This window comes from Amborella trichopoda, chromosome 4, assembly GCF_054954075.1.
Source record: "Amborella trichopoda isolate Santa Cruz 75 chromosome 4, AtrichopodaSantaCruz75HAP2 v2.0, whole genome shotgun sequence".
Taxonomy (NCBI): Eukaryota; Viridiplantae; Streptophyta; class Magnoliopsida; order Amborellales; family Amborellaceae; genus Amborella; species Amborella trichopoda.
In genome coordinates this window covers 27,667,800-27,739,888 of record NC_142339.1, presented here as the reverse complement: position 1 = coordinate 27,739,888, position 72,089 = coordinate 27,667,800, and the positions used below count along the sequence as shown (strand labels likewise).

Here is a 72,089-nt window from a genome sequence, read left to right as displayed (position 1 = left end):
TTTTTATAAATCAAATTGAGATGAAATTGAGTGTATATACTTGACACTATTGCATACCATATAAAAATATAAAAAGAATACTTTCAAGAATTTAAAATAATCAACTTACCCCCATCATTTTTTAAGGCTATTTTGGTCATTTTAGATTTTGAAAAATATTTTTTTATAATTTTTCTTATACATCCTAGTTTTTAGTACACATACCCAAAATTTCATCACGATCTGATTTCTAAAAAAAAGATTACAATTCTGATAGTGATTTATTGAACATAGCTGCAACAAACATTATCAATGGCGGTTGCCATGGGTTTTTTTACCACAACGGACATAGTAAGTCAATTGTCCATTTCGGTCTTTTAATCTATGCCGTCCGAAAAAATCGGACGGCGTCGAGCTTATGGGCGAAAACACTGTTCATTTTCACCCATAGGCATTGCGTAATAGCTTCATATATATATATATGGAAGATACTACAAAACGCTTATAGGCAAAATTGAACAGTGATTTCGCCTACCCTCATCACCGTCCAAAGTTCATCGCACGATCACAATTATCTGGTAGTGTTTTATTTTTCATTTTTTTTCCTACAAATAAGAATGACCTGAAATTTGGAAAGTGTGTTCATCAAAAATAGACGAATCTACAAAAAATATCAAAAAAATATTTTACATAAAAAATATTGACCAAAATACCCCTGAAATTTGGTCAATTTGGTTTTACAAAATATTTTTTTAATGTTTTTATTAAGTGAGCCTCACTAAGATATACACATGTTCTAAATTTCAAATCATTCCGATTAGTAGAAAAAAAATGAAAAATGAAACACTACCGGATAATCATGACCGAGCGATGAGCTTTGGACGGTGATGAGAGTAAACGAAATCATTGTTCACTTTTGCTTATAGGCGTTGGGAAGACTTTTTCTAAATCAAGGGTGCAATTGGTATACGGATGCATACGTAGCTGTAGAGGTAAGGTGTGCCTTCAAATTCTATCATGGTATATAATTTTGATGTAAAATGTTCTTAGGATTATCTCAAAATCTATTTTTATATCTAATTATAAAATTTTAAATTTCAAAAATGGTTAAAATCAAGTAGAACTATAAACATATGAAAATCTTGAAATGGACGGTGTAGATAATATGTTGTAAAATGCACTATTTCTGAGACTTAAAATCTTTTTATTTTTCATGGTCATACATCTCGATGTCGAGATGATCAATCAAAGGGTTTCAACATTAAAACTACCTTTTCTGATGGATTTTTGAGGTGCATCTATAGTTCTACATTATAAGGCTGCATCTTTATATAAACTTTTTCCTATAATCAATCGTTGTATATTAATATAATGAAACAATCTTCAAAAACTATGTTAGGGCCATTTGTTTGACCCAAATTTTTAAATATACACTCTTTTCATTCTAATAAACAATCACAAAAAAGAAAAAATTTAAAACGCAACCCAAAAAGTAATTCTTTAGCCCAATTAACATAGGTAATCCATTTTGGTGAGATGCTTACATCTAGGGCTTAGAAGGATCTATCATTAGATTAACCATTTTTAAAATAAAAAAAAAATTGATTCTGAATTCATAAAGGCCTAGACCTTGAAATTCACCAAATTAACGGTTTATATTCATTTTTGGAGGGGACTCATTTTTTACCATATATAGGGTCCCAATTAAATTTTATTTTTTTGGGGGATTAATTATTGAAATGAAAAGAGTGTATACAAAATTTCGGATATATATATATATATGAGATTGTCTAAAAGGAGACCATTTAACTACAAGGAGATCACAACTATTCCCACTCATTAAATGTCAAATTGAGTGGCTTGGGGTGAGATACGAAGTCCGAAAATTTTTATAGAACTTTATATCTATTAAATTTAAAAGACAAGAATGCTTGTGACCTCCTTGTACAAAAATAAATGGTCTCATTGTAAACAATCCTACATATATATATATATATATATATATATGGTAAACCTTACAACAGCTGGCCAGCTATAATGAATAGTATATAGGTGGAATGGGAGTCGTTAGATCTTCATCATGTGGTTCAGAATGCATATCACTATTTTAATTTTAATTTTTTTATATAAATCTAATTAATATGAAATCCTGAGTGTATATACCTACCACTATTGCATACCATATAAAAATATAAAAAAATATTTTCAATAATTTAAAATGACAAAAATACCCCCATCATTTTTCAGGGGTATTTTGGTCATTTTATACTTTTGAAAATATTTTATATTTTTTTTTATTTGTGCGCCCTATTTTTTAGTACACATGTTTAAAATTTCATTATGATCCGATTTATAGAAAAATAATTAAAATTAAAACAGTGATATGCATTCTGAACCGCATGATGAAGATCTGAGGGCTCTCATTCCACCTATACTACTATTCATTAAAGCTAGCCAGCTATTGTTAGCTTTTTCCATATATATATATATATATAGAGAGAGAGAGAGAGAAAGAAAGAGAGAGCCATTGATCTCGTACCTGACCAAAACGCAAACACATTGCAAGACACCAGCAGTGCCTGTCCATCCTGAAGGCCCGCTGTCAGTGAGGGCATCTTGTATGAGGAGACCCACAGATGCTGCTAGAGACACAAAGGACACAACATATGCCAGGAAAAGCCACAGTTTCAATCTGCAATCCCATGTCAACAATGTTATTTGTAGTAGATCCAAGCTATTAATCGAAGAGCCCTCTCTAGAAACAATATATTCTAGTAATGCCATCATAATCATCCTAGGGAGTAGAGGAAAAACTTGCAATATATTTGGACGCTTAGAACATTCCTTTCAATATGGAGAATCACATCATCTATTTCGTCCAACACTCAAAAAGCAACAGCTGCTCATAATGCATGCAATCAATGACATGCTGCAAGAATTTGAAACATGATATGCATCTATATGCGAGGAAACTCCTTCATGCAAGAGACAAAATACAGAAAACACCTATATATGTACAACTGATTAAATTTCCATGATATCTGTATGCAAATATGCATGATAACTGCGTGTGTACAAGAAAATAAGCAAGATATTCCTAAGCATGTACAAAAGCTCAACAATTCCCTCAAATTCCTGCTGAACATTACAAATTTAGAATGGGGGGGGGGGGAGAGTTCAGAATTAACCAGTTATGCTTCAGAATGATAGGTTATGCTTCAGAATGATAGGTTGGTGAACAAAGCATCCCAACTATAACTTTGGAAACAAATACAAATAAACATCTCCACATGCATAAATTATGGTCGGACTGAGGGTATAGCCCTTGATAAAGGGCAGAATAGGATTCGTATAGCCAACCCCAAATAGTTGGGATAACGCTCGCATGAAGATGATGCATAGTAGTCCTGGATGACGAAAGTAAACAATAGCACTCAATAATTTCATAATTCATCCTGTCATGAAAAGCCACATTGCAGGTAATATGTATGCCTTTTCCCATTTGACACATTAAACAAAATAAGCCCAGAACATGACAACAGCGAACTAAAAGATAAATATTCCTGATTTTAATTGATAGCATGTATATGGATTTAGACGGTACATATTTCATGCTCTCATAAAACATCGGAGAGCTTCGGGGACATGAGCCAGCACTTGATGTCTCTTGTCCAAAGATCCAGCCTAGACAAAGTTGCTAGAAGCACCGAGTCTAGACATGCTAGCTATATGAGAATGAGACAGCCCATAGTACGGTCTCTACTGTAGGAGGAATTTACAACAATGATGGAATCACCTGCAGGAGAAAATGATAGAAACTTGGAAAACGATTTTAGTCTCCAGAGGGAAGAAAGATCATCATTCTTTGCTTTCTTCATCCACCAAACACTCAATTGACCTACCCCTTTGCTGCATGAAAGAGAAAGGCGAGCCAGAGCTGTGGGATTATGAAGTTGTTACCCCGTCTAATGGAGATCATCAATTTGACCCAACAAACCCCAAACTCAATCACACATGATCAAGGGGGAGGCAAACCCAAAATTTTCACAGTTTCTGAAATATAAGCAGAGGCCTCCTGGTGCGAATCGAGCAACCATTGCCTGGTTTGCATGCACGCAGCAAGGGTGAAGAAGGTTTCGAGGCTTCCAATGATCACAGGTCTGCCATAACAGGAGGCAAAGGAGTTTGTCTTCGGATCCCCTGCAATCAGGACTCCTCACTACGCTCAGTAGGACCACGCAGGCAGAGGTTATATGGAGCTTTGGCACTCTCTCTCTCTCTCTCTCTCTCTCTCTCTCTCTCTCTCTCTCTCTCTCTCTCTCTCTCTCTCTCTCTCTCGCTAAAATATTTGAGAGACTTACACTTTCTGGTGTCAAACAGAGAAGAGCTCTCAAATATTTTTTCTTATTCGTTAGACTTTTTGGTGTCAATAAGAGAAGAGCAGCCTCCATAAAGTGGCATTCTCTGAGGATGGAAGAACTTTATTGTGGAGATTGTGGTGACTAGAAGTTGTTTCAGAAAGTTTCGGAGTCTAAGGGTTAGCAAGTTTGGAGAGAGGAAGGGGGTTTCAGAAAGGCCACTTAGCAAGAGAAAGATGTCAAACATGGATAGTCAGTTTCTGTGATTGTAGAGAGAGTGGTGAACCAAATACTGTTGGATTTGATAGACAAAAGAGTTGAACCTGGCAATCAGGACTCCTCTACTACGAGCAATCGGGACCATGCGGCAGTAGACAACTAGAATTTGGCACAACATTTCTTGGGTTCAAACCCCAGCCTTGTGCTCTAAATACCAGATCTCAAAGTGCCGACACTTGCAAACACTTGATGAGGCAGAAAAAATGAGCCTCTGGGTTACGTAGGTGACGAAATCCCTCAGCGTAAAAACTGATGAGCAAGTCCCTAGTTAAGGAAGAACTTATTTTCAACCTCCAAGCTCCAGACATTCTAGTACTCACCTTCAAAGCCACTGTTCAGCCTCCCAAAAATGAGGCCTTTCACAATTACCAATCACAAACACATTTCTAGGAAGCCTCCCAATATTGTTACTCCACCTAAAGGTGATACCCATCACCATTAGCAATGGATAATGGTGATCCTCAAGGCCTCTTCCACAAGTTCAAACAGATCCTTATACCAGAACCCAAATACAGTTTGCCAGTCTCTTCCATCTTCTTTCTTTTTAATTTGTAAAGAGTTGGTAATTCTCGTCCAATTACCAATCTAGACCTTCGTTTCTTGAAATAGCTCTCTCATCACCATCTTCTTATAAAACTATGTTTCTATGAAGCGATCAACATGGCCATTTGCACATATCGCTGTTGACTAGAGTTATACTGAACGATCTGAACATTATTAACAATTGGGTATGTCATAGACAAGTTAGATGCATATCAGACGACTCACTCTATTTATGTTTAGTTGGTTATGGAATGACTCTCCAAGTGTCTCCAGTTCTTCACATTTACCTCATGATAGGAGCATGGCAAATAGATACTCCCACACCCAGTGATTCAAAAAGCGGACCGCCCAGCGCCTAGGCGGCCGCTTAGGCGGGGTCTAGAAGGCCTGGGCGCATCGCCCAGGCCTAGGCGGCCAATTTGGGCAGTCGATCCCTGGGCGGCCACCTAGGCGATACAAAACCCGCCTAGGTGGGCGCCCAGCCCTGAGCGGCCGCCCAGGGGCGGAAAAACCATTTGGTGAAAGCATTTTTCATCATTTTTTTTTGTTTTCAATGGCCAAAAATTAGGGTTTTAGGTTCATTTGAAACGTAAAACTTGTTGGAGCCAAATTTAAAGAGAGAAAGCCCCAAAAAAACTAGATTGTGGTGAATTTAGGATCGAAGGGTTACTCAAAGTTAACAAAAATTGATCAAAACATCACCCCGTTGGTATTATATTTACTTTTTGATGTTTTGCAAAGTTATTAGATTTAGAAGATTTTGAGTATTTAGAAGCATCTTTGAGGTAGAAGTTTGAAGATTGAGCAATCAAACTCAGAGTAAGTGATTTTTTTAATTGCTTTAGTAATTTGCATTATTTTTTAAATGTCTTCTTCGGGATCTAATAAGAGTGGTGATCCCGAAGGAATAAGAGGCTAATTCAGAAGAGACGGAGGAGGACAGGGACAACCAATATGTCGAGAAGAGTGACGACTCCGTCGACTCTGATGAATATGATGTCAATGCAGCTGACCCAAGATTTTCTGATGATGAATGAATGATGATTGATGAATGTTGATTGTTGAATAATTATTAAACTTTGAAGTTTGAACTTTGATTGAAGTACTGTGTATTGATTATTGAACTATTAAAGATTCTTTTGAGTCTTCAAGTATTAGTTTCATAATTCAGTTTTGTTTTCTTCCTCATGGTGGTGTACTGCAGTACTGGTGTGATACTATTTGATAACTTGGTTTGATAATTTGGTTGGTTGAAAAATTTTAAGTTTTAATTGGATATAGAGTATGAACCGACTTATGGATTATGGTTATGCTTATAGAGTGTGTGCTATATGCTAAATAATATGCAGTATAATTTGAATTATGTACTGCAATACATATAACTGATACTGACCTAACTGCAGAATGCCAGAATCCTTATTTGGATTCAACTGGGCCACCCAGGTTCTGGGTGCCCGCCTAGGCGCTGGGCAGCCTGGACCCCCCAGGCCACCTAGGACCCACATAGCGCTTTTTGAAACTATGCCCACACCCCTAACCACCGTGTTTTTGAAGTAACAAGTAAGAACAAAGTGGTTGCACCATGAAGCACCTTTATCTGTCACTCCACAGAATGGAGATGTGGGTGATAGAGGACTGAAGCAGCCCCAGCCCCACACAAACCAGATCCATTCTTGTCTTGAATATCGAAGGCCAAAGCTGCTAGTATGCCCTTAGCATATCCTTTTTAATAGAGTTGGGAGAGAGGGTCCCAACTCCACTCGTCCTTATGAGGTAAGAACTGGGGAAAGATGGCAACAAACCTATTGATGACTGTGACTCCAGAAAAACCTTTCCTTGTTTATCATCTCATATCCATAGATGGAATCCATAAGCTGACAACAGTCGCAGGCACCCTATAATACTCATTCCTTCTAAAAAAAACACGGCTAGGAAGTGCTTGAGCATTTGGACGACCCTACCACACTTGTTCTACCAAAGATAGTAAACTTAAAAAACCACTAGGCGAAATGATAGAACTTCAAAAGGGACCAAGGACATAAAGAGGAGGCCATGTACTCCTCCAATGTTATGTACACATAAACCCAGAGTTAACAAGATGATAAAAAAGAAAGATTCTGTGGCCTAAATAAGACACATGGTTACATACGCACAACAATATTAGAAACACACACATGCCAACATAAATATCTGCTAAGTTTATGTGTATGCCTGTGTGTTCATGCATTGGTGCAAGCACAAAATTTCTATCTATGTATCTTTCCTATATGTCTTCTTTCACATATGCATTCCCAATGACCAATTGTTGATTTAAAATGTAATAGGGGTTAAAGGACAAAGTTGACCTAGGCATATGATCACATCAAACTCGATGATTGATATTCGTAAGCCATTTGATCACTTCAATGGTTCTTGCGTGCAGCATAACATAATAACCAAGTCATTTATTAAAATAGAGAACCAGAACAAGACTTCTTCAAATAAAAATAGAGAACAACAGTTTTCTCATAAATTCATAACAGATTGAAGGTTATAGCCACAATAAACTTGTCAAGCTCTCTAAAACACAATTTCATTATGAGTTAGAAACACCACATTTGCCCCTAGTGTAAAGGTAAAAAAACTCATATAATTTTTGTAACCCAATGCAGTCATCTTGGTCTTAGGAAAATATTTTGAAAAGACAACATTTCAACTAGTAAACCCTTGCCATGGACAGAATCAAACAAAGCAGACATAGGTAACTCAATATCTCAAGAAAATATTGAAAAGACAACATTTCACCTAGTAAACCCTTGCCATGGTTATAATCAAGCAAAGCAGACATAGGTAACTCAATATAACACCAATCAAATGTTCCGTGCAAAAGAAAAAGCAGCGATTTGTTGTTTAGAATTATACATAGAAAGAAATACGAAATAATAGAATAAATAATCACATATAATTTCATCCAAGAAATTCTTGGAATGGGCCATGGAGATGCGATAGCATGGCTATTTCAGTCAAGCACTTCCCAAGAGTTCTTCTCCTTTTCTTTACGGTACTTCCAAAGAATTGCAAAGGGAGGGGTAACCAACTCCCACCATGTACCTTTTTTTATTTGGTTGGCAATCAAAGATAAAAGATTCTTACTATAGAACATCTTGAAAGGGCATGGCGGCAATCCGCCAATCCTGTTTCATCTGCTCTAGGAAGCACAGAAAACCATGAAGCAAGTTGGTTTGCACCACCTGTGTGAATGTAGCATAAGAAACTTTCTTAAGGAAACACTTCTTCAGCAATCTAGATTTTCTGGGTCACACCCAAGTTATCAAAGGGCCACGGTAGGAGATAAACCAACAAATGTTTATATCTATACCTTTTCTATTGTAATTATCTATATATCACCTTAGACCGAGGAAAAAAAATAGAGATTCCACTGTTGTGTGGGTCTTATGAGTCAATTAACTTTCTGGCTTCAAAACAGACTGTCTAATTCATGAATGGAAACTAGTAGTCAGGTGCACTACCTCCAACAATAAACTTGCGGCCAAAAGGGCTAGCTTCAGAGGTGCACAGGCCCATCTAGGATGGGAGTCCAAACTACAAACCATGAACAACATGGAAGCTCCCTCAAGACCTTCACAAAGTCAAAGGAACTGAGACTTCCCTGAGGCTAAAGCAACAATCTCACTGATAGGCCACAATGTAATCTACTGCTCTCATGAAGGATCACTTGGTTGTTGTCATTAAATAAACCCATAGAGACAGATCATCCCTAGGCAATAGCTAATATCATGATAAAGATGTTTAAGAGAGGCAACAGTTGTCCATTCCCTATTCCTATGTTCTCAAAGAAGCACAACATGAAGTGGATGACCGATAGGGGAGTCCTCCCAATAAGGGACTAATCCCCTACGAAAGATCTTTACTCTTATGTTCATATTTGTTATCCACTACTCATCCCTTATCATTTCATTACTTTTTCTCCTTTTCTTTACTATTTATTTAGGTTGTCCCTTGGGGATAAGTTCTAGGAAAACCATCACTGGCACTTTTTTGAGTAATATGCCTATAATGGGCAAAAGAATTGCCCATTGCTGGCAAGCTCATTTGATCTGTCCAAAAGGTATTTTTCCAACCCAATAAAGTCAACTAAATTTCATTTCAGTTATCCTGATAAAGTCAAGTCACAGCTGAAGACACACTTTATCTCATGAGGAACATATTCTTGACCAGTATTTAGATAGCACAAATAAGAACTTTGACAAAAGAAAACATACCCGTGATTCTCTTTATGTAAACTTTCATAATGATGATATCTAGAGAAAAAAAAGCATAACTAATCTAGCCACTATAACAGGACGATTACAAGGTGTCTAATTATCCCATTTCCTTAGTAGGCTTGGGTTGTGAGTTACATTCTTCCTGTAATTCTAGGTAATCTTTATAAATTTATGATGGCTTTTCCAAGAAACATCAGTAACAAGTAATGTGCAGCAATCACATTTATAGACTCCACAACCTTGATTCTTAAGGGAGAAAAAAAAAAGAAAAAGGTAACACTCCTCCAGCTTATCCATGCACCATAAAAAATTCCAAAGACATCATATATATAAATGTAATTTAGGTGAAATATGATAAAGTCATTGTTCAAAAAAGCAGACCGCCCAGCGCCTAGGCAGTCTAGAACGCCTGGGCGCATTGCCCAGGGCCTGCGCCTCACCCAGAGGCGAAAAAGCATCGTTTTTTTTTTTTTTTTTCATTTTTTTCAAGATATAAAAGTTTAAAAAGATGGATTTTAGGTTCATTTGAAACCTAAACCCCCAAGAAACCCTTTTAGAGAGAAAGAAACATCCAAAAAACTACATTTCATTGGATCGAATCATCGAAGTGTTTCTCAAAGTTTGGAGTTCGAACAACCAAAGCGAGTGCAACTTTTAGATTGCTTGTTTTATTTTGAGATGTCTTCTTCACGAGTTAGTCGGAGTGGAGATCCAGGTTGGAAATATGGATACAACCCGAATTCAAATGACAAAAATTGTGTTAGATGCTATTTTTATGAAAAAGATACAAAATGAGGCATAAACTAATTTAAGAAACATCTTGTCGGTATTAAGGAGGATGTTGCCCCTTGCAAAAATGTTTCTGAAGCTATTAGAGAGGAAATTAAGCAATTTGTAAGTTAAGTAAAACAAAAACAAGAACAAAATCATTGTCGTAGATCTATTTCTGCTACTCCTAGAAAAAGTGATCCAGATTGGAAGTAAGGGTACCCAAAATCGAACGATAAAAATTGTATAAGTTGAAAATTTTTGTGAAAAAGATACCAATGGGGTTATTAGCCAATTCAAAAAACACCTTGCTAGTGTTAGAGGTAATGTTGCTTCTTGTACAAGATTCCTGAAGCAGTTCGGGATGAGATTAAACATGTTCTAAATTTTGAAGAACCAGAAAAGGATGAAATAAACCTTGTTATATGGAAGTATCTTCTTCAGGTTCTAGACGGAATTGTGATCCGGGGTTGGAAGTATGGTTATAACCCGAATCCAAGTGATAAAAATTGTATTAAATATAATTATTGTGGAAAGGATACTAATGGGGGCATTTACCGATTTAAAAAACACCCTTCCGGTATTAAGGGGGATGTTGCCCCTTGTAAAAATGTTCATGAGGCTACCAAGGAGGAAATTATACAATATTTGAGTTCAAAGAAGCACAAAGAAAAGGGTACAGCAGCCAAGACTCTTAGGGCCTCATCTGCACAGACTAGTCAGAGGAAGGTAGAAGAAAAGGAGGAGGAAGAGGCAGATTCAGAAGAAACAGAGGAAGATGAGCGTTATATTGAAGAGGGAGATGACTCTGATGATGATGTCCTCGAATCCGATGCATATGATGAGGCTTGCCCTATTGATATTTCTTCTGATGAAGATGATGATGACGACGACTGAAGAGTCTTGCCTCTTGGTGCTGAGTGTTGAGTCTGTTGACTGTTGTGTTGAGTCATGAGTGTTGAATTTTGCTACACTGTATATTTTCTAAATTTCTGCTGTGTTAAGTGTTGACTTTTATATCCTACCTACACTTGCATGGTTTTACAGTTTACTGTTTTAACAATATGGATTATCAAAATTCAATTCTCAGCGTCTATCTTTTTTTTTTTAAACTTGGAATATGGTATTATATTGGTAATAATTTGGTATGGTTTTTACTTTTTTTCAAATTTCAACTGGCAGTCGCCCAGGTTCTAGGCGCCCGCCTAGGCGCTGGGCGGCCTGCACCTCCCAGGCCGCCTAAGACCCACCCTGCGCTTTTTGATACACTAGATAAAGTTGAGATTCGTAGAATTTTCTTTTATACACAAGGATCAGAATCTATACAAAACTCTATTCCAAGTTGTTACCCACCTAAAACCAAGACCCCGGTTTGGGTGCAGCACACTGAACGCCAGATCCCATCAGTCAAGCACGTGCAAGAATAGTACTAGTAACTGAAGAAGCTCCATTTGTACAAACATCAAATTCTACATCATGAAAACTAAAAAACCATTAATACTGCACATTGATCAACAGAAAAAGCACTCCAACCCTGTTTCTCATATCTCTAAGCCTCCCCATCTCTACCTATCCCCTTCTTTCTTAATTCTCCCTCCCCTCTTCCTCTCATCTATTCTAAAATTCTCACTCTCGTCTCCATCCTTTATTAGACAGTCACTGCACCCTCTTTACCTTTTGCCCCTATACCTATTTTCACCTCCCTCCCTTCCCTTTATTCCTCTCCTCTATCCCTGTCTCTCTTCTACCAACCCTTCTCTCCCCTTTTCCTCCTCTTTCTCTTCTCTCTTCTCCTCTGCCTCATCTTATTCTTGGTATACCTAGGTCTGGTGAGCTATTGTTTGCATCGATAGCAGAGTTTCTCTATTCTCGCATTCTCTCTAGTCTTTACCCCTCCTCTTCTCTCTTCTCCCCTCCCCTATCCTATTCTTGATTCACATTCAGACGACGACCTGCTGCTTCCGAGGATTGCTGATCTTGAAGACCTGTTGGACCTTTATGACAAGCTCCACGCTCTCAAGACACAAGCATCCCCACAGCTCACACAGCAGCATCCCCTCAGCTTGCCCAACAGCAGCCCCTCAGCACGCCCACCAACAGAATCATACTCCATCTCCTTCTTAATTACTCATTGCAAGGGGTATTTTTTACTGTTTCTTTTAGGTTTTCTTTTTTTACCACCTGTTTTGGGTCTTCTAGTTTTGCAAATTTCCCTATTTTTATCATATATACATAACATATTTCAAAAAATAAAGGCATTTCAACCCTCAAAAACGGTTGATTTCAACATTATATCCCAATCTCATCAATCTTGATAGAAAAACTATTTAATTGGAACTTATTTATTCAGAGAGAGACACGAAGGTATCAGAAGCTCACCTCCATTCTCCGCCATCGTAAGGGGAATAGTCAATATCATCTCTCCTCACGCTGTTGAACATGAGAGCTGCGAGGGATGCAAATATGCCTGTCCCAAGAGAAGTCCATTCAGATCAACACAGTTGTGATCCGAGGGGAAAACCTAATTAAGAGAAGAAATGAAGTTTAGAGAGATAGAGTTTATACCAGGGAGGTAGTGAACGAAGGAAACCTTGACCGAGCTGCAAACAACTGCATCGACCCAAAACCACCAACCAGCACCGAAGACGGCACCCGCTAGACCTGGCCCGAAGATGGCCCAAAGCTCACCAACATCCATAATACTTGATGATCTCCTCCCTCCCTCTCTCTCTTTAGAATCGATCTATAGCACAGAGCAGAGAGAAAAAGGGTCCCCGAAGCTTGTCAAGGCCCGTTTCAGTGCGTGCCGCAAACAGAAGGCTGTGTCCTGTGTTACCAAACAAATTACTCTTTTCTTCTCGGACCGCGCTTTCGAAAAAGGAAAACGGCGCTGGATATGCCCGAGGGTTTTCCGAGGGCACCTTCGCCACCTATCTTGATTGATTAAAATTTTAAAAAATAGAAGGAAAATGAATTAATTAATAGTAAATAATTTGTGGGTCCTAGTTGCGTGGGATTGTGTTTATGATTGAGGGAATGCACCTTCGCCACCTATCTTGATTGATTAAAATTTTAAAAAATAGAAGGAAAATGAATTAATTAATGGTAAATAATTTGTGTTTCCTAATTGCGTGGGATTGTGTTTATGATGGAGGGAATGCACCTTCGCCACCTATCTTGATTGATTAAAATTTTAAAAAATAGAAGGAAAATGAATTAATTAATGGTAAATAATTTGTGGGTCCTAGTTGCGTGGGATTGTGTTTATGATGGAGGGAATAAATAAATAAATTAGAAAACCTTCTCTTTCTTTTTTTTTTTTTTTGGAATGTTTATTTAAGGTTGCAACCTTGAACAATCCGCATGGGGCACTTCCAATTTTTATAATAACTTGTAATTTTGATGTAAAAAATTATTAGAATTATCTAAAAATCTTTTTTTATCTAATTATAGATCTATAAATAAATGAAAATTTTGAGGGAAAAAGTTTATATAGAGCCTAGGCTCTAAACAATCAAATTAGAGCCTACCTTAAAAATTTCACTATAAGAGGTTGTTTTGATGCCCAAATATCCTCAAATTGATCATGAGGATTTCAAGTTTTGGAAATTATGGGACTTATTTCCAGATAGAATAGACTCAAAATTATACAACTTTTATTTAGGAAGAAACACGAAACTATCGACCTAAATGGGTCGATTCACTTAATCCTCTGGGAGTGAACTTTCTGCCCTGTAGCATTAACCACAGCTGACCACCCTCTAGTTAAAAGGCCCTATGTCAACACGTCATCACGGTTCTTTATCTCAAAATTACTATGGGAATTCAAGTAGAAATGCTCCTCTTTAATGGTATGATTAAGTGGAGTGGCTGGGAATAGATGATGAAGAAAGAAAGGTGATGGAAGTTCTTTACCACTCGTGCGTTATAAGACTTGGCGATCAGAGCAGTCAAATAGTCAAGGGCAAGAGCATCTATATCTCTCGCAACTCAACTCGACTGTATAGAGTGGAGGTTAGAGTAGTAATATGAGAGTTAACACTCTTAAAGTGGCTCAAAATGACATTAAGTTAGTGACTCAAAATGAAGACACTAAGTCAGATGCTCGAGTGACAGAAGAAGCTACCAACACAAGGGGATGGACTTATGTGAGGGGTTGTGAAGATTAAAGTCATAGGTATATGCAACTAAGGATGGGCTTGGTTAGGAAAAAGACAAGAGAAGCGCGGCTTCGGTTTGAATGCAAGTAAGGGAGGTGGAAGGACAAGAGGGCGAAGGGGGAGGTCCACTCGCAAGCGTGGCCCCGTGTTTCAGGATGAATATGGGAGAGATTAATGTGAAAAGGGTGCATTGGGTCCACACACAGGTGCGGCATGAGGCTTTGAAACGAGAGGGGGCAACGAGGAGGGGAGAGATATGGGGGCAAAGAGTCGTGGCTGCTGTTTGGTGCAACCCTAAACGTAGAGCGAGATAAGGGAGAGTAGCTGACAAAGAAATAAGAAGAGAGAGACAAGGCCGCAGTCCGGTGTGGCCCTGGGGTACATGCAACCGGGGGAAAAGAAGAGAGGCTGAGAGAAGTACGAGCAGGCAAAGTCGGGGTATTGGTAGGTGCGACCCTAAGTGTATGTGCGCAACAAGGGGAAAGAGATATCAAGATGAGAGAGAATGAAGACTGAGCAAAGTCGAGGCCGCAGCTAGGTGCGGCCCTGGGCTTGGTTGCAGGAAACGGAAGTGTAGAGAGATAAAGAAAGAAGAAAGAGAAAAGGGGAGAGGAGAGAGAATGGGCTTGGGGTATGTCCCAGCCTAGGTGCACTCCCATAGGCCTTCTTGCATGCAAATTAGATAGAGAGGTTAGGTTCGGGTTAAGGTTAGGATGTGGTAATTGGACTAGGGATGTAGGCTAGGGCGCATGGTGTATGGTGTACTATAGGGTGTAATGTATGGTCTAGGATCTAGGGTGTAGTGTATAGTTTAGGTTCTAGGGTGTAGTGTATGGTTTAGTGACTATGGTGTAGGGGTGTTTTCTCGCTCTACCTAAAGTTTCTCTCTCCTCTCAACTTGATCAAGAACTTAGAAGAAAGGGAAAATAATAAGCTAAAACTCACTCTTCAATGCTCAAGCTTCATTCAAAATGATCAAGCCCCTTTACAAATGACTTGAGCTTACTTATATAGAGCAACCACAAAACAATGGTAGAATGCTCAAAACTAAGCCAAATTGTGGAAAATTACATATTAAATGAATTAAAATAAAATATCATTTTTGGGCCAAATGACCAAAATATCCCTTTGTTCTTTTGAGCGAATAACAAAATCATCACTCCATGAGGGGCCTCTTGCCATTGCTAGACTTCGGGTGCTTGTTCGGACTATTGCAACAGTAATTCAGGCGATCAATTGTCGTAGAATTGATATTTGATTTATCCGAACATTTGATGCCCTTTGATCTTCTTGAAATGGATTTTCATGAAGAACCAAAAATACGGCAAAGTCTATAAACTTCGACCACCAATTCGGTGCTATCCATAATATTTCGAGTCCTCATTTCGATCACAATTTGAAGAAGACAATATCTCGATCACTTTGCACTAAATTTAATCCAATTTGGTTTCTGTTTAGGCATATTCTAAATTTGGACAGTCGCTGAAAAATGGGATATCGGCTACCAAAACATCTTACATTTTTCAACCTCTAAATTCGTACTATACGGCATCCAATTGTCTACTAAAATTATCCCAAATTGTAGCCGTTCGCGATACGTTCGCGATACGTTCGCGATACGTTCGTGATACGTTCGCGATACGTTCGCGATACGTTCGCGATACGGTGGCAACAGACCTATATTTACGACGATCCGACACCGGGATCTCAAGTTATGACTACACAAAGTTTAGGATGTCTTCTTGTATAAAATCTAATTTAAGCTTTGAAGCTCAACTTCTCTCGAGAAATTCTCTCGTTCGGGCTACTTCATGACACGTGCCATATGTCAAAACAACCGGGTCATCGAGACCTAGCTTGTGTCCAAATTTGAGCTTGTTTCTATTCAAAATGAGCAAGTTACGATAATTTGAAAATCATTCTGAAGTGGGAAAACGCAGTTTTCATAAATGGAAACTGATTCACCGAGGCTGCATCGCAATAGTGTAAAACCACCATTTTAATGTAAGTTGGGTCCAGAATGGTCCTAGAAAGTTTGATTGAGCCCAAATTTGGTTCTTGGGGGTTTTTGATGTTTCAGATCTAATGGTAGTGGTTTGCTCGTATATTGAGACTCCAAAAATAGGGATGTAGTTATAAGATCCCTTTTCAGCACGATAAGAATTGGATTTGGAAACCGAGTTTCGTCTTCATCATATTGAAACTGATCGGAATATAACAAACTTTGAGAGCATCATTTGGGCATCCCAAACTACCCTTTTCATGACTTTTGAAGCCGTTTCATCACTCTTTTAGAGGTTTCCCAATTTTAGGCTTATTTTATAATATTCCCATGGTCTGGCGGATTCTTAAGTACCAATAGGACCAAGTTGTTATTGGGTCTCTTCTTATTCGTTCCAAGGATACAAATCGTAAAATGACACATGACAACTTGCCCTACCGAATGCTGATCTTTGAGAGAAGCGAGAAGTGTAGCATTCAGAATAAAAAAATTTCGTCGAAGCTCTTCTTTTGAATCCTTACTAAGACACATTAGTTGCCTCTCAACAATGTTTTTCTTCTCGATCACCAGCATCAACACGATCCTTGAGGAGGAGACCATGCTAAGCTTCTTCTCGGAGGTGCAACCAAAGTGGACTCTAGCGATTAGGGGCCTGGCTTAAGGGCTTCCTTCCCAATGCCACTAGAATCCATTTTTTGGGAGAGTGTTGACCGGTTTGTGGAAGGGCTTACCGTTTCGTCTCAACAACACCTCCTAATGGACCAGCTAATGGGTTTCCTTGGTGGGCTTTGCTCTCAATCTAGTTGGTAGGGAAGGGCTGGTCTGGATTTCACCTAGTACCTTCCAATCTTCTTGGCTTTGAGTGAATGCCTTGCTTAAGGGCTTTCTCCCACATCAACAGTTTCATTTGCAACAACTTAGGGCCTCTGGTGGACTTTATCCCAGTGTCGCGAGAACTTCGTCTTGGCTCGAATCTTGCTTAAGGGCTTTCTCCCACATCAACATCTTTATTAACAACGACTAAGGGCCCTTGGTGGACTTTATTTCAGTGTCGCGGGAACTTCGTCTTGGTTCTTAGTGAGTGCCTTGCTTAAGGACTTTCTCCCACATCAACAACTTTATTTGCAACAACTGAGGGCCCTTGGTGGGCTTTATGCCAATGTCGCGAGAGCTTCGTCTTGGTTCTGAGTGAGTGCCTTACTTAAGAGCTTTCTCAAACATCAATAACTTTATTTGCAACAACTGAGGACCCTTGGTGGGCTTTATCCTAGTGTCGCGGGAATTTCTCCCACATCAGCAGCTTTATTTGCAACAACTGAGGGCCCTTGGTGGACTTTATCTCAGTGTCATGGGAACTTCGTTTTGAGAAGGGTTGGTCTGATTTTCACTCAGTTCCTTCCAATTTTCTGCTATAATTGGTTAAGTCAACTTTAGTCAAAAGCTGTATCAACCTATTTATTGGTTCAAGTGCCCTTTCGGGTTTTCACCTGAACTGGATAGAAGTGGCGTCATAAAAATGGTTTTCACTAGCTTCTTCTTTTTATTAAGGCTCTTGTACCAGTGACTTCGAGGTCGCGTCCACCTTTAATTTTTGTTCTTACTCATGACGCCTTTTCGGGTTTTCATCATGCTCGGTATTCTCGTTTTCAAGACACTCTTACTCATGGCTTCATGGCCATGCCCACCTGTCATTTTTACTCACGCCGCGCTTGCAGGTTTTCACCATGCCCAATTCTTTTATTTTGGCAATTTTGCCCATAGCTTTGTGGCTGTGTCCACCGGAAGCTCTCATGACGATCATCATCGGATGTTCATCAAGATCGGCTTCTTTTCTTTTTAGAGAGATCTTTCTTCCTTGAAAATGTATATGATAGAGGGATCGTATTTGCATCAGGCTCACTGGGGTATCAAATACCATGGGTGAGGATTTTATTTTTAAAGTGAACCATCTTGGGGATTTTTGGGTCATTTCAAGGTAATGTATGGCTCATGTTTGCAGGGTATGGGGTTTTTAGATGGTCCAGTGGCTAGCTGATGCATAAAAACTCCACGGGGACGAAACTGTGTTTGAAAGGTAAGGAAGTGATGAACTCTCTAATGATAATGGTCTTATAGGCAATAATGAACCATTGGAATGCTGATCTGTTGACGATAGTGGTCCACTGGGAAATGTGTATCATCCACGGTGATGAACAGCTAGAAGTAGTGGTTCATTGGGGATATCGGTCTATTGGTATTGATAGACCGTTGGAATTGATAGCCAATCGAGAGTGGTGGCTCACCGGGGATGGTGGACTACCACGGGTTTTTGTGACTGCTTGAGTCATGGCATTACTCATGGGATCTCCATGGGAATAATAGTGATTAGCAATGAAGCCCAAGTGATCAAAGGTTCTAAGATGGGGTAGTTGAGATTCCCAAAAAGATACCCAAAATTTTAGGAAACTAATTCTTAGCACGATTTTTTATACCTCAACCTCAATTTCATATTGGGTTTTTAGCCCCCTAATTTAAATGATTCCTGATCGGAATATATCTTTATAATTGAGGTAAATTTAGGTTTTTAGCTCTAATTCAAATGTATTGGATTTTTTCCTAATAGAAATATATTCTTATAATTGAGAGAAAATTACGGAAATGCCGTTATTACCAAATGCCGTATAAGTTAAAAATATCTGAAATCTTGTTCCCTCCTCAAATGCCATCTCGAATCTTTTTCCCTCCTCAATTGCACCTATGGGATTTTGATAAACTTCAAATCTTAGAAATCCCAAGTATGGACATCTTTGTAATTATTTTTTAAAAAAAGTACACAAATTGTATATGTGTGTAACAACTTAAGACAGGGAAGTTAAACTTTGTTTGGATATGTACTATATAATTAACCATAGAAAATTTTACAGTCTCCATTTGCTCCCAGAGCAAGTCATTTTCTGTTTTTTTTTTCATAGTAAAATAATTAACCATAGTCCATAAGGACCGTTAATCATAGATATCTTATTATAAGTATCCTAATTAGGAGCGTATAAGTATCCTAATTAAGAATGCATCAGTGTTCACAAACTCGGTTGTGCCTGCTTGGACTCTGATCCGGACTCGGCCGAGTGAAGTTTAAGTGAGCAACATGCCATTTTAAGGAAATTAAAAAAAAAAACACATTTAGTTGAAAGCTACAATAATGTGATCTAAAAATACATTGTTATATGATTTTTATTGGTTTATGATTATTTTGGGATCCTTCTTATTACATGATCGAATTTTTTTATTTTTTGCCTTTTTTATTTTTCTACAATATTTCACAGTACAAATCAAAATATTTAATAATCCATCTTTTACATAGTCTTTCATATTGAATAAATTTTAATGAGAAAACTATCTAGATTCTAGAGTATTGTTTGTAAAATCACCCGATCTAATCGCTAACGGCCCTGTTAGATCAGAACCGGCTAGCAACTGGTTCCCGTTTTGGGCGGTTAGGGTTATCAACCGGTATTTAAAAAAAAAATCAAAAATATATATATAAATTTTCAAAAATAATTTATAATGCATTTTTAAATATTCTTTACATTATGGTAAAAATTAAAAATTGTTTTGGTTATTAATACTCACTTTTATATTTTTCCATTTTTTTTAGCAAATTTAAAAATAACAATTGAAAAATATGAAGTAGGTTAAAATCCATTTTTTTCAATAATTTTCAGCTTCATTTGAATGTGTTTTGTTTTAATCATTCTTTATATGTTTTTCATATTTTAGTAGATTTTTTTTTTTATTTTTTAATTTTGTTTTCAACACTTTTTTTACCGCCTGGGACTTGCCTGAATAGAGTGGTTGAATCGGCTGGTTTACCTGTTAGGCCGGTTAAACCGCTTCCAGGCCTATGTCCGGTTAACTGTTCCGGTTCGATTTTATGAACACTGTTCTCGAGAGAGAGAGAGAGAGAGAGAGAGAGAGAGAGAGTTTGCAAAATAGAAACAAACGCAGAGGAGACGGACAAGAATTGTAGTGGTTCAAAAAGAGGATAAGTATATATAGACTTAGACCACTTCATTTTAAATTAGGAGATCGGTCGTTAAAAAAGGTATTCAAGCTTTTAGGAAAACTAAATCTCTTCAAATTTAAATATAATTAGCTTATTTTCACAAATTATTATAACCCAACATAAATATCAAATTAGTTTCTTAGCCCTAATTTAAATGTAATTAGGAAAATGTCCAAATTAGGGATGTGTCTTAATAATTAACCCTAATTTTTATAGCCAAAAACGAATTTCAGATTAGTTCCTTAACCCTACTTTAAATGCAATAAGGAAAATACCTTTATAATTAACCGTAGTTTGTAACTTTGTATGTTACATATCCATGTGGACTTTTGTTTTTGCAAAAAAAAAAAAGCATAAGAAAATTGATTTTAATGTAATTGGGGAAATTTTCAAATTAGGAACGAATCCTTAAAATAACCTTACTTTTTTGTACCTCAACATAAATTTTATATTTGGCTTTTAAGCCTAACTGAAATGTAACTATGTATCATAAATAAACATAAATTGTCGCATATCCCAACCTTTATCTTTAGTACAATGTGGTCATAATTAATCTTTGTCTACTAGATGTGAAATTGGGTGGCCGCATTCATTTCATTGATGGCACATAAAGTTCAAAATAAATTTTCTCAATCTTTGTGACACACCCCAAGCTATCAGATTTCACATCGGATGATTATAAGTAATTCTGATCTCCTTGTACGAAAGGTAAATGGTCTCGTTGTATACAATCCCATCTTTCTTTCTTTTTTCATCCTTAAGTACCTTATATTTCATACAATTTGGCATCTCTTTCCCAGCCACGTGGCTCCTCTTTTCCTTCTTGTGATTTAATTGAGAGCCTGCAATGAGTTAAGCTCTAATTTTCCTAAATTTATTCAAATTTTCAGGTTTATTTGAAAAAATTGTATCCATAGTATTTTTCCAACAGGGGAATTATAGCATATTTTATCCACCATCCATTCACCATGATCAGTGGAGGACCAATCCTTCACTTTAGAGAACAATGGTGAAGCAATGGTTCATCTCAACCATCCATTGAACGCAATTGGTGAGGATCAATCTTAGTAAACAAAATTCTACGAAACTTTTTTTTTTTTGAACAATATTGCTGAACATTAACAAAATTTACAATATGTAGTATGATACCATTTCCCATTTCAAATGCTTTCAAACCAAATATAGGGCAAAGATTAGGTAGAAATTAGTCAAAATGCCATCTAAATACTATTTTAAATTCAGAGGGTGCATAGTTTCAATTAAATTTAGGCTGATCTTATGGGGCCACTAAAATGATTTAATTTTTGTTCTTTATATTTTTATTAGAAAAAGTTTATTTACGTGAAAATTGGGGCCATCGTTATAGGGCACACTCACTACAGATAAAATAATAATCCAATAAAATGATCAAAATTGGGATTTGTATATGTAAATATTGTATATTTCACTTCGTTTTCTAAAACCTTATTTACGAATAATTTTTAAGGCTACGGATTGCATCCTCTTTAATCTTGCAACCGGTCTTTAATAAAAGAGTGTGGTTTGCGTAAGATTGAAACATTAAACAATTAAAGTGCACATTCAAACTTTGTCAGATGCAATTTTGATGTCAAAATTTTTTAAGACGGTGAGATAATCTTTTTTTATCTCTAATTATAAAATTTTAAACTCCAAAAAATAGTTCAAATCAAAACGATCTATAATTGTATAAAAGTTTTAAATGTAATTAGGAAAGTATCTTTATAATTAACCATAGTTTGTATATCCCATATCCACTTGGACTTCTTTTTTTTTATATAAAAAAAAAAGCATAAGCAAATTGAGTTAAATGTAATTGGGGAAGTTTCGTAATTAGGAATGAATCCTCGGAATTAACCCTAATTTTTATACCCCAATATGAATGTTATATTGGGTTTTTAGCCTAATTTAAATATAATCATGTATCCTAAGTATACATAATTTGTCGCATACTCACATGGATTTGATTTTTTTTTTAAAAAAAAGACATAAAAAAATTGAGAAATTACATATATTAGGTTCACCCTAATTTAAATGTAATTAGGGAAGTATGTATCCTTGTAATTTACATATCCCATTTTTTCTTGAAAGTAATCATCTCGTTCTTAAGCATATCCCAAAATTTGGCTTGAAAGAAAAAAACTCTCCTAGTGATTAAGCATACAGTATGCTCTCCGTATGCTCCATTCTATGTATATGAAAAGCAAATGATAGATATAATATCCTTCTCGTACACAATCATCCTATGGGCAATCTCTCTCTCTCTCTGCCAAGAAATCTTCTTTTTTTTTTTAACAAAAAAAGAAGATTTCTATGCGTAAAATCAGTTGTCTTGAGAAATAATCTCTAAACAATGCATTGAAAGCAAAGAAATTACATACAAGATATCTAAATATATCACGAAGGTAGGATTTTTTTTTTTAAAACATAAAGCCAGGCTTCATATTCTTTAACGAGACTAGAGAAAGGGGTCACATTATATTTGCAGGTAAAACACAAAACAATTGATAATTAGAGGATTTTTTTTTTTAAAACATAAAGCCAGGCTTCAAATTCTTTAACGAGACTAGAGAAAGGGGTCACATTATATTTGCAGGTAAAACACAAAACAATTGATAATTATAAGATCACAAAAAATACGTGTTAAAAAAAAAGATCACACAAAAAAAAAAAAACATACTTGTTCAAAAAAATAAAGATCACCAAAAAAAAAAAAAACTTGTTAAAAAAAAGATCGCAAAAAATAAATAAGAGATCATAATCTTTCCTAAGATGGTCATATGCACTGCTTTTCTCAAATAAAGATAAACTCCATAAGAATGAAAAGATTTGACCAAAGTTACCAACCATACAAGTAATCAGTAAGCTGATATTCAAGCCGGGTTAACCCACAGGTCAGAAGGTCATCCCGATTTGGGTCCCATGGAGTAGGGGTGGGAAACCGGGGAGGTTGGGCAGGCCCATGAACCCGACTATTTGGCAATGGTCCACTTGATTAGGATCCAATCAGAATGGATTGTGGTCTTAAGCAGTACGAATCGATGATCTAAAAATTATTAAAAATAAATAAATAAATTATTAGTTAAAATAGTCATTTCCCTAAATATAATTAAGGTTTATATATTTAAATATACTTAAGAAAAAATATCTCCATACCATTGTTTTTAGGTTTTATTTCTTAACAGATCTAACTTTTGAAAACCTATCTTGGCCAATAGAGATCCCATATATTCTCTCAATGGGCAAGGAATATGAACCAATCTTAAGACGTGGTTAAATAAGATCGAGTTCTTTCTGACTCCTAAATACTTTAAGGAAAAATATACAAAGATAGGGGTGGCAACGGACATAGAACTAGACCCAGGATCCGAGGGATAGACCTGATCTGGGTTCGGGTATGGGTCAAAAAATTGGACCTGACGGGTCGAGCTTGGGTCCAAATTTTAGATCCGAAGACTATTTGTGACAGGTTTTATTTTTTAATAGATCTAACTGTTCAAAACCTATCTTGGCCAATAGAGTTCTCATATATTCTATCTTTTAACTCATAAACAAACTTTACTCATTTTAATCTTATTTTTAATCCAAACTAATTTAAAAAAGAGATACCCAATATAAACTCTATCCTCTTTCTTCCCATAATTATCCCAAAACCTCTCTTTTCTCTCTCCTCTTTCCCCAGCTTCTCTCTCTCTCTTTCCCAAAATCTTATTTGTGATAGGTTTTATTTTTTAATCGATCTAACTGTTCAACACCTATCTTGGCCAATAGAGTTCTCATATATTCTATCTTTTAACTCATAAACAAACTTTACTCATTTTAATCTTATTTTTAATCCAAACTAATTTAAAAAAGAGATACCCAATATAAACTCTATCTTCTCTCTTCCCATAATTATCCCAAAACCTCTCTTTCTCTCTCTCTCTTTCCCAACATCAAGTATTCCCGGTAAAGGAACCCCACTATGCATAAACGCCCCCTCAATCTTGTAAATACATAAGTTCGAAAAGTCATAAAAAAGAGATTCTTGGCTTTTGGAAGTATGAATTGAAACATTCTTAATGCAGCACAGAAGGAGATTTTCATTTTTGGAGAATAAAAAAAAGAGCGAATCATTAGAGAGAGAGAGATTCTCCTTTTGCTGGCAAGAGAGAGAGATTTTCCTTTTGCTGGCTTAAAATACACAGAGAGATAGAGATTCTCCTTTTGCTGGCTAGAGAGAGAGATTTTCCTTTTGCTGGCTTAAAATACACAGAGAGATAGAGATTCTCCTTTTGCTGCCTAGAGAGAGAGATTTTCCTTTTGCTGGCTTAAAATACACAGAGATTTCCCAGTTCAGAGCCTCCACACGAAAGTAGTAGGCGATTTCCCACTATAGATATCAACGAAATCCTGGATACCAACATCTCCGGTCCCGATCACGATACTGAGCTCCATCATCTCTCTGATAAAAAACTTGAAGTGAACATCGACATTCCGGTGGTGTTTCATCGGTTTTGGAGTTGAACTCTCGAGGATCGAAATTCTGTAATCCGTGCTACAGTAGAGAGGTTGTTTGCATAACTGAAAGAGAGGGAGAAGCAACTATGTGACAATGAGAGAGAGAGAAAAGAGAATTGAGAATTGAGAATGGTTGGATAACGCTACACAGGTATGGACTCTCTCAATCTCAGCTCAAGTTGCAGAAAGAGGTTAGTTTTTCTTGTTAATCTTAGAATGAACGAGAGGGAGATGGTACATAGACTTAGCAAGAGAATTAGTAGTATCCTAATCCTTGTTGAATTAGGATTTAAGAAGTATGTAGAGAGAGAGAGAGAGAGAGAGAGAGAGAGAGAGAGAGAGAGAGAGAGAGAGCAGGGCCTAATCTTAGTTAAATTACGATATGAGGGGGGGGGGGGGGCTTTATAGCGACCTACTGGAAAGGTAGTAATCCTAGTGGGAGAGAGAGAGTTTGCAGAATAGAAAGAAAGGGAGAGGAAATGGACAAGAAATTAGGAGATAATTAGATAAGTATATATAGATTTAGAACACTCCATTTTAAATGAGGAGATAATCAGATAAGTATATATAGACTTAGAACACTCAATTTTAAATTAGGAGATAAGGTAGCTAGAAAAGATATTCAAGATTTTAAAAAAACTAAATCTATGCAAATTTAAAGATAATTAGCATATTTCCACAAATTATTAAACCCAACATAAATTTCAAATTAGTTTCTTAGCCCTAATTTAGATGTTATTAGGAAAGTATCCAAATTAGGGATGTGACATGATAATTAACCCTAATTTTAAAGTCAAAAACAAATTTTATATTAGGTTATTAACCTAATTTGAATGCAAATAGGAAATTATTTTTATAATTAACCGTAGTTTGTAACTCTGTATATCACAAATCAACGTGGACCTTTTTTTTTGGAGAAAAAAAAAAAGCATAAGAAAATTGATTCAAGTGTAATTGGGGAAACTTCCAAATTAGGAATGAATCCTTGGAATTAACCTTAATTTTTATACCCAAAAATGAATTTTAATTTGGGTTCTTAGCCTAATTAAATGTAATTATGCATTCTAAATAAACATAACTACTCGCATATCCACATGGATTTTTTTTCTTAAAAAAAAAAAAGACTTTTTTGTTCCAATAAAAAAAAAATTAGGAACTCCTTACCAAAAAGATTGCGTCTCTATCTTAAATTTAAAAGATAACCTTACTAAAAAAATTACACCTCTATCTTTAAAAGGCTTATTTCTTATCCTTATCAATTTTGATTAAATTATGGAAAGGTTCCTACTTATATTCTTTCACTTTATCCTTACTTTCTCTCTTTTCACGTGATTCATCTAACTAAGTTCTTTATAGAATTGGATAATATACATCTAATTTAAGTTGCTTAAAAAATGGATCGTATCTCAAATTTCAAAAGAAATAGAAATATCTTAAAATTTCTAAAAATTGGGAACTATGTACGTGATTTTAAGATAAGATAAAACACCTATATGGATAAAATTGAGAAATGTAATTATGTATCTATATTAAACATAATTTATCCCATATCCTTATGGATTCAAAAAAAAAAAGCATAAGAAAATTGAACAATTATATATTATATTCACCATAATTTAAATGTAAGTAGGAAAGTATGAATCCTTATAATAACCATAATTACATATTTATTTTTTTAGTAGTGGAGAAAAATAGAAAAAAAAGAATCTACTACACTTCCAAGGGAGTCGTGTATCTACTCCCTCACTCAAAACGACCTAATTGGGTTGATTTGTTTTAGTCTAAAATTTTTGGGAACCACCTAAAATTACTAAATAAGAATATATAAAAAAAGAAAAGAAAAAATCGTAAACAATTTCTTATATGCTTCATAAGAATAGCATTTCTGAAAGAAGTACTAATGTGATCTTGCCAGGGGATATATATTTTTTTATTTTTCCTTCTTTTCACCCCTTTTTTCTTTTCTTTTGGCAAATATCAATTACAGGTAGTCTTATTACAATAACTCTTGCTTTAAAGAAAATAAAACGAACAAATTCAAGATCTTAAAAACCGTGATGCAATTAAACTAATTTTCTTTAAACAAAAAAAATATCCACAATTCGTATGCTTGGAAATATAAAGACAATATAATTAAGAACGACAACGGGCTTAGTACACCTAACACCGAGTCTCTTCCTGCCGATGATTCTCGAAATCTATGATCGGTGTCTAAATTCTCCTACATATCGTAAATCCCTCTCAATGCCATATGTACGTCAACAAAAAAACCAACAAAACCCTCTAAATGACATATCGATCTAAAACCAACTACATAAGACCTCAATACGTTAATCTTGCTCAAGCCCTTATCAATGGTATATGTATGTCGATCTAAAACCAACTACATAAGGCTGCATTAATCTTGCTCAAGCCCCTACGGAGAGATGAGAGGTAACTCAAAGAAAGAGGGAGATATCTTGGAAAGATGAGAGATAGATCAAAGAGAGAATGAAAGATCTACTAGCAAGGGATCCTATCAAAAAATTGGGACCTTCTTACCAAAAAAATTACATCTCTATTTTAAATTTTAAAAGATAACCTTACCAAAAAATTTACACCTCTAACTTCAAAACACTTATTTTTTATCTTTATCAATTTTGATTAAATTATAGAAAGGTTCCTACTTATATTCTTTCACTTTTATGTGTACTTTCTCTCTTTCACGTGATTCATCTAACTAAGTTCTTTAAAAAATTGGACAATAGTCATCTAATTTAAGTTCCTTAAAAAATGGATCGTATCTCAAGTTTCAAAAGAAATAGGAATATCAAAAAAGTTCTAAACAAAGGGAACTATGCACGTAATTTTAAGACAGGATAAAACTCCATATATGGATAAAATTGAGAAATGCAATTATGTATATGTATTAAACATAATTTATCTCATATACTCAAGGATTAAAAAAAAAAAAAAAAGCCTAAGAAAATTGAAAAATTATATATTATATTCCCCATAATTTAAATGTAAGTAGGAAAGTATGAATCCTTATAATATCCATAATTACACATTTATATTTTAGGAGAGAAGAAAAAAAGGAGAAGATGGTGTTTACTGCACTTCCAAGGGAGTCGTATATCTACTCCCTTGCTCAAAAAGACCTAATTGGGCTGATTTGTTTTAGTCTAAAATTTTTGGCAAACCACCTAAAATTATTAGATAAGCATATAAAAAAGAAAGAAAAAAAAAGCGTATACACTTTTTTATATGCTTCATAAGAATCGCATTCTTGAAACTAATGTGATCTTGCCGAAAGAATATATATTTTTTTATTTTTCCTTATTTTCACCTGTTTTCTTTTATTTTTCTTTTCTTTTGGCAAAGATCAATTACAAGTAGTCTTATTACTTTTTTTATTTATTTATCTTCTTTTCACCCCTTTTCTTTTATTTTTCTTTTCTTTTGGCAAAGATCACTTACAAATAGTCTTATTACCATAACTCTTTGCTTTAAAGAAAATAAAACTAACAAATGTAAGATCTTAAAAACCTTGATGCTATTAAACCAATTTTTTTTAAACAAAAAAAATATCCACAATTCTTATGCTGGGGAATATAAAGACAATATAATTAAATATGGCAAAAAACAAAAAGAGAGTGTCGGAAATCACCTCAATAGGCTTAGTGCATCCAACATTGAGTCTCCTCCTTCCAATTGTGCTTGGGATCTATGATCGATCTCTTGATTCTCCTACATATGACAAAACCTTATTAATGACATATGCATGTCGATCTAAAATCAACATATAGCAAAACCCTCTCAATGGAACTACCTAAGCCTTCAATACATTGATCTTTGGAGTGATGAGAGATAGATTGAAGAGAGAGGGAGAGATCTTGGAGAAATGAGAGATCTGTTTTAAATATTAAAAGATAACCTCATCAAAAAATTTACATCTCTATCTTCAAAACACTTATTTTTTATCCTTTTCAATTTTGATTAAATTATGGAAATTTTTGTACTTATATTCTTTCACTTTATCCTTACTTTCTCTCTTTCACGTGATTCATCTAACTAAGTTCTTTAAAAAATTGGACAATATACATCTAATTTAAGTTGCTTAAAAAATGGATCGTATCTCAAGTTTCAAAAGAAATAGGAATATCTTAAAATTCCTTAAATATGAGAATTACAAGATAGGATAAAATATCATATATGAATAAAATTGAGAAATGTAATTATGTATCAGTATTAAACATAAATTATCCCATATCCTCATGGTTAAAAAAAAAAAGAGAAGAAGATAAATTATATATTATATTCACCATAATTTAAATGTAACTAGGAAAGTATGAATCCTTCACATAACCATAATTGCGCATTTATTTTTTTATTAGAGGAGAAAATATATATAAAAAAAAAGAGGGCATCTACTACGCTTCCAAAGGAGTCGTTTATCTACTCCCTCACTCAAAAAGACTTAATTGGGTTGATTTGTTTTATTCTAAAATTTTTGGGAACCACCTAAAATTATTAAATAAGAATATAAAAATAAAAGAAAAAAAAATCGTATACACTTTCTTATATGCTTCATAAAAATAGCATCCTTGAAAGAAATACTAATGTGATCTTGTCGTGGGGATATATATATATATATATATATATATATATATATATATATATATATATATATATATATATATATATATATATATATATATATATATATATATATATTTTCCCCTCTTTTCACCAATTTTTTCTTTTACTTTACTTTTCTTTTAGCAAAGATCTATTGTAAGTAGCCTTATTACAATAACTATTGCTTTAAAGAAAATAAAATTAATAAAATCAAGTTCTTAAAATCATTGATACGATTAAACCAATTTTCTTTGAATACAGAAAATATCTACAATTTGTATAATTGGGAATATAAAGATAATATAATTAAATATGGAAAGAAACAAAAAGAAAGTGTCGAAGATTACCTTAACAGGCTTAATACACCCAACACTATGATTGGTGTCTTGATTCTCCTACATATGGCAAAACCCTCTCAATGTCATATGTATGTCGATATAAAACTAACAAAACCCTCCCAATGGCATATCGATCCAAAACCAATTACATAAGGCCTCAATGCGTTAGTCTTGCTCAAGCCCCTCTCAATGGCATATTTATGTTGATTTAAAACCAACTTTATAAGTTCGCGTTAGTCTTGCTCAAGCCCTTACGGAGAGATGAGAGATAGATTAAAGAAAGAGGGATAGATCTTGGAGAGATGAGAGATAGATCAAAGATAGAAGGAGAGATCTACTAGCAAGTCCTCCCAAAAAATTGTGTCCTCCTTACCTAAAAAATTGCATCTCCATCTTAAATTTTTAAAGATAACCTTACCAAAAAATTTACACCTCTATATTCAAACCACTTATTTTTTATCTTTATCAATTTTGATTAAATTATGGAAAGGTTCCTATTAATATTCTTTCACTTTATCCTTACTTTCTCTCTTTCACGTGATTCACCTAACTAAGTTCTTTAAAAAATTGGATAATAGACATCTAATTTAAGTTCTTTAAAAAAAGGATCGTATCTCAAGTTTCAAAAGAAATAGGAATATCTAAAAATTCCTAAAAAAAGGGTACTATGTACGAGATTTTAAGATAGGATAAAACTCTATATGGATAAAATTGAGAAATGTAATATTGTATATGTATTAAACATAATTTATCCCATATCCTCATGGATTAAAAAAAAAAAAACCATCAGAAAATTGAGAAATTATATATTATATTCACCATAATTTAAATGTAAGTAGGAAAGTATGAATACTTATAATAACCATAATAACATATTTATTTTTTTAGTAAAGGAGAAAAAAAAAGAAAAAAAAGAAAAAAGAGGGCGTCTACTTAGCTTCCAAAGGAGCTGTGTATCTACTCCCTCACTCAAAAAGATCTAATTGGGTTGATTTGTTTTAGTCTAAAATTTTTGACAAACCATCTAAAATTATTAGATAAGAATATAAAAAAAATATCGTATTCACTTTCTTCAATACTTCATAAGAATAGCATTATTGAAACTAATGTGATCATGTCGGGGGGATATATTGTTTTTTATTTTTCCTTATTTTCACCCATTTTCTTTTAATTTTCTTTTCTTTTGGCAAAGATCACTTACAAGTAGTCTTATTATATTATTTATTTTTATTTTTATTTTTATTTTTTTCACCACTTTTCATTTATTTTTCTTTTGTTTTGACAAAGATCATCTACAAGTAGTCTTATTACAATAACTCTTGTTTTAAAGAAAATAAAACTAACAAATACAAGATCTTAAAAACCTAGAAGCCATTAAACCAATTTTCTTTAAACCAAGAAAATATCCACAATTCTTTTACTTGGGAATATAAAAACAATATAATTAAATATGACAAGAAACAAAGCGAGTGTCAGAGATTACCTCAATGGGCTTAGTACACATAACACCGAGTCTCCACCTTCCGATGGTGCTCGGGATCTATGATCGATCTCTTGATTTTCCTACATATGACAAAAGCCTGCCAATGGCATATGTATGTCGATCTAAAACCAACATATGGTAAAACCCTCTCAATGGAACTACCTAAGCCCTCAATGTGTTAGTCTTGCTCAAACCTTTTGGATTAATCTTTGGAGAGATGAGAGATAGATTAAAGAGAGAGGGAGAGATGAGAGATCTATCTTAAATATTAATAGATAACCTCACAAAAACATTTATACCTTTATCTTCAAAACTATTATTTTTTATCCTTATCAATTTTGATTAATTTATGGAAAGGTTCCTACTTATATTCTTTTACTTTATCCTTACTTTCTCTCTTTAATGTGATTCATCTAACTATGTTTTTTAAAAAATTGGATAATATACATCTAATTTAAGTTCCTTAAAAAATGGATCATATATCAAGTTTCAAATGAAATAGGAATATCTAAAAATTCCTTAAAAATGGGAACTATGTACGTGATTTTAAGATAGGATAAAACACCATATATGAATAAATTTGAGAAATGTAATTACGTATCTGTATTAAACATAATTTATCCCATACCCTCATGGATTAAAAAAAGCAAAAAAAAGCATAAGAAAATTGATATACTATATATTATATTCACTATAATTTAAATGTAAGTAGGAAAGTATGAATCCATATTATAACCATAATTAAAAATTTATTTTTTTAGTAGAGGAGAAAAATATATATATATAAAAAAGAGGGCCTCTACTATGCTTTCAAGGGAGTCGTGTATCTACTCCCTCGCTCAAAAAGACCTAATTTGGTTGATTTATTTTAGTTTAAAATTTTTGGGAACCACCTAAATTATTAAATAAAAAAAAGAAAGAAAATGGTGTATGCTTTCTTATATGCTTCATAAGAATAGTATTCTTGAAAGAAATACTAATGTGATCTTGTCGTGGGGATCTTCATAAGAATAACATTCTTTTATTCTTCTTTTTGCGTGCCAAAAATCAATTACAAGTAGCCTTATTACGATAAGTCTTGTTTTAAAGACAATAAAACTAACAAATTCAAGATCTTAAAAACCTTGATGCAATTAAACTAATTTTCTTTAAACAAAGAAAATATCCACAATTCGTATGATTGAGAATATAAAGACAATATAATTAAATATGGCAAGAAACAAAGAGAGAGTGTCAGAGATTACATCAATGAGTATAGTACATCCAACACCGAGTCTCCTCCTTCCGATGGTGCTCGGGATCTAAAATCGGTGTCTTGATTTTCCTACGTATGGTAAAACCCTCTCAATGTCATATGTATGTCAATATAAAACCAACAAAACCCTTTCAATGGCATATCAATTTAAAACCAACTACATAGGGCCTCAATGCGTTAGTCTTACTCAAGCCCCTCTCAATAACATACGTATGTCGATCTAAAACCCACTTCATAAGGCTGCGTTAGTCTTGCTCAAGCCCCTTTGGAGAGATGAGAGATAGATCAAAGAGAGAGGGAGAGATCTTGGAGAGATGGGAGATAGATCAAAGAGAGAATGAGAGATCTACTAGCAAGGGATCCTCCCAAAAAATTGGGACCTCCTGACCAAAAAAGATGCATCTCTATTTTAAATTTTAGAATATTTACCAAAAAATTTACACCTTTATCTTCAAACCACTTATTTTTTATCCTTATCAATTTTGATTAAATTATGGAAAGGTTCCTATTAATATTCTTTCACTTTATTCTTACTTTCTCTCCTTCACGTGATTCATCTAACTAAGTTTTTAAAAAAATTGGATAATAGACATCTAATTTAAATTCCTTAAAAAATGGATCATATCTCAAGTTTCAAAAGAATAGGAATATCGAAAAATTCCTAAAACAAGAGAACTATTTATGTAATTTTAGGACAAGATAAACTCCATATGTAGATAAAATTGATAAATGTAATTATGTATATGTATTAAACATAATTTATCCCATATCCTGATGGATTAAAAAAAAAAAAAAAACATTAGAAAATTAAGAAATTATATATTATATTCCCTATAGTTTAAATGTAAGTAGGAAAATATGAATCCTTATAATAACCATAATTACACATTTATTTTTTTAGTAGAGGAGGAAAAAAAAAGAAAAAAATAGGGCATCTACCACGCTTCCGAGGGAGTCATTTATCTACTCCCTCACTAAAAAAAATCCTATCTGGATTGATTTGTTTTAGTCTAAATTTTTTGGAAAACCACCTAAAATTATTAGATAAGATTATAAAAAAAAAGAAAAAAAAATCGTATACACTTTCTCATAAGCTTCATAAGAAAAGCATTCTTGAAACCAATGTGATCTTGCCAAGGGGGAATATATATTTTTTTATCTATCCTTATTTTCACCCATTTTCTTTTATTTTTCTTTTCTTTTAGTAAAGATTAAGTAGTCTTATTACATTTTTTTTGTTATTATTTTTATTCTTTTCCCTTCTTTTCTTTTACTTTTCTTTTCTTTTGGCAAAGATCACTAATAAGTAGTCATATTATAATACCTCTTACTTTAAATAAAATAAAACTAACAAATACAAGATCTTAAAATCCTTGATTCCATTAAACCAAATTTCTTTAAATAAAAAAAATATCCACAATTCTTATGCTTGGGAATATAAAGACAATATAATTAAATATGGCAAGAAACAAAAAGAGAGTGTCGGAGATTACCTCAATGTGCTTAGTACACGCAACACCGAGTCTCCTCCTTCCGATGGTGCTCCGTACCTATGATCAATCTTTTGATTCTCCTACATATGGAAAAACTCTCTCAATGGCATATGTATGTCAATCTAAAATGAACATATGATAAAACCCTATCAATGGAACTACCTAAGCCCTCAATGCGTTAGTCTTGCTCAAGCCCTTTGGATTGATCTTTAGAGTGATAAGAAGATAGATTAAAGAGAGAGGGAGAGATCTTGGAGAGATGAGAGATCTATCTTATTTTTTAAAAGATAACCTTACCAAAAAATTTACCCCTCTATCTTCAAAACACTTATTCTTTATATTTATCTATTTTGATTAAATTATGGAAAGGTTCCTAATTATGTTCTTTCACTTTTTCCTTACTTTCTCTCTTTCACGTGATTCATTAAACTAAGTTCTTTAAAAATTTGGAAAATATACATCTAATTTAAGTTCCTTAAACAATAGATCGTATTTCAAGTTTCAAAAGAAATATAAATATCTTAAAATTCCAAAAAAATGTGAACTGTGTACGTGATTTTAAGATAGTATTAAACATAATTTATTACATATCCTCATGGATTAAAAAAAAAAAAAAACAAGCATAAGAAAATTGATAAATTACATATTATATTCACCATAAATTAAATGTAAATAGGAAAATATGAATCCTTTTATAATAACCAAAATTACACATTTATTTTTTTAGTAGAGGAGAAAAAAAAAAAAAAAAAAAAGAGGACGTGTACTACACTTCCAAGGGAGTCGTGCATCTACTCCCTTACTCAAAAAGACCTAATTGGGTTGATTTGTTTTAGTCTAAAATTTTTGGGAACCACAAAAAATTATTAAATAAGAATAAAAAAAATAGAAAAAGTATACATTTTCTTATATGCTTCATAAAAATAGCACTATTGAAAGAAATACTAATGCGATCTTACCGTGGGGATATATCTTCAAGATCTTAAAAACCTTGATGCAATTGAACCAATTTTCTTAAGAAAATATCCACAATTCGTATGCTTGGTAATATAAAGACAATATAATTAAATATGATAAGAAACGGAGATTACCTCAAAGGGCTTAGTACACCCAACACCGAGTCTCCTTCCAATGGTGCTCAGGATCTATGATTGGTATCTTGATTCTCTCACATATAGCAAAACCCTCTCAATGTCATATATATGTCGAGATAAAACCAACAAAACCCTCTCAATGGCTTTTCGATCTAAAACCAACTGCATAAGTCTTAAATGCGTTAGTCTTGCTCAAGCCCCTCGCAATAGCATATGTATGTCGATCTAAAACCAACTTCATAAGGATGCGTTAGTCTTGCTCAAGCCCCAATGGAGAGATAAGAGATCAAAGAGAGAGGCAGAGATTTTGGAGAGATGAGAGATAGATCAAAGATAGAAGGAGAGATCTACTAGCAAGGGATCCTCCCAAAAAATTGGGGCCTCCTTACCAAAAAAAATAGCATCTCTATCTTAAATTTTAACAGATAACATTACCAAAAAATTTACACCTCTATCTTCAAACCACTTATTTTTTATCCTTATCAATTTTGATTAAATTATGGAAAGGTTCCTACTTATATTCTTTCACTTTATCCTTACTTTCTCTCCTTCATGTGATTCATCTACCTAAGTTCTTTAAAAAATTGGATGATACACATCTAATTTAAGTTCCTTAAAAAATGGATCGTATCTCAAGTTTTAAAAGAAATGGGAATATCTAAAAACTCCAAAAACATGGGAACTATGTACGTGATTTTAAGATATGATAAAACTCCATATATGAATAAAATTGAGAAATGTAATTATGTATATGTATTAAACATAATTTATCCCATATCCTCATGGATTAAAAATAAATAAATAAATAAGAAAATTGGGAAATTATATATTATATTCACATTATTTAAATGTAAGAAGTAAAGTATGAATCCTTATAATAACCATAATTACAGTTTTTTTTTTTAGTATAGGAGAAAAAAAAAGAAAAAAGAGGGCGTCTACTACGCTTCCAAGGGAGTCGTGTATCTACTTCCTCACAAAAAGACCTAATTGGGTTGATTTGTTTTAGTCTAAATTTTTTTGCAAATCCCCTAAAATTATTAGATAAGATTATAAAAAAAGAAAAAACAAATCGTATACACTTTCTTATATGCTACATAAGAATAGCATTATAGAAACTAATGTGATATTGTTGTGGATATATATATATATATATATATATACTTCCTACAAAATGGAGAGTGATGGTATATATCAATGTATTGACTGCATCTCCTTCTTGTACTATATTATCTTAGTCATCTTCTCTCTTAACTATCCATTGTTTTGAGGCATTTAATATTTGATTTTTTTATTCTTCATTCATATGAAAATCCCATCATCCTCTTAATCATCCTGTAAATCCACATATTATGGCCTTGGCTATCTCATGGTTTTGGTTTCCACTTGCTTTGCAGGTGGTGGCATACATGGTCATATGTTTCATGAGATCTAAGATCTGATTTTCAGCCATGTCATCTATGTTCCAATTTATTATAGATTTTCCTGAATAGGAGACCGATGTGGAGATTAGATCTTCCTCTATCTGTAGATCTATTGGTGTAGGTCTAAGATAGTACATTCGAGTTTGGGACACTGGTCTTACTTTTCTTTCATAATCAATTCTATTTATATCTAAGCTTCCAGTTGTAAAAGCTTTTTCCATGTCTTCAATTTCCTTGTCAGGTGCCTTTTGTAAAACTTGAAGATTTCCTTCCTTGGTGCAGGAAAGCTAGCCCTTTCCTTTTTCATCGATGTTTAATCTCCTTAATCTTTTGACTAGCTCATTAATTAACTCACTATTTTCCTCTTTTTTCTTCATTCCTTGCAGGCTGAATTTTCCTGCTTCAATAGTTGGAGAAGGTTTGAATAGGACAGCTTCATTTTGCTTATCAAATCTAAGGTGTCCAACACTCTCTCATTATAAATGGTACAAAGAAGTTTTTTTCTCAAGACTACTATCAATAGAAGATATTAAGTCAGATCATTGAAAAGAAAAATTTATAGCTGGTCTACCACACCTTTTTGCAGAGAAGGTAAAAACAAGACTTAAAAACAAGCATGGTAGAATTATTCCTTATTCTCTGTATACATTAGGAGAATTATCAGCTGAAATTTGTGCTGAGGGTCTGGCTTTATGTACATACTTGAAACTTTGAAGACAATTAGAAAAACAGAGAATAACGGGTTGAAAAGAATTAGGAGACTTCTGCAAGTAATTTGGATTTAATACTCTACCCCCTTTAAAGCCTTTCCATAAAAGAAAATATGAAAAATTTAGAAAAAGAAAATTTAAACATTATTCAAAGGCAAAAGAAAAATTTTCCAAAAAATTCTAACAAGATAAGCTATCTTTTAGCCATATGGAAAAAAGAAAAATCCCTATCTGTTATAATTGTGGCAAAATTGGCCATTACAAAAACAAATGTAGGGTTCAAAGAAAAATTAACTCTTTGGAAATAGATAATGATATTAAAAAGCAATTATTTGAAATACTCCAAATTGAGAATGAACCCTCTGATTCCTCTGAATCAAAAGAGAAAATGTTGATTGGGAAAATAAATGATATCCTCAATAGTTCTGATTAAGACTCTGACAATAAAAATAGTCCAGAGAAAGAAAAGGAAATTGCCAATGTGATATTTACAAGGCAATAATGAATATAAATGGGTTAAGCATCAATACCCTCACCAAAGAAGATGACCTGATCATATACCTCATCGACAAAATATCTGACCGAAAAGCTAAAAAAGAAGCCCGTATCCAATACATCAATATGTCCAAAGCCCCTTCTAGAAAACTTAAGTCTTCTCTTGTCCCAACAAAAGAAGATTATAGTTTCCAAGATATTTTGAAAAGGGTACAAAACAAAACTTATACCGAAAAGGAACCTTCAATATCTGAGCTAAAATATGAAATTAATGAAGTCAGAAATGAGTTGATAGCTCTGAAAGCAAGGGTTCAAATCTTAGAATTAACCCAGAACCCTATCAATGAAACAATTGAAAAAATAGAAGGAGAATTTGATAATCTGATCACAGAGGATAATATTCTTTTACCACCTGAGGTTGAAGGCACCCTTTCTAAACCTGAAACCTCCAAAGCTGGTATGAATATAATAGAAAAAGACCAAATTGTAAATATGTAAACCTAGTAGACAAAATTATAACTAAAAAATGGTTTACCAATATCAAAATCGTAGTTCAAAAGGAATACAACTTCCATACTACCGCTCTGATAGATTCAGGAGCAGACCTAAATTGCATTAATGAAGGATTAGTACCAACTAAATACTTCAGCAAGACTACCCAAATCCTTAATACTGCAGATGACAGCAAACTGCCTATAAACTATAAGCTATACTGCAGTGTGCAATAATGGTGCTTGTTTCAATTTTTCATTCATAATGGTAAAAGGATTAAGTCAACTTGTTATCCTAGAGATTCCTTTTTTAAATATGCTTTATCCAATTAGGATTGATGACACAAGGATAGAAGCAAGTATTGAAGGGCATAAGGTTAAATTTACCTTTATTGAAAATCCCAGAGTCCATGAAATCAATAATATTAAAAACAAGATTTCTTTCAAAGAAAAATTTCTGTATTATTTGAAAAAAGAAATAAAACACAAAAATATAGAAGAAAAGTTATCTCTTCTTGAGATTCAAACTAAAATAAAATCTCTAAGGTTAGATATGGAAAGGGAAATATGTGTCGATATCCCCAATGTCTTTTGGGATAAAAAACAACATATAGTTGAACTTCCTTATGAACCAGATTTCTGAGAGGGAAAAATTCCTACTAAAGCAAGACCTATTCAAAGGAACAATAGGTTACTCGAAATCTTCAAAAAAAAGATAAAAGAATTATTGGATAAAAAGCTTAAAAAAAAAAGCTCATCACCATGGAGCTGTTAGGCCTTTTATGTTAAAAAGCCTCCGAAATAGAAAGAGAGACTCCAATATTGGTTATAAATTACAAACCACTTAACATTGTTTTAAGATGGATCAGATATCCAATCCCAAACAAGAGAGACCTCTGGGATAGACTAGTTAATGCTGATATATTTTTAAAATTTGATCTCAAATCAGGCTATTGGCAAATTCAGATTGCCGAAAAAGATAAATATAAAACTGCTCTTAATGTTCCATTTGGACAATTTGAATGGAATGTTATGCCGTTTGATTTAAAGAATGCACCATCTGAATTCCAAAATATTATGAACGAAATTTTTAATCCTTATACCAAATTTATGACTGTCTATATTGATGATGTACTTATTTTCTCTGAATCAATGATCAACATTGGAAACTTTTAAGTACATTCATAAAAGCCATAAAAAATGCTGGCCTAGTAGTTTCGACAAGAAAAATAAATCTATCTAACCAAAAATAAGATTTTTAGGGCATAATATTTTCCAAGGAAGAATTATTCTCATCGATAGAGCAATAGAATTTGCATCCAAATTTCCAAATATAATTACAGGAAAAATTTAATTGCAAAGATTCCTTGGTTGTTTAAATTATATTTCAGATTTCTATAGAGATTTGGCTTTAGATGCAAAGCCTCTATTCCAAAGGTTAAAAAAAAAATCTCCCGAATGGACTGACGAACATACCAAGGCAGTAAGAAAAATTAAAACCTAAGCTAAGGAACTACCATACCTAGCCCTGTCAAATCCCACAGCATTTAAAATAATAGAAACAGATGCCTCAGAAAAAGGGCTTAGTGCTGTGTTGTAACAAAAGATAAATAATCAAGAGCAATTGGTCCGATTTACCTCTAAAACCTGAAACCCAGCCCAACAAAATTATTCAACTATAAAAAAGGAAATACTCGTAATTGTTCATGCTATTACGAAATTTCAAAGTGATCTGTTTAACCAATCATTCCTTATAAGAACTGACTGTAAAGCAGCCAAGGACATCTTTCACAAAGATGTAAAAAATCTCGTGTCAAAACAGATCTTTGCAAGATGGCAAGGTATTCTTTCTGCTTTTAAATTTACTATTGAGCATATTAATGGTAATGCTAACTATTTGTCTGACTTCTTGACCCGAGAATTTTTGCAAGGAGGGCAGAAGGAGCCAACAAAACCAAAAACAAATGATGGAAATAGTTCTTAGTCCAAGATCATCCATGGCATCTCCATCAACACCAAATGCTTTAATACGGAGGTAAATACATGATATTGATATATCTCCCCTCCAAACACCAATAAGCACTCAAACTCCTAGTACAAAATCCATATACGTAGAGACAACATATATTCCCTTGCTGATCATAAAAAATGAGCATCAGTCCAAACAGTCGACTAAAATAGCTGCTTTATACCTCAGGCAACATATGCATCCTAATATGGGCGAAAAATACAGAGAATGGTACGAATGTATCCTGATTGAAACATGATTAGTTTTTATAATTCATCATTCTAGAAATAATGATAATGAAATAGCGTATTCAAAGTTCAAAATAAAAAAAGTTATTACTTACAAAGAATGGGGATCGGATCTTTTAAAGCTAAGAATCATGAATACGAAAGGATTTAAAATTAAATCCTACCATTACTATGAATACATAAAGGCTTGGGAAGAAGTCTTTTCATACCAGAATACAAAAAATTCCCATAGATAGTATATTCAGTTCAAAATAACTGAGCCAAATAATTTTCCAAATTGGTTTAAAAATTGGTTCTCCATATGGGAATCCACAAACCAAATACTACCAAAAGAACTACAAATATCACAGAGAAAATTCTCTGAATATAATAGAAATAGTCTAAAAAGAGAAAATTACGATACTATTTAAAGGTGCGTCTTGCTTTCACCTTTAAAAAAGAGAAAATATGTTGCTGATTATATTTAAAGGTGAAAAAATATATTTTTTTGAAAAACATATTCCGACACTATTTAAAGGTGCGTCTTGCTTTCATTTTGTTGGCGTAAATAAAAATATGAAAAAGATCTTGGAAGTTGACTTGATTATAAACAATATGGGTAAACAACTTAGATGGAAAGATAGACATAATTTGTACTCGTGTGTTTTACCTGACATTAAAAAATAAAAAATAAATAAATATAAATATTATTATTATTATCATCTTCTTCTAAGGCTTATTCGAAATATTTGAGATCTGTTATATGAATTATGTTCTATCACTCCACTCTATAAATAACTAAAATGTGAAAAACCTATGTAAAAAAAATGGATAAAATGTGTCCTTTTTATTGCAAGCCCTCAGGCTTAGAGGATTTTATCCCCAAAATATTTATACAAATATGTGTCATGATTGTACACTTCTTCAAATAAATTCAATATACTTCCCAGTTATCTAGAGAGAGAACATTTCTATTTAGAGAGAGAACCATTTCTATTTATAGAGAGAGAGGGGGGGGAGGGATGAGAGAGAGCTCTAACATAACTGCCATGAATACCTCATGACCAAAATTTCAAATATTACATAATTCATAAATGCCACTATTACTATTATTATTATTATTATTATTATTTTATTTTATTATTTTATTATCATTATTTTTATTAAATATAAAATTTGATTTTATTTGGTTTTATAAACTTTAAATTTTTGCATGTACCTAAATTAATAATTTATTTTGGGCATTAAACCTTTTTTTGTTAGGTAGTTCAGTAGTATGAATCAAACCTAAGATGTGATATTGTTAATCTCAACTGTTAACCACTCAAACTAACTCAATACTTATTTTGGCCATGAAGTTATTTGAAATAGAAACCCATTTGACAGATTGAACATTTATTTTTATCACTAGTATAAATTTTGAGGCTCTAAAAATGTTACAGTTATTGCGGATATGTAAACGCATGAAAATGAATGATCTAGATAATATCTTTTTTTTTTAGAGCTTAAAATCCATTATATTCATGTCCATAATATCCAAGGTTTAAATGATCAATGTGAAGGTTTTTCGACTTTAAAAAAACAATCTCCAATGAGATATGAGATGTGGCCTAATAAAGCATGGACCTGCTAGTCATTTTCTTAATTACTTACTTAAAAGGATAATATTTAAATAAGGTTGAGTAAAGCCTTAGCTCATAACTCATCAAAAGTTGCAATTCAAGTGTTAAAAAACCTTTAAATGTATTATCTCAGTTTGAACATTATAGCTGTGAAAAAAAAGTAGGATTTCAAGTTCTAAAAATAATGCTTATTACAACAAATCATCTAGACCATCCATTTCACCCTAAAAATGAGTGTTCACATATTCGCAAGATTTGTACCTTTTTTTAGTTTCAAATTTTATTTTCTTTGTTGGAAATTGATTTTAGAGCATCATGAATATTTTCCAAGGTAGTGATTTGAAGTGAGTCTTTATTTTGTTTTCATAAAGCCTAATCCCTATAGAAACTTCATCCTAACTTAAAATATATTTACAAAATCAACATTATTCTTGATCTCAACTTACTAATCAACCATTAAATAAACATTTTTTCCAAGCAAACATTAAAAAAAACGATATATTTTTTTCTTTTTTTTCAATTCCATTATCCATTCAAAAAACAAGGTTGGAGGAAAAATTACTCAGCAAGGGTGTATTAGATCTTTTGCAGGGTCAATAATTGGAACCACGTTTTTCTGACCTTTTTAAAGAAGGCCCCAAGCATTGCCCTCGCTTTAACCCTTCGAACCAAATATCATCTCAAATTGAACGGTCCGAATTTCATCATCCTTTATCCTATGAAATTCGTCCGTTTGATGGTTCCCCAACCTCGTCCGTCCGATCGTGTCCACCCCATGAACAGACCGTCCAATTTTATGAAGTCAATGTCAAAAGAGAAGTGAGAGAAAGAAGAGAGAGAAAGAGAGTAGAAAAGAGAGGCTTCTGAGTTCTTTGTTTTCCCAGCAAAATCCTCATGCTTTGATAACCTCTGGTTCAAAATTCCCGGAGATGATTTCCGGTCAATTTTTCACCCGGTTTTTGCCTTTTCTATTGCTTTTCCGGTTAATCGCTGGAACTTCCTCACCATTGGCGTCTACAAAAGTGTCTTTTTGATGTTTCTCTCACTACCCAATTCAAATTTTCGACGGAGATTGGGTTCTCTATTGGATTTTTTCTCCTACTAATTTCCCTCTTTAGTTTTGTTTTGGGGTTGTCACCTGATTTTATTGGATTTTTCTTTTGGGTTTTCTGTGTTTTTGTGCGTATGATTCTTTTATTCAATAAAGATTTCAATAGCTTCAGGTGAGGAGGACAGAATCGATCTCAATTCCTTGAAATTGAGAAAAAGTCTATATTATAACATGCAATTGGCATACGGATGCATATGTAGCTATAGAGGTAAGGCGCACCTTTAAATTTTATCATGGTATATAGTTTGATGTAAAATGTTTTTAAGATTATTTCAAAATTTATTTTTATATCTAATTATAAAATTTTAAAATGGCTAAAATCAAGTAGATCTATAAACATATGAAAATCTTGAAAATGAACAGTATAGATAATATGTTGTAAAATACACTATTTCTTACACTGAAATTTTTTTTTGTTTTTTATGGTCATACATCTCGACAATCTCGATGTCGAGATGACCAATCAAAGGGTTTCAACATTAAAACTATATTTTCCGATGATTTTTAAAATGCATATGTAACTGTAGAGATAAGGTTGCAACCTTATATAAACTTTTTTCATTATCTAAGACATCTATTTCGCCTTAAAATTAAGTGTTACGAATCTACAAATTTTGTGTCATTTTTTAAACTTCAAATTTCATATTTGGTGTAAAATTTTTATCAAGTCATCATGGAAATTTTCGATGCCCAAAGCACTCTCCAGACGAAGATTCTAAGCGAAGTTTTACTTTGTTTTCATGAAGCAAGGTCCTTGTAGAAAGCATACTTTACATATTTTATCAGTAGATGTACTTGATTAGATCTAGAGCAAAATGATATGTCATTATTTTTGTAGCTGAACTCAATTAGTCATAAAAAAACTTTCATGAACATATATAATGGGTATAACCGATGGTTTAAAAAACGGATCGGTGACCCGGATTGAGCGCCCAAAAAATCGATCCGGATCGACGAATCGGCGATCCTGATCCAGAATCGGTCAGAATAAAGCTTAAAAAAAATCTGAAAAAATTATTAAAATTCATTGTTTTTTAGGAATTCAATAAAAAATGAGGGTACTCCATTAAGAATTTTCATGTTTTTGAATGAATATGTGAATATTGATATGTTCTTTCCCTGCATGAACCGCCATTCAGCATTTTTACATTACACAAAAAGATAAATATAGAATTATCATGGAATAAGTATATCAACATACATGGACTACAACAAAGCATAAAATTAGTAACATATGATCTAAAAATAAAATGATAGACGACGTTATTGTTCTTCTAGGTCACGCTGGTGCCCTTGATTGAATTCGTTTAACAATTCATTGATTCGATCTAAAAACGAATCATCGATATTAACAGCCGTCTGACTATTCCCAAATCCCTGAGTGTTAGTGTTTTGTTGTGTTCCCAATCCAATATCCCCGAAGCTTGTCCATCCTTCATGCTCACCTGCACTGTCGTGCTCATCCCTACACTGTTGCTGTTGGGACTCGATATGTGAATAATATGGCTGGGATAGGGTGGCCTCAGAATCATTATCTCTCTCATTTTCTCTTTGAATAATATGGATTAAAAAAAAATTAACAAATTTTCAAAAAAATCGATCATGTATTAAAAAATCACAAATTTTCAAAAAATTCTATCATGGATTACAAAAAAAAATTCGATCATGGATTAAAAAAAAAAAATCACAAATTTTCAAAAAATTCTATCATGGATTACAAAAAAATATTCGATCATGTATTAAAAAAAAAAAATCACAAATTTTTAAAAAATTCAATCATGGATTACAAAAAATTCGATCATGGATTACATAAAATTCGATCATGGATTACAAAAAAAAAAAACATAAAAAAACAAAAAATTCCCTCGTGGATTACAAAAAAAGAAAAAAACAATTTGATCATGGATTACAAAAAATTCAATCATGGATTACAAAAAACTCTATCATGGGTTACAAAAAAAACAAAAAACAAAAAATTCGATCATGAATTACAAAAAAAAAAACAAACATTTCGATCATGGATTACAAAAAAAAAACAAACATTTCGATCATGGATTACAAAACATTCGATCATGGATTACAAAAAATTCTATCATGGGTTACAAAAAAAAAAAAAAAAAAACAAAAAATTCGATCATGGATTACAAGAAAAAAAGACAAACATTTCGATCATGGATTACAAAAAATTCGATCATGGATTACAAAATATTCTATCATGGGTTACAAAAAATAAAAAAAAATAAAAAATTCTATCATGGATTACAAAAAAAAAAAAAAACAATTCGATCATGGATTACAAAAAAATCGATCAAGTATTACAAAAAAATCTATCATGGATTACAAACAAAAAAAAAAAAAAAAAAAAAAAAAAAAAAAAAATTTAATTTCTTCCGTACGAGACTCGCCAATTCCGTACAGTGAATCGGTGAATCACTGTACAAAAATCATCCGATTCTCGATGCCCGTTTTTTTACCGATTTGAAACCGTCTATGGCGACTCCCGAGTCGAACCGAACAAGGAGGGGTTTTTTTAAACACTGGGTATAACGGATCAGATCGACCCTACCCATATTTTCTCTCTCTAACCCGCTTTCTTCACTTGGGTAATATGTCTCTCTAACATTTATCCAATGTTTCTCACTCATCTGCTTTCTTGATTTATGGATTCTCTCATCAGCTTTCTTCATTTGTGTAATATTTCTTTCCCCCATCATCTTCAAAAAACTTATTTCATTACTTAATCTCCCTCTCGCTCTCTCATTGCTTTCTAAATCTGCATTTATATTTCGATTTCTCTCTCATCTGCCGTCTAACTATTTTTTCGTAACTTAATCTCTCTCTCTAATATGCTGCTTTGATAATTTAATTTTTTTTTTAAATTAATCATGAATATTGCGTTCTGATTATGTTTTTACTGAAGAATATGGACGTTTTTATATTTTTTAGTTGGGAATTGGTGTTCTTTTTCTCTCTTATTTAGAGGATTTTAGAGTTTAGGGTTTTATGTATGTTTTTCTTTATCTAGGGTATTTTAGAGTTCAGGGTTTTATGACTGTTTTTGTGGGTTATTGGTTTTATTTTTTCTGATATTTTTTACTGTAAAATACAGGTGAAAATATGAATAAAAGAATCAATTTGGGTTCAATGAATCTTTTACCAATTAAAAAGGAATAGTAAATTTACTGATCAATTTGGGTTCAATGCATTTTTTCTCATATTTAAGGAATTTGGATGTATTGAATCTGATAATTTGGTTTATTTAATTTGTATATTGGAAGGTTGCAAACATGTTTATTCAATTAAATTTCTTATATTTTGGTTCATAGTAAATACAGTGAATCTAAAGAGCATATAGAACCTTCTGTAACAATGAACAATACCTCATTTTCTTTTTTCATTTATTCCTGTCGTTTTGGATTGAGTTTTTACAGAGAGACGGAGGGAGTCTACTTCGATGCGAAGTTTCCTTGAAGAAATAGCGCGAACCTAAAATTTCGGGAAATTTCGTATCGGATCTTGCCCCTTTGACTTCTGGTATGGCATTCGGCTTTCTCACTGAAACGAAACCCCAAAACTCAATCAAATTGCTGAAATTTCGGTCCGCAGATTCGTCCCCGAATCACGTTCACACTTGTCGAAAGCATGTAAATCGACCTTGAAAAGCCAGTTACTTCCAAGCTCTCTTCCTGGTTAACAATGGCGACTGAAAATCCCGAAAATTTTCGGTTGAATTTCTTGAAAATGCTGCGGATTAGAAGAAGAAAAGAAGGTATTGTTTGGCCTAATTTCATAAAAAAATAGTTTGAGTTTGTTTTTTAAATGTTTGTTGGTTGAGATTATTGCTATAATTTATTGGATCAAGGCAATTTTCATGGTTTCATTGCCTCTCACTGTGGAGCTTTCTAAGCCAGTAACAAACCCTAGATATCAAGGGGTTCCTCCTCATGGAGATCAAGCGAGGTCATATTTAAGTAAATTGTTAGAAATTCAATAAATGATAACCAATAAATTGTTATATTTTGATTTTTGGGGGGTTTTTGTTGTTTTTTTTCCTTGTGTTACAGGCCATGGAGTCGTGCCCTAAAAGAGATGGATACGTGAAAATTGATTTCGCAGAGGAAAATCTCTATCTCTATACAGAGGCAAGCTCATGTTTATTAATTTATTTTATTATTATTTTTAATATTTATTATTCATTATTGTTCTGATTTATTTGACATGCCTCTGATCTCACTGGATCAAAGGGTTTTTCCCTTCTGTTTCTTCGAAACTGAACCAAGGGCAGAATGGTTAGTTCTAGCACCACCATTTGGGGCTTATCTTGGGCCATTTTGTGGGCATTTCTTCGTGGCATCGGTGAATCGAAGAAATGAGCCGATTGTAGGTGGTTTTGTAGTAGGAAATTATTTTGTTTGAGCTTTCCTTGAGATTGTACGAGGTAACTCTATATAACCCCAATCTCGTGAGTTTCCCTCTTGATAGTGAATACATCCTTGCCATCTTGCCCGTGGACGTAGCCCATTTTGGGTGAACCACGTATATGTGTGTGTCCCTCTCTACTTTCATTTGTGTTGTGCTTTTATGATTTTTTATATTGCTTGTTTTATTGTTTTTATATTTTTGCAATTATATTGTACTTGTTATTGCATATTGGGCATGTTATTTGAGTGTTGAAATCATTGTGGTGTAGTGCTCACCACATCTAGTGGGATTTGAGATATCCTGATTTGTTCAAAAGGAGTGATTGGGTTGTCCCGATTTTACAACATTAGGGACCCTATAGGATACTACACATAGTACAACAGTTGTGCACTAAATCTGATCTCCACCATCTCGTTTCAAAACTGATGGTAGAGATGGATGTAATTTCATATATGTGATTCACAATAAACAAACGATATAATAAGTGTATTATTGGACAATAAAGACGAGTCTCAAAATTTTGAGTTTGACAGTTTTTTGAACCTCAAGCTCGCCCTGAGACTTGGCAGTGCCCCTGGCGAGTAGGCTCAGTGTGTCCCTGGTCGACTCACTGAGTCTCCTCTTTGTAAAAATGTACTTTTTGAGGAATATTTGCTTGATTTGTGAGAGACTTAGATGCAAACAGACTCAGTTTAGACTTGAGCAGAACTTTGACCAGACTAGGATGATCTAAGGCTGGCTCATCCGGAAACAGTACACTGGTTAAAAAAATTTAAGTGGTTTATGCAACAAGTGGGATAAGTGATACAACTTGGTTTTTGATGTTAAAGAACTTGATGTGACTTTCTTTCTCATGTCAAAGAAAAAACTCATCCCTTTGTAAGAGCCAACTTGACCTAGGCAAGCTGAATTAGTAGTTAAAGCTTTATGTTTCACATAATGGAACAAATTAGCGGGTACAGATCAGAGGTGTTGGATTCAACACATCGTGTTTCTGAAATTGCGAGATTATTAAAGGTTAGATACAGTTTCCTAAAGATTTTCAAAAAGATGTTTGACCAAGTATCTTAGTATTTTGAGTGTTTCTTGTGTTTGTCATGGGTTTGTACCAAAGTACCATCATATGATTATGGAGAAGGGGAGAATATGCATCTTAGATGGAATCATGGAAATGTTTTGATCTTATTATCGATAAAATGTCATTTCAAGATGTGTTACGTTCGAGAAAGCTTTATTGTGTTGGTCTGGTGATGACAATGCATTACTAGGGAGTCCAAATAAAATTTTACCATTGAAATCAACAGTTTGACATATCCATGAAAGGCTGAGGTTTTTTTTATGTGGATTAGAGGGAACTTATGCAATGAAGTGAAACTCTGTGCTGCATCATGGATGCACGCATGCAAGTGGCAAAGTGAGTATGGTTTTCAAACTTCACCAATCCCACGAGACATGAATAGAAGCTTGATGAGAGATAGTGAGTTGCACTGATTTGGGGAACCTTTGTCAAAACCAAAATATGTCAATGTGGGTGTTCTGGAACTTGACTATGGGCTGTCAAATCAATGTGGGAAAAATTTCATTTGGTTTGCATTTACCCATTGTGAAATGGGAAAGAACAACACTATATATCATGAGGAATGTATCTCACTTTAGAGTAGTATTACCACCGGGAGCCCATGTAGAACAGAAGTGATGAATTCTATTTCTGAGGGCATTGTCGTTGTGGGGAATGTGAATTGCATGTATGCAAATATCATATATAGGGTGTGGGGCTTAAGTGACTCATTGCATAGCGGATGCTACACCCCACCACCAATTTTTTATGTTCACAAATTTTCTCTCATGTTTGCTGCATGATTTTACAGGAGTTACAGAGCTATGCTTTATTGCCATTTATTAAGACGTCCCCACTTAGGCCTGGGGTTTATATATTTTGAAGGAGTTTCTTTCTCTTAAAAGAGTTTTACAATTTCACTTGCTAATTTCATTGTATAGTAATGAAAGTTGTATTTGGGCATGGTACAAAGTTCACATGACAATCTTGGTGGAGACCTTTTCTTATTATTAAACATTGAATGTACAACTAATGTAGTATTTAATCACTTTTCAAGTGATCCAGTACTTTATTTAAATAACTGAATCAGTATGTAGCCTTTTTTTTCACTCTTTTTTCCTATTCTTGTCTTGGTTAGGCGAAGCTTGCAATTTGATATTGAAATCTTGGGATTGATATCAGTTGGTTTCTCTTGTTTTATACTGATCCATGTTCATTGAGTTTGTCCTTTTTTAAACAGGAAGGTGAGCAAGGACGCTTGCCAGTGTTGATTCTCAGCCTGAGGGAGAGAAATCAATATAGAAGACCTGCAGTTGTAAGTTTGCATAGCTCGTATAAATGTAAGGAATGGATACGGCCATTACTTGAGGTGACAACATTAATGAGATAAAATTTGATTTTACGTTAATTAGCATTTTCATGATACTGATTCTCTTTTGTGTTTCCTTCACAGGGATATGTAGCAGTTTCGGTCGATTCCCGCTATCATGGTGAACGAGCGAATAGTGTGACAGCTTATCGAGATGTACCTAATATTTTGCATCACTCCATCTTAAAATTTAAATAAACTAAAAAGGGAATGCTACTGATGCTACTATTTTCCAGTATGGTCTCATTCTGAAAATGGGCACCCATTTGTGAAACAATTAAGAAAGGTTATGTGGAGAATATACTATAATCCATTGCTGCATTATGTAGAAATCATAGTCTATTAAGTCATCACAATCCAATGAAATGATTGAAAGTGATGGAGAGAGGGTGAGAACCCACCATTGGGACCATGCCTTCGTCTGGTGGTCCCAACTTTCTCTCTGCATTGAATGGTGACGACCCAGGGGACAATGTATTTTCAATGCACAGTGGATTTTAGGATGTTTTCCTGTAGTGTTTTGGAGCAAGGACTAGGGTTTTGGGATTTGCTGGGGTCCCAAGCCTGAGTCAGGCAACTCAACTCAGCCACTCCTGTCAAAGGCGAGGACTGAGTCTTAAAAGCAATAACCCCAAAACCTTGGGATCTGGCAAGACTTGGCTAATATACCCAAGGTTTTTCTTCCGGGCTCGACAGCCTGCTCAGTCCGAGTAACCCAGGCTAGTCTAAGTCAACTCGGTGAGTTTTGGAATGCTGTTTTCTGTAGTTGTGTGTATCTAATAAACTAGTGATCTGGGGAGGACTTAGAAATTCTTCATTCTGGGTGTACAGGCGCTCGTGTCAGCATTGAAGAATGGTGATACAATGCCTTTCATTTATGAGACGGAATTCCTCCTCTTTTCATGTTATGCCTAGGATATTGCAGCAGCTCGTTTTGTATTTTATGCAATTGCTTAAATATATATCATGGTTAGAGAACTTAGGACTTGAGCTCAGCTTGGACCTACCTATCAGTCCATTAACCTCGTGACCCAACTGTGCGTGACCTATGCGGTGTATGTATGTGAGTATATATACACGGAGAGGGAGATAACAATTGAATTAGTAGTTGACCTATTTCATATAAGAGTTTATAGGTCGCTTCTAAAATAAGTGGAGCCAAGGTCCATTGTAGAGCTACAATTCTTTTGTCAAAGCAGACTATCCTTTAGTATTCAGATATGCTATATATCATATTGTACAGAGGAAAAGTAATATATTAGGGGACTCCTTACTGTAACAATGATTTTTTGTGAGAACTAAATGTAGATATGAGCAATGATATTGCCACCTTACGTTTTAGTTTAGAACAGCAAGAAAACAAAATGCAGTTAGCAAAATCATGAGTGGAAAAAGCAATCACATCCCACTCTACAATTCAAAATTTTAAATACGCTACAATTGACACATTATGGTAGTTAATGACTCAGTACTCTGAAGATATAGAAAGTAATAGAGCAATCAAGAGGCATTAATTTAGGAAAAGAATATTACACATCCCATAGGAGAAAACATGAGTATTAATAGGCCTAGAAAGTGACCGGGTTCACAAGCTCACATGGTGGTTCTTGTCAACCTGGTCAAGTTCCTGGTTGACCCAGAAAGTTTTTAAACCATGAATGTTTAGTGGGCACTTATATGTTATTTAGATTGTTGTGCATGTTAAACATATCATCGGTACGTATCCATGCCTCAATTGTGTGATGGTGGGTTAATTCTTATGGTTGCGATCAATTGCACCCTTTATCAATATCATCTTCTGTATTTCAATTTGATTCCTTTAATGTCTTGTGTATACAAAAGGGATACATTTGGCAACTGCAAATTTGCATTATGTGACAGGTGTGGGACTTGATAAAATTGACTGATTATCTTACTGAGAGAAAAGATGTTGATCCTTCTAGAATAGGGATAACTGGTGAATCACTAGGAGGTATAGTAATTTTCTTGTATACTTAAATCAATCTAAAAAATCATCATGTCTTTCTTCAGTCTAAGGGTATAACATGAATGGCTTAAAATCTGATTCATTGGGCTTGTATCTGCCAGTTTTCTGGTTTCTAAGCCGATCTCAAATAACTGGGAAAAGGCTTGGATGTGATGATGATCAGTTTTCTAGGTTCTGAGGACTGGTGGTTTTGGCTTTTTAAGGAACAATTCTAACATGAATTGGAAAAAGTCAGTGGCCCATTTGATTTCAGAAAAGCATGGTATGGTGGGCTATGAAAAACCGTAGTCCAGTGGGGTTGTCACTGCCATGTGAAATGGCAACCGGTGATGGGGAGAAGTGTGACCCATTTTAAATCACACTTAATCAGGTCATCAATGTCTGATCAAATGGGCGGTGATGGCGAGAGAGTAGGACCCACCATTGGGGTCATGTCCTGTTCTTGTAGGTCTCACTCTATCTTCATCACCTCCATCATTTTAGTGGATGGTAAGGACCCAAATCGACGATGATTTTTCATTGTCCATTTCCTTGTTGAATATTTACAATTCATATTTTTTTATTTTTCTTTTTTCTTTGCAGGCATGCATGCATGGGTTGCAGCTGCCGCAGATACTCGTTATGCAGTAGGTGTCCCCATAATTGGTGTACAGGTGGAACATGGAATCTTTCTGGAGTTTTTGACATTCATTTTAGTAAAAGTATAGTGCAATCCAATGAACCTTAGAAGACCATAATTCGTTGGAGTCATCACCATAAAATGATGGATGGTGATGGAGAGTGGAGTGGGGCCCGTCAGAATGGGACATGACCATGATGTTACCCCAGTGGCTGGTTTCTATAGCCCATTAAGTTATAGTAGTCTTTGTCTTATTGAGTGCTTTATATGTTTTCAATCTGAAAATGCTTTAATATGTGCTATCGAAGTTAAACTTCCAATCCTATGTGTGGATTTCGATGGGCCGTAGAAAATGGTAGATGGCATGCTCGAGTGGAAAGTATAAAAGCTGTATTTAAAGGTGAAATCAGTTCTTGGGCAGCTTGGTGTTGGCTGGATGGCACATCACATATGCATCGTAAACGGATAGCACCAAATCATCCTGATTTATGGAACTTGCCACGCTTCATGTTTTATGGGTGGAAACGACTAACTTACATGATTTAGTCGATGTGGTTTCTTTATCATTTGTTTCATGAAATATGGGATACAATGTATAGGGTTTCATCTATCTTCCTTTTCTTTCAGAAATTGATAGAATTCACTAAAAAAAAGTCTGGACTATCTTAAGTTACCAAAGATAACAGAAAGTTCTAGTTGGAAGCACCCCATAAGTGACCACCCTCTCACATTTGCAGAAGCAAATGAGCATTTGTTTATGCAAAATGTCAGTTCTTTTTCTTATTATCTAATAATTTCAGTCTCTTCCTTTTGGGTACAATGTTGATCTAACTGCTACATAATTCTGTTAGAAACTCAAAGTGAAAAATTGAACATAGATGATTGTGCTTGCTTGAGAGATGGTTTTCTTGCTTATGCATATAAATGTCATAAATTGTGAAGCATGCATATTTTAAGTACAAGGAAACAAGAAAAATCCATTTCTTTGTTTATGATGAAGAGGGATCATTATTCTTTTGTGCTTCTTTTCTTACTTGTCCTAATGGTTGCAGAAGCACGGACGGATCTATATAAAAGTGAGATTGATAGCGAAATAGTGGAGAAGGTTTGCTTAGCTTTATGATTTTCTTTTCAACATGGTAAGTGACTATAGATTATATTTTTCATTTTACATGAAAGGCCTCCAATGGCTAGAACTGCATAATTGATCTGCAAGCACACAAAAAGCAGATGCTCTTCCCACCCAAACTCTCTCTCTCTCTCTCTCTCTCTCTCTCTCTCTCTCTCTCTCTTGCATGCTCTACTCATCAAGCTCATGAATAAGCTTGTGGATAGAGTGCATTGGTCATGTATTTTCAATTTACCGTGTTTTACATTTCCTTGGGACTGGGAATACTTAATGCTGGGAATGATAGGCTGTTTTCATTATCATGTTTGACAAAAGTTGTTGTAGAAAGTGCACTGATCTTTTCACAATATTACCTTCTTTTAGGAAATGTCCTTTATGCAGTCATTATCATTCTTGATGAAACTTATCTCTTTCAGAACTTTCTCTTGACATAATAAAGGCTTAGATTTGGTTCATTTAATTGGCCAGTTTAGATTCAGTCGGTTACAATTCTGTTCTGCATTAACACTCATTTCATATTTAGATCGCTCAATACCCCAGTCTATTAATTATTCGAGGGATCATTTGCCTTTTCCTTCTTTATTATATGACTTGATGCTAATTTAAATGTCATATGCTCTTGTTATTTTCTGATCTTGCCTTAAAGAACATAAACTCTGAGTTTTGATCTTGACATTGATAGCCATCTTGTCTCCTCACCTCTGAAACAGGTTTGGGATCAGATTGCCCCAGGTGTAGCGCACGAGTTTGATGCACCTCATTCAATTCTAGCAATTACACCACGCCCTCTCTTGATTCTAAATGGTATGCCCTGAAAATAGCTATGGGAACTTACTGATTTGAAGCTTACAGAGTATCCTTCTTTGGTTAAGTATGGGAGCAAATGTTTCTTTTTTTGTTGAAGATTGTCAGATAAAATGATCCATATGGTCGTAGTAGCAATAGTGATATAAGGTTTATCACCGTCTAATCAATGGTTGGACAGTGATGGAGAGATAATGAGTCTGTAAAATTCAAAATTCAAATTGTATGATGGTGCCCATGCCTGCCAACACTGTCCAAGCCATTGATGGGACTGTGATAACCTTTAGATCATGAAGTTTCATGACTATGTGGATCATATTGTGGAGGCCCTTAAATTTATGAGTTCTATGATTCTGCTTTTCCTGTGAAGAGGGTGATGCAGTTGTGGGAATTACTGTGATTCTTCTTATGTGGCCCACCGATTTTTATCTAGTTGTGATACCTCCAGGGACTGCCCAAATTTTTATCTCAAGGATTTTATTTTCATCCCACTTGGATGAGATTTTAAATAATTTTAGCCTCGATACATCAGGCGAGTTAACTTGTACTCGCTTGACTTGACCTGACTTGGCAATATATTGAGTTGTAAATGATGAAGCTTAAGTTATGCCACTCTGATACCAAATTTAAAGTTGCTTTAGACATAAGTTCCCATATAGCAGTAGCTAAATCATTTGTTGCTAATAATTATACTTTCCATGATATTTTTAGGCGAAGAAGACCCTCGATGTCCTGTTGAAGGTTTGCAAAGTGCAATGGAAAGAGTGGTTGAGGCATATTATCTGGCCAAATCTCCTGGGAATTTCAAGGTTCGAAATTATCTTACTTCATATGCTCTATTTTCAAACGTGCCAATGTGCTGGAAGTTGGAACTGTGAGCTTTTTATGTCTCCTGAATTACATTTTAATGGTTAGTGCTGATTCAATACAATTGCAATCTTTCTTGTTACAGGAACTTAGTTTCTATGGAAAATCTTTTGTTACTTGGAGTTTTCTTGTGCTATTAGGAATGATATGCTCCGCATTGCATCGAAAATTAAAACTTATGAAGATTTGATAGTTGACCAAATTATTTAGACTTAGTTGGGTTAACCATGTGCAGCGTAAATCCAATACAACACCGGTTAGGAGGTTCAGATTTGATTCAAGTGGAAGGCTCTAAAAGGGCAAGTTGAAGGCTCAAAAAGATATTGATAGAAGTAGTGAGAAAATATATGAACATTTATAGTCTTAGTGAGGGTATGACCCTTGATAGATTTGAATGGCGGATTTGAGCTCTGACTTGAATAAGCAATTTATATGAAAATTTTAAAAGCAAAAACAATTTAAAAATTATAAAAAAAGCAGGAGACTCGGGTGACTATGGGGTTTTCATCTTGGAATGGCCTGGCTCCATCGGGGCCAAGGGGTTTTCATCCTAGAATGGCCTGGCTCGGAGCCGACTTCGCAGCCTCGAAATCTTTCAAACACTAAGAAAACTGAATCTCCATAGAGCCTAGAAGGGTGTGCAACATCTTTGTTCATAAGAAAATAATAAAAACCTGGTGGCATGTATTTTGACCATCAAGTTTCACATTATAGTATGTTTAGTAATCTCATAAAGGTCTGCCCAGCGGCTCATTTTTTTATACCAGTTTGCTCTTCCCATCCAACTGATAGAGGTCTTTCTCTCTCAATAGATCTCGACCTAAGATGATATATATATATATATATATATATATATATATATATATAAACAATAGTGTTTCCCTAAAATGAATAGTAGTTTAGGTCATTTTCCCAGCCATCCTATCTTGATCGGATGGTTGAAAAATACTAGTTGCTACTTGAATGTTAATTTTTTTTTTTTTTTTACAAATTGAATGAGAATGAAATTTTGTATACATATCCTACATAATAGGGTGCACAAGAAAAAATATAAAATACATATTCTTAGAAATTTAAAATAACCAAGAAAAAAATAAAAAAAATATTCTTAAAATTCTACAATAACCAAATTACCTCAAAAGATGATGGGGGATAATTTGGTTATTTTTAATTTTAAAAATATTTCTTTTATATTTTTATATTGTACTGATGGCCTCAAGTACATACACCTCAAATTTCAGATTGACCTGATTAATAGAAAAAATAAAATAAAATAAAATTCATACAATATATGCATTTTCAACCATTTAAACAAGATCTAATGGTTTGGAGCATGACTTAAACTACTATCATATTAGATCAAGATCCATTGTTTTATATATATGTATATATATTAAGGGTGTGGTTTCTATAAGGTTGCAACCTTAAACAATCCAATTAAGGTGCACCTCCAAATTTGATCATAATATGTAATTTTGATGTAAAAAATTCTTAGGATTATCTTAAAATCTATTTTAATCTCTAATTATAAAATTTGAGACTCCAAAAATGGATAAAATCAAGTAGATCTATAAACATATGAAAATATTGAAATGAACAGTCTAGATAATGTGTTACAAGATGCACTATTTATGTGACTCGAAATCTTTTTTTTTTCATATTCCTACATTCTCAATGTCGAGATGATCAATTAAAGGTTTTTTCAACATTAAACAACCTTTTCCGATGGGTTTTTGAGGTGCCTCTGTAATTCTACATTTTAAGGTTTCAACCTTATATAAACTTTTACCATATATAAAAGATCTTGCTGCCTACATAATAATATAAGTTGAACCGCCTGTATTGAAACTCATATGTACATACATACATACCTGTATACGCAAACATATTTATATAAAGGCACTTTCTTAGAATTTCTTTGTTATCCTTTTTTTCATTAGTATTAGTTGATAACCCACTACTTGGAATTCTTTCTCTAACAAATTTATATGAATGCAGTTCATATCTGAACCAGGAATTGGGCATGAGATGACGCCCTTGATGGTGAAAGAAGCAAGCAATTGGTTTGACAAGTTTCTCAACTGACATACCTCAACACCCAAAAGCATCAACTTTGCATTTATTTATATAAATAAAGTTTATATAAATACAGATATAATGACTTGCACCATATATGGTGGAGGGCTTTGAAAAAGCAATGTAGAACCTTATAAACACAAACTACAATATATAGGGAGTTACCTGATATTTATGTGTGATCAATGTGTCACTAAATCCGAGTACTGACATGATTTATGCTATTGTAAAATTATACGGCATATAAATTTCAGGGATATTTACAAAAAAATCCCATTTTATTTTTGGAATTTAAAAATCGTTCTCTATATTTTATATTTTTGGAATTTAAAAATCGTTCTCTATATTTTATATTTTTGGAATTTAAAAATCGTTCTCTATATTTTATATTTTACAGGGAGCTCTCTGCTTGATATGTACTCTAAATTGGATCTTTTGAATAATGCATTTTTAGTGTTTAAGAACTTGTTTCATAGAGATAGTGTTTCTTGGAACTCCATGATTGCTGGTTGTGCAAAAAATGGAGATTATATGGAAGCTTTAGGCTCGTTTACAAAATGCAAATTGAAGGTATAAAACCCAATGATTTTACCTTTTCTGGTTTGCTGAAGTCATGTAAGAGTGAGAAAGAAGTTGAGCAAATCCATAGCTCTATATTAAAGTGTAGAGTAGAGAGAGATAATGTTTTAGGCAGTGTTCTTGTAGATGCTTATACGAAGTGTGGAAGCCTGGGCTCTGGTCGAAAAATTCTGGACTCCATGGCTAGAAAAGACAGGTTTGCTTGAAGCTCTGCAATTTCAGGATATGCAAAATCTGGTGAGGGAGAAGAAGCTCTGGTTTTGTTTAGAGAGATGTGTAGGGAAGCCATGAAACCTGATCAGCATGCTTTGTCCAGTGCCCTCAAGGCTTGTGCAGAGACAAGTGGGTTATTGGAACAAGGGAAACAGCTCCATGGCCAAGTGGTGAAAATGGGGTATCAGAGAGAGAATTTCATGGCAAGTGTTCTTCTCTCTCTTTATGCAAATTCCAGCCTTTTGAGTGATTCTGAGAAGGTTTTCAGGGGTTTCAGGGGAATTAAAGAGAGAGACAGGGTGTCCTGGATTTCTATGATGATGGTTTTTGCAGAGAGAAAAGAAACAGCTTTGGGAACCATAAATCTCTACTGCAAATTCCAGCAAATGGGCTTTTCTCCTGATGTTTTCACCTTCATTGCTGTTCTAAAAGCCTGCTCGAATATGTCAGATTCGAGCATGGGCTTTCAAATACACACTCACATAATAAAATCCAATTGGGGCTCTGACATATCAATTGGAAATGCTGTTATCGAGATGTACGCAAATTGTGCCTCCGTTGATGAAGCTCGAAGAGCTTTCGATAACATGAGTTGCTGAGATGAGATTTCATGGAGCTCAATCATAGCAAGCTATGCTCAGGAAGACGATGGATTTGAAGCACTTCTCCTATGCAAGCAAATGCAAATTGAAGGATTTAGGCTAACTGAATTTAGCTTGGCCCCTTGTTTAATGGCCTGTGCAATCTTAGCGGCAATGGAACTAGGCCGACAACTCCATGTGACCATTACCAAGTCTGGTTTTTCTTCACAGGTCTATGTTGGGCGCACAATTTTGGACATGTATGCAAAATGTGCAAGCATTGAGGACTCGATAATGGCTTTCCATGAGGTTCGGGCTCCCAATATAGTGACTTTCAATGCTCTAATTTCAGGTTATGCGCAAAATGGAAGAGCTCAAGAAGCCATTAATGTCTGCAATGAGTTACCCAAATTAGGTATTGCCCCAAACAATGTTACCTTCATTGGGGTCCTAAGTGCCTGTAGCCATGTAGGTTTAGTGAGAGCGAGCTTATATTACTTCAATTCCATGTCATTAGACTATGGAATCTCACCTGAATTTCAGCACTGTTCTTGCTTAGTTGATGCTCTTGGAAGGGCTGGAGAGCTAGAAAAAGCTCATGAAATTGTCACCAAAATCCCTTTTCCAGAGGCGATTCCGGCATATCGAACATTGTTGGCGGCTTGCCGGAATTTTGGGGAGTTAGAGATTGGCCAAAAAATTGCAAAGAAGGTGCTTGAATGGGACCCACACGACCATTCACCTTTAAATCTAATCAGCAGCATATTTTAAATATATGTAATTTTGTTACATATATTTTTCACCTTTAAATAGTATCGGAATATGTCGATAAATTCATAAAACGTTGAAACAAGGGAAATGATTAGAAATATACTTTAATTTTTAAAAAATTAGAAGAAAAAAAAAAAAACCTCAATTTTCATAATTCTCGTTCACACTCTTTTTCCTTAGTTTTGACATTTAAAATACTTCGAAATATGCTGTATAAAATGGGGTAGACAGTAATTAAAGTTCCATAATTCTAAGGCTTCACAATAATACAACTACAGCGGAAGTTATTTTGATAAAAAAAATGCCAAAAAAAAATGTGGATGAGGTTATTAGAAAAAAGGGTGTAGATGGTGTGCCCCCTTAAATATATTATCAATCCAAACTAATATATTTAAAATGCGTCCAATTGGCCAAGCTTATCAAAAAATTATAATAGGGTGTGGTTTGTGTAGGGTTGAGGCTCAAAACAATCAAAGCAAGACGCACCTTTAAATAGTGTCGGAATATGTTTTTCGGTATTGAAAATCTTTGTGATGGTTTGAAACTTTATTTTCATAGCTACTAATAAAAATTCAAAACTTCAAAAATAGTGTAGATCAAATAGATCTATGAACACTAGAAAATTTTTTAAAATAGACAGTCTAGAAATACATTACAAGATGGACTATGTCCAAGACTCCATTGTGTCTCATGTTCATACATCTTGAGATCGAGATAAACAATTTGAGGATTTTTGGGCTTTAAAATAACCGTTTCTAGTGACTTCTTGAGGTGCACCTTAATTTAATTGTTTAGGGTCTCGTCCTTATATAAACTTTTTCTATTATAATATGTGTTAAAATAAAACTTCACAATTTTTTTCTAAAAAAAACCTCAAGCCTTTGTGGCGAAAAAACATAAAATTGGAATAAATAATAGTAATCTTGACACTTATGTGTGAGCAAAATGATAAGCACAGTTCAATGTTACCATGGGACAACAAATATGATTATAAATTTTGAATCTCTCTGGGACTCCTATTTCATTATTTAAAACGTCTCATTGATAAATAAATGTAGAATATCTGGATCACCTCTATCATCAAATTTTATTCTCAATTTTTAATGATATTCATTAAAATTTCTCTCTCTCTCTCTCTTGTGATTTAGATCATAATCATCTAATCCGGCTCTTTTGTGATTTAGATCATAATCATATTGAAAAGCAGTGCTTATCACTCTGGTTCCTATAGAACCAGCCAGTTCTGTAAATGTTTTTTTTTTCTATTTTTTTTTGTCAATTTTTATATTTTACTTATTCTCACTGAGGAGAATTGGTTAGATCATTGATCCAGATCAACGATTCGTTGATCAAAATGGGTTTTTGGAAGCCAGTTCAGCCAACTGATATGGGTTTAAAATAAGGGTGTGCTTTTTATAGAGCCTAAGCTCTAAACAATCAATTAGAGCCTACGTTCAAATAGTATCTAGAAATGTGGTTTCAATATAGAAAATATTTGTAATAGCCTTAAATTTTATTTTCATCTTTATTTATAAAGTTTAAAACTTACAAAACAGTGCAGATCGATAGATCTATGAAAACTTGAAAATCTTGAAAATTGATGGTCCAAAAATACGTTACAAATACACTATTTTCAAAACTTGAAATCCATTTTTTTCTCATGTCCATGAATCTCTATATCAAGATGATCAATTTGAAGATATTTGAGCATCAAAATAACCTCTTCTAATTAAATTTTTTAGGCAGGTTAAAATTTGATTGTTTAAAACCTCGGCTCTATATAAACTTGTCCCTTAAAATAATACTCTCTAAGTAATTCTTGATTCTTTCTCAAAAGTCTAGGGAAAGTTGGACACACATCTCATGCCTTTCATTAGGTTTAAAATCTCTTAATTCAAAATTGCATTAATTATTTTAATACAAATAAATCATAATTTAAATTGTTAAATAATTTATGGTAATCATGTTTTGTTAAGTAAATTTGAACAATCAATTGTTTTATCATGGCGTAAATTAGTTAAGAATAAATTAAAATTTGTAATTAAAAATATGATAAATAGGATATAGCTAGACTCGAGTGATGAAATTACAAATCTCTTGTTTTGAATTGGTTGATAAATAGGACAATTCTCAAGAATAATTGAAGAATACAATCCTTATATTGTTTAGTTAAAAATAAAATAGAAAAACAAAAGTTATAGTAATTTTTAAAATTAGAACCTCTTACAAGATACACAAGTTCATCCCCAATCAGAACTGACCGGTCTAGTCCAAAATGAAGGGTTTAATAAACAAAAACCAATGTTTGAACGATTTTAGTTGGTCAGATCTGCTTGTTTTTATTGATTCCAACTACCTGAATAAAGTTGGCAATTTTTAATATATTTTATATTTAAAAAAATTTATATTTTTAAACTATTTTTTTTAGAAAAAAATGGACTTTAAGTTTTGGAAAGGGTGTATCTTGGTACGCATTTTTAGGCCATCAATTTTCAAGTTTTCATAGATCTGCTCAATCTACAGTTTTTTGAAGCTTAAATTTTACAATTAAAAATAAAAATATATTTTAAGGCTATCACAAAGATTTCCAGTATTGAAACCACAAATCTCGACAATATTTGAAGGTGTGTTTTACTTTGAGCCCTCGGCTCCATACAAACTGCACCCTTTTAATATTTTTTTCGATTTTGATGGATTAAAATAAGTTTTTTTTTTTTTTAAAAAAAATCTGGAAAATGTCATTGAAAAATCTGGAAAATACGCAAGCCTCAAAACTACACTAAAAAAAACAAGGCGCACATAAAGAAATTCATTAAAAAAAAGAAGTCATTTTGATGTTTAAAAACCCTCTATTTGGTCGTCTTCATCTGGATATATAAGAAAAAGGAGAATCTCAAATCCTAAAACTTGTAATTTTGTAATATATTATCTAGACTGTCCATTTTCAATATTTTTATGCGTTTAAAGATTTGTTCAATGAGCATATTTTTTAATTTTAAAGTTTATAATAGTTAGGTATAAAATTAGATTTTTAAGCCCTTGTAGAAGTTTGTGACACCAAATATTTTGAGTTCTTACATGATTTTTTTAGTTTAGAAATGATGAAGGGTTTTATTGAAATAAAAATTGAAATTTAAAGTTGCTTGCCCCGAAAAGAGTTGGAAGTTCCTTTTCGTGGTGATGGTTACGTTGGCCGGCATTTTTCTTTAAATAAATGGTGAGGTTGCAGTGTTTTAAAACCTAGATCCGGTGGCACGATCAGTCATCCGATGGATTGATTCGGATCGCCGATCCATCAAATGATTCACTTATTTATAAAACGCTCCCAATAAATTTAAATATTATCTAAATACTTTTACATAAAAAATAAATAATAAAAAGAGATAAGATCTAGGTGATTTGGCTGATATTTATTGCCTAATTCCTTAATTGACTCACCCATTTATTTGATAGAACTGAGTAGGTAACGATAAAACATATCGATTCGTAGTTTGTCAAGGAACCGAGTCAGTCCCCACTACTTTCTGATTCGATCAAGGTCCTCATTTTCCTCAAACCCATATTCATATTAGTTTTTAGTAAATTTCAAGCCTCCTCCACCATCTAGACTAGATTTTGATGTAAATTTATCTTCAATAGATAGAAAGAATTTGAACTCTCTAATTTGTAAAAAAAATAAAGACTATGACTTTCTAAGTTTAATATCCTCGGGTGTATATCATCATTCATCGCCAAAGCCTTTTCCTAGGTTTATATACTAGTTTCTGATCAACTAGCCCTTTAAGCCTTCTATAATTGGAAAAAGTTTACATAGAGCTGAGGCTTTAAACAATTAAGTTAGAGCGCACATGAAAAGTTTCACTAGAAAATGTTGTTTTGATGCTCAAATATCCTAAGATTGATAATCTAGACATCAAGATGCATGGACATGAGAAAAAAATAGATTTCAAATTTTGGAAATAGTGAATCTTGTAGCGTATTTTCTGACCGTCAATTTTCAAAATTTTCAAGTTTTTATAGATCTGCTTGATCTACACTATTTTTTAAGATTTAAATTTTATAATTAAAGACGAAAATATATTTTAAGACTATCACAAAGATTTCCAATATTGAAATCACATTTCTCGATACTATTTAAAGGTATGTTTTACTTTAATTGTTTAGAGCCTCGGCTCTATACAAACCGCACCCTCTATGATATTTTAAAACAATAGATAAATAAGCTTGACGTGAAGGTTTATGCCTTTTCTCTCATTTTCTATAAATCTTATTTATCAGATGTTCTTGTTATCGTTGATAATTTACGGTTTCTATTATGCAATTTATGCAAGATTATTTCATGTATAAGTTTATCTTTTTGCAAAGGAAAAAGTTTATATAGAGCTAAGGTTCTAAACAATCAAATTAGAGCCCATCTAAAAAATTTCACTAGAAGAGGTTGTTCTAATGCTCAAATATCCTCTAATTAATTATTTCGACATCAAAATGCATGGATATGAGAAAAAAAAAGATTTCGATCGTCAGTTTTCAAGATTATCAAGTTTTCATAGATCCGCTCGATCTATACTATTTTTGAAGCTTTAAATTTTATAATTAAAGATCAAAATATATTTTAAAGTTATCCTAAAGATTTCCAATATTAAAACACATTTATCGACTCTATTTGAAGGCGGGCTTTACTTTGATTGTTTAGAGCCTTGGCTCTATACAAATCACACCCTTTTGTAAAATTATACTTCATTCAAGGTAATTTATCATGCTATTTGTCATTGGGGAGTGAATGAAAAAATCACCCTCTATCCAAGCATAACTAAATAACAAGGATTGTATACTATGAGACCATAATTATGTAATTTTTGAATAAAAATATCATAATCACTTTAGCCGTTTAATGTGAAATCCAATAGATGAAAGTGTGGTACAATATTCAAATATATTTATTTTAGACTTTGTACCCAAACAATGACACACCTATAACCACTCGATTTCAAATTTAACGGTCAACAATAATTGTGACCTCATTGTATCAAAAGTAAATAGTCTCATCGTATATATTTCTATAATATTACCCATAATATTAGGGTGTATATGGCACAACTAACATATATATATATATATATATATATATATATATATATATATATATATATATATATATATATATATATATATATATATATATATATATATATTAATTGTTGATAAGGTAGTCCACTTTTAAAAAAATTAACTTTTATCTAAAGGCAGTGTTCCGAAATATACAAGGTATTTTGATATGAAATCCATTGAGAAAATTATGTGAGGTTTTTAACAACAAAATCTGATGATCGAGCCTTATCAATTGAATCAGATCGAAATAGGGAGGTGGATGGCTTCGAAAGAAAATCCTTGTAATCACCAAATTCTCACAAAATTATAAAATTTCTTTGTAATTTGTAGCGCAATACTAGAATTGTCCAAGACGAATTGGAATAACTCGAATCAAAGTCGTACGAAGTAGGGCCCGCTTTCAATCTTTGAATCATTGGTACAGGTTCGGGTTTATTGACTTGACTCGAGAAATTGTTTGAGTAAAATTTATTTTATATATTTTTTAATATATTATATAATTTATTTATATAAAAAATATTTAAATAAAGTCTCACCTCAAAACTCACTAAAAATTGTAGTTCTGGTGTCGAATAACTTTCTAATCGATCGTTTCAGCTTGGACCATGTGGTTGTAAAAAAAAAAAAAGGAATTCAAAAAGGAATTCAAAGCCTAAAAGTAGTATATATTGTATAACATGCAATTGGCATACGGATGCATTCGTAGCTGTAGAGGGAAGGTGCACCTTCAAATTTTATCATAGTATATAATTTTGATGTAAAATGTTCTTAAGATTATTTCAAATTCTATTTTTATATTTAATTATAAAATTTTAAAGTTTTAAAATGGTTAAAATCAAGTAGATCTATAAACATATGAAAATCTTGAAAATAAATTGTGTAGATAATATGTTGTAAAATGTACTATTTCTAAGACTAAATTTTTTTTTTGTTTTTTATGGTCATACATCTTGACAATCTCGATGTCGAGATGATCAATAAGAGGGTTTTTCAATATTAAAACTATATTTTCTACTGATTTTTAAGGTGCACCTGTAGTTGTAAAGGTAAAGTTGCAACTTTATATAAACTTCTTCCAATATCTAATACATGTATTTCACCCTACAATTAAGTGTTACGGATCTACAAAATTTGTGCCATTTTTTAAACTTCAAATTTCATATTCATTGTTGAAAATTCCTTATAAAGTTATCATGGAAATTTCCGATGCCCAAAGCACTCTCCGGACGAGGATTGTAGGCGAAGTTTTTACTTTGTTTTCATGAAGCAAGGTTCTTGTAGAAAGCATACTTTACATATTTTATTAGTAGATATACTTGATTAGATCTAGAGCAAAATTATATCTCTAGCTGAGCTCAATTAGTCATAAAAAAAACTTTTATGAACATATATAATGGGTATAACGGATCAGATCGACCCTACCCATATTTTCTCTCTCTAACCCGCTTTCTTCACTTGGGTAATATTTCTGTCTAACATTTATCCAATGTTTCTCACTCATCTACTTTCTTGATTTATGGATTCTCTCTTTCATCAGCTTTCTTCATTTGTGTAATATTTCTTTTCCCCATCATCTTTAAAAAACTTATTTCATTATTTAATCTCCCGCTCGCTCTCTCATTTGCTTTCTAAATCTGCTTTCATATTTTGATTTCTCTCTCATCTGCCTTCTAACCATTTTTTCGTAACTTAATCTCTCTCTCTAAAATGCTGCTTTGATAATTTAATTTTTTTTAAAATTAATCATGAATATTGCGTTCTGATTATGTTTTTACTGAAGAATATGGAAGTTTTTATATTTTTTAGTTGGGAATTGGTGTTCTTTTTCTCTCTTTATTGAGAGGATTTTAGAGTTTAGGGTTTTATGTATGTTTTTTTTTATCTAGGGTATTTTAGAGTTCAGGGTTTTATGACTGTCTTTGTGGGTTATTGGTTTTATTTTTTCTGATATTTTTTACTGTAAAATACAGGTGAAAATATGAATAAAAGAATCAATTTGGGTTCAATGAATCTTTTACCAATTAAAAGAAATAGTAAATTTACTGATCAATTTGGGTTAAGTGCATTTTTTCGGATATTTAAGGAGTTTGGATGCATTGAATCTGATAATTTGGTTTATTTAATTTGTATATTGGAAGCTTGCAAACATGTTTTTTCAATTAAATTTCTTATATTTTGGTTCATATTAAATACAGTGAATCTAAAGAGCATATAGAACCTTCTGTAACAATACCTCATTTCTTTTTTCATTTATTCCTGTCGTTTTGGATTGAGTTTTTACAGAGAGATGGAGGGAGTCTACTTCGACGCGAAGTTTCCTTGAAGAAATAGCGCGAACCTAAAATTTCGGGAAATTTAGTATCGGATCTTGCCCCTTCGACTTCTGGTATGGTCTTTCGGCTTTCTCACTGAAACAAAACCCCGAAACTCAATCAAATTGCCGAAATTTCGGTCCGCAGATTCGGCCCCGAATCACGTTCACACTTGTTGAAAGCATGTAAATCGCCCTTGAAACGCCAGTTACTTCCAAGCTCTCTTCCTGGTTAACAATGGCGACTGAAAATCCCCAAAAATTTCGGTTGAATTTCTTGAAAATGCTGCTGATTAGAAGAAGAAAACAAGGTATTGTTTGCCCTAATTTCATAAAAAAATAGTACGAGTTTGTTTTTTAAATGTTTGTTGGTTGAGATTATTGCTATAATTTATTGGATCAAGGCAATTTTCATGGTTTCAGTGCCTCTCACTGTGGAGCTTTCTAAGCCAGTAACAAACCCTAGATATCAAGGGGTTCCTCCTACAAGATCGAGCGAGGTCATATTTAAGTAAATTGTTAGAAATTCAATAAATGATAATCAATAAATTGCTATATTTTGATTTTTGGGGGGTTTTTGTTGTTTTTTTTCCTTGTGTTACAGGCCATGGAGTGGTGCCCTAAAAGAGATGGATACGTGAAAGATGATTTCGCAGAGGAAAATCTCTATCTCTATACAGAGGCATGCTCATGTTTATTAATTTTTATTATTATTAATTTTTAATATTTATTATTCATTATTGTTCTGATTTATTTGAAATGCCTCTGATCTCACTGGATCAAAGGCTTTTTCCCTTCTGTTTCTTCAAAACTGAACCAAGGGCAGAATGGTTAGTTTCTGGGAGGGGGTCGGGGCATAATTGACATTTTGGAGGGGCAGCTAATAGTTAGCTGCAAAAATTCATCCTAGCACCACCATTTGGGGCTTATCTTGAGCCATTTTGTGGGCATTTCTTCGTGGCATCTGTGAATCAAAGAAATGAGTCGATTGTAGGTGGTTTTCTGGTAGGAAATTCCTTTGTTTGAGCTTTCCTTGAGATTGTATGAGGTAACTTTACATAACCCCAATCTTATAAGTTTCCCTCTTGATAGTGAATACATCTTTACCATCTTGCTCGTGGACGTAGCCCATTTTGGGTGAACCACGTATATGTGCGTGTCCCTCTCAACTTTCATTTGTGTTATGCTTTGATGATTTCTCATATTGCTTGTTTTATTGTTTTTATATTTTTCGCAATTATATTGTATTTGTTATTGCATATTGGGCATGTTATTTGAGTGTTGAAATCATTGTGGTGTAGTGGTCACCATATCTAGTGGGATTTGAGATATCTTGATTTGCTCAAAAGGAGTGATTGGGTTATCCCGATTTCACAACATTAGGGACCTTATAGGATACTACGCATAGTACAGCAGTTGTGCACTAAATCTGATCTCCACCATCTCGTTTCAAAAATGATGGTAGAGATGGATGTAATTTCATATATGTGATTCACAATAAACGAATGATATAATAAGTGTATTATTGGACAATAAAGACGAGTCTCAAAATTTTGAGTTTGACAGTGTTTTGGCTTTTTAAGGAACTATTCTAACATGAATTGGAAAAATTCAGTGGCCCATTTGATTTCAGAAAAGCATGGTCTGGTGGGCTATGAAAAACCGTAGTCCAGTGGGGTTTTCACTGCCATGTGAAATGGCAACCGGTGATGGGGGGAAGTGTGATCCATTCTAAATCACACTTAATCAGGTCATCAATGTCTGATCAAATGGGCGGTGATGGCGAGAGAGTAGGACCCACCGTTGGGGTCATGTCCTGTTCGTGTAGGTCTCACTCTCTTCTCATCACCTCCATCATTTTAGTGGATGGTAAGGACCCAAATCAACAATGATTTTTCATTGTCCATTTCCTTGTCCATTTCTCTTTTCTTTGCAGGCATGCGTGCATGGTTTGCAGCTGCCGCAGATACTCGTTATGCAGTAGGTGTCACATGGAATCTTTCTGGAGTTTTTGACATTCATTTTAGTAAAAGTGTAGTGCAATCCAATGAACCTTAGAAGACCATAACTCATTGGAGTCATCACCATAAAATGATGGATGGTGATGGAGAGTGGAGTGGGGCCCGTCAGAATGGGACATGACCATGATGATACCCCAGTGGCTGATTTCTTTAGCCCATTAAGTTACATTAGTCTTTTTCTTATTGAGTGCTTTATATGTTTTCAATCTCAAAATGCTTTAATATGTGCCATCCAATCCTATGTAGGGATTTCGATGGACCGTAGAAAATGGTAGATGGCATATAAAAGCTGTATTTGGAGGTGAGATCAGTTCTTGGGCAGCTTGGTGTTGGCTGGATGGCACATCACATATGCATCGTAAACACATTGCACCAAATCATCCTGATTTATGGAACTTGCCACGCTTCATGTTTTTTGGGTGGAAAACGCTAACTTACGTGATTTAGTCAATATGGTTTCTTTTTCATTTGTTACATTAAATATGGGATACAATGTATAAGGTTTCATCTTTCTTCCTTTTCTTTCAGAAATTGATAGAATTCACTTAAAAAAAGTCTGGACTACCTTAAGTTACCAAAGATAATAGAAAGTTCTAGTTGGAAGCACCCCATAAGTGACCACCCTCTCACATTTGCAGAAGCAAATGAGCATTCGTTTATGCAAAATGTCAGTTCTTTTTCTTATTATCTAATAATTTCAGTCTCTTCCTTTTGGGTACAATGTTGATCTAACTGCTACATAATTCGGTTAGAAACTCAAAGTTAAAATTTGAACATAGATGGTTGTGCTTGCTTGAGAGATGGTATTCTTGCTTATGCATATAAATGTCATAATTTGTGAAGCATGCATATTTTTTGTACAAGGAAAAAAGAAAAATCCATTTCTTTGTTTATGATGAAGAGGGATCATTATTCTTTTGTGCTTCTTTTCTTACTTGTCCTAATGCTTGCAGAAGCTCGGACGAATCTATATAAAAGTGAAATTGATAGCGAAATAGTGGAGAAGGTTTGCTTAGCTTTATGATTTTCTTTTCAACATGGTCAGTGGCTATAGATTATATTTTTCATTTTACATGAAGAGCCTCCAATGGCTAGAACTGCATAATTGATCTGCAAGCACACAAAAAGCAGATGCTCTTCCCACCCAAACTCTCTCTCTCTCTTGCATGCTCTACACATCAAGCACATGAATAAGCGATGCTGCAACTGCTTGTTATTGCAGCAGTTCATGGAGACCTTGTCTGGACCTATTTTCAAGTGGTAGCTCTTATCTTCCACCAAACTCTATCCGTACAAGGGTGTCGATGGAAGGCAATTTTACAAGCACTTCTTTGAGGTTAAACACGATGTGCAAGCCATCATAAAGAAATATCTCTTCACATCGAGGCATCCAACCCTTTCCCCTTTGCCGACATGATCACTAAGTTGTTAATATGGAGAGCTTGTTGAAGAATCATGGAAATATGACTCAAGCATAAGTCTTCAGAGGGACTAGCAACTACAATGCAGGCCTCCAATAATCAGCCAAATGATCCATGGTATTTTAATAAAATATGTGAGAGAAAGGAATGCGAAGGGGGCATGCCTTGTTATTAGTATTGTTGAGCCCCATGGTGAGGTCTCTGACTCCATTCACACCAAAGGGTAGGGGCCCAAATCCCCACTGACATAGCACTTGAGAATGGCCTGTGACCTAGGTGGTAGTATTGCTAAGCTCCATGAGGTTTCTGACTCTATTCTCATCAAAGAGTAGGGGTTCAAATCCCCACTGACTTACCACTATTTTTAGAATGGCATGGGGCCTTGGTGGTAGTATTGTTGGCTCCATTCTCACCAAAGGATAGGGGCCCAAATCCGAAATGACTTTATCACTTTGAGTGCATCTTGAAATGCATTTTGCAATCATCAATATTTAAGATTTTCATAAAAGAACTAGGTTTCTGCAAGGTTTATCCATGGATGCAAGATCTTCTGATCTTCGCATGGTGAATATGGGCACCTCGATTATGAGCAAGCACTTCCCATGGATGGGAAGCCTCTAGATCCAAAGCACAACGTGCGTCTTCTTCATTGGGATCTGGCAGCACTAGTCAAGATGCTGGTTTTGGCAGTGGCAATGAGAGCCTGAGTTTTTTTATTATCACTGAGTGCCATTCTGCTGGTACAGGTGGATCCCAGCCTCTTAGACATGCTATAGATGCTCTCGCTTGGTCTAGATCTAGTGCCGATAAGGATCTTGAAGGCAAACACATAGTCGGTGACCTTGTGGACAAAGATCCACAGGTTGTGTTGTGGCTGAGTCTGGTTATCACATAGGTGATACCCCTCGGCCTAGATCAGATGGCGACAATGGTGACTAATCACGGTTTTGTGGTGTTAACCAAACACCAAAGTTTATGAATGATGATGCTGCCCATGTTAGAAACATATTTGCTGATGTTGAGTTGTGATGCACCTTTAATGATGCTAGAAGGTCTTATTAACAACAACAATTCTGGTGTCCCTTGTGAGCGTGATCTTCATTTGGCTCGAGAATTGGGTGATCATGGCAATAGTTTGATGGATCGTTGTGATCTTTCTTTGGGTGATGTATTGACACATCAGCTTTCTTATGATATCGTGGATGTTTTTTTGCATGATAGCTACTCTAATTTGATACATGTTGACAGTAGTGGCAGAGGAATAGATGTCAATGATGATTCTCTAGAGGAATTTGGGTCATTCCATTTCAAGGAAGTTGTTGCACCGAAAGAGCCAAACCATGACAGACTTGTGCCTGAAAGTTTTGGGAATGACCATGGTCATCGAGAGAGAAAAACCACGGTGGAAACTGTTTTACCAAGAGAGGAAAACCACAACATAGTTATGGTCGAAAATTGTGAGAAGATT

At 33.8% G+C, this 72,089-nt stretch overlaps 4 protein-coding genes and 1 pseudogene across 35 annotated transcripts in view; 4 read left to right on the top strand and 1 right to left on the bottom strand.

The window, feature by feature from the left end:
- The window catches only part of LOC18425586 (transmembrane 50A-like protein), a 13,800-nt gene extending 654 nt beyond the window's left edge, over positions 1–13,146 (bottom strand). The window contains exons 1-3 of the mRNA XM_011631056.3: positions 12,758–13,146; positions 12,572–12,659; positions 2,519–2,671 (exon numbers count right to left, since the gene is read on the bottom strand). Of these exons, the coding sequence (XP_011629358.1) occupies positions 2,519–2,671; positions 12,572–12,659; positions 12,758–12,890 (374 nt within the window). The 5' untranslated portion in view covers positions 12,891–13,146. The remainder of the gene's footprint in view (positions 1–2,518; positions 2,672–12,571; positions 12,660–12,757) is intronic.
- A 32,650-nt stretch (positions 13,147–45,796) lies between these two features.
- On the top strand, positions 45,797–58,088 carry LOC18425587 (uncharacterized). Of its 28 annotated transcripts, none has more exons than XM_088865058.1 (12): positions 45,824–45,888; positions 46,717–46,819; positions 46,892–47,054; positions 47,350–47,427; positions 50,005–50,079; positions 50,218–50,289; positions 52,015–52,105; positions 52,703–52,773; positions 53,792–53,878; positions 54,579–54,672; positions 55,384–55,481; positions 57,538–58,088. In XM_088865058.1, exons 4-9 carry the CDS (start codon positions 47,353–47,355, stop codon positions 53,834–53,836), a joined length of 429 nt encoding a protein of 142 aa, XP_088721184.1. In that variant the 5' UTR covers positions 45,824–45,888; positions 46,717–46,819; positions 46,892–47,054; positions 47,350–47,352; the 3' UTR covers positions 53,837–53,878; positions 54,579–54,672; positions 55,384–55,481; positions 57,538–58,088. The 28 variants fall into 28 exon arrangements, with proteins under 28 accessions (XP_088721185.1, XP_088721198.1, XP_088721176.1 ...); XM_088865049.1 differs by having other exon boundaries at positions 45,826–45,888; positions 50,005–50,133; XM_088865057.1 differs by having other exon boundaries at positions 45,844–45,976.
- A 393-nt stretch (positions 58,089–58,481) lies between these two features.
- On the top strand, positions 58,482–59,006 carry LOC148782386 (pentatricopeptide repeat-containing protein At2g33680-like). The gene has a single exon (XM_088864631.1). The coding sequence runs from the start codon at positions 58,482–58,484 to the stop codon at positions 59,004–59,006; it is 525 nt and encodes a 174-aa protein (XP_088720757.1).
- A 156-nt stretch (positions 59,007–59,162) lies between these two features.
- LOC148782385 (pentatricopeptide repeat-containing protein At4g33170 pseudogene) lies at positions 59,163–59,759 on the top strand (annotated as a pseudogene).
- A 6,437-nt stretch (positions 59,760–66,196) lies between these two features.
- Positions 66,197–69,809, top strand: LOC18425591 (uncharacterized). Of its 5 annotated transcripts, none has more exons than XM_020662094.2 (6): positions 66,203–66,327; positions 67,152–67,254; positions 67,328–67,490; positions 67,603–67,679; positions 67,784–67,861; positions 69,447–69,809. In XM_020662094.2, exons 3-6 carry the CDS (start codon positions 67,418–67,420, stop codon positions 69,645–69,647), a joined length of 429 nt encoding a protein of 142 aa, XP_020517753.1. In that variant the 5' UTR covers positions 66,203–66,327; positions 67,152–67,254; positions 67,328–67,417; the 3' UTR covers positions 69,648–69,809. The 5 variants fall into 5 exon arrangements, with proteins under 5 accessions (XP_088721167.1, XP_020517753.1, XP_088721169.1 ...); XM_088865043.1 differs by lacking the exon at positions 66,203–66,327 and adding an exon at positions 66,333–66,419; XM_088865041.1 differs by having other exon boundaries at positions 66,197–66,327; positions 67,152–67,490.
- Positions 69,810–72,089: the final 2,280 nt, after the last annotated feature.

Excerpts from the sequence above, each read along its gene's own strand:
- LOC18425587 (XM_088865050.1), top strand. The coding sequence starts at position 47,353 with ATGGAGTCGTGCCCTAAAAGAGATGGATACGTGAAAATTGATTTCGCA. Across the intron at positions 47,428-50,004 it reads ATCTCTATCTCTATACAGAG|GAAGGTGAGCAAGGACGCTT; the intron begins GCAAGCTCATGT and ends TTTTTTAAACAG. Across the intron at positions 52,774-53,791 it reads TCCCCATAATTGGTGTACAG|AAGCACGGACGGATCTATAT; the intron begins GTGGAACATGGA and ends TAATGGTTGCAG.
- LOC148782386 (XM_088864631.1), top strand. The coding sequence starts at position 58,482 with ATGAAACCTGATCAGCATGCTTTGTCCAGTGCCCTCAAGGCTTGTGCA.
- LOC18425591 (XM_088865041.1), top strand. The coding sequence starts at position 67,418 with ATGGCGACTGAAAATCCCCAAAAATTTCGGTTGAATTTCTTGAAAATG. Across the intron at positions 67,491-67,602 it reads GATTAGAAGAAGAAAACAAG|TGCCTCTCACTGTGGAGCTT; the intron begins GTATTGTTTGCC and ends TCATGGTTTCAG. Across the intron at positions 67,680-67,783 it reads CTCCTACAAGATCGAGCGAG|GCCATGGAGTGGTGCCCTAA; the intron begins GTCATATTTAAG and ends CTTGTGTTACAG.